This window comes from Dipteris shenzhenensis, chromosome 21, assembly GCF_047967505.1.
Source record: "Dipteris shenzhenensis isolate YYH24624 ecotype China chromosome 21, Dip_SZ_1.0, whole genome shotgun sequence".
In the NCBI taxonomy this organism is placed as follows: domain Eukaryota; kingdom Viridiplantae; phylum Streptophyta; class Polypodiopsida; order Gleicheniales; family Dipteridaceae; genus Dipteris; species Dipteris shenzhenensis.
In genome coordinates, this window is record NC_141616.1 from 54083267 (window position 1) to 54155355 (window position 72089).

A 72089-nucleotide genomic window follows, 5' to 3' on the forward strand; every position below is an offset into this window, starting at 1 on the left:
ATAGACAAAACAAAAGTCCGGTATTATACTTCCTATGTGGAAGGGAAGGGAGGGAGGGACTGCTATTGAAGTCCTCTCTCACTATAATTGAGGAATCACCCAAGTGGTCATAGATGGGTGCTTCTTAATTGCTTTATCAAAGGGATTAAATTTACATTAATCTTTGTGTATGCACCTAATTCAGTAGCAGAAAGAAAGGTATTATGGGAATCTCTTTTGTGTGCAAATGGCAATTGTTTTGCTATGGGGGATTTCAATATGGTTGAGATGAAGAGGGATAGATGATTGGAAAAGGGCACTATTATTAGAGGATTTGAACCGGATGCTTGGGAGGAAATCAAAGAGCACTGGCAGCTAGTGGATGCATGTCCAGATGAAAATCTCACTTCGTGTAATAGTCAATTGGGTGAGTACAGGAGAGAAGCTAGGTTAGACACGTTTTATCTTTCCTAGTTTCTTCTAAATAATCTTTAAGACTAAGACCTTCTCCTCCTTGACCACAAGACTGCCTTTCTATGCTATAATTTTGGGTCTAGACATAGAGGAACCTCTTAGCTCAAAGCAGATCCAAAACTTTTTCTTTGAAGATTGTTCAAGCCATTATAAAGATAGCTTGGGAAATGCTTTTGTTGAGGCCAGGTCTGTTGTAGATGCTTGGGCTATTGCAGTTGAGAATACTCAAATACTTCTCAAGACAACTAGAAAGCATAGAGCCAAAGTAAGAGCTCAAAGAATGAACTTGATTCAAAGTAGAATTGAAAGTTTAGAGCAACAAGCTAGATCAAGAGATCTAGATACTCAAAGGGATTTGCTAACTGCCAAAAGGGAGCTCTGAAAACAAGAACAGATTAGATTGAATTACAAAAAAGTGTACTTTAGAGATTGGTGGGCAGGTAAGATTGATATGGAACTTTGGTATCATCCACAAAGGAGAATATCAATCATCAATGATACACAGCCACTTCCAGGCACTCCTCTCTTAGAGAGCTTGAGAGTTGTGTCAAGTTGTAAGAGACTAAGTAGTAGAGAGATTTGACATGGTCTATTTAGAGAAGCCTTTTACCATTGAAGAGCTTAAGGAAGCAGTCATCATGATGGCAGATTGTAAAACACTAGGAGAGGATGGTCTTCCCATTGAATTCTATGAGGTATTTTGGGAACTGGTAGGACCTTACTTGCTATTGTTGTGGCAAGAAAGTACAACAAAGGGTGCCCTCCTCCCTCATGTTAATGAAGGAATCATCAAGCTCATCCCCAAAGAAGGATCCAAAGATGAGCTTAGGAACTAGAGACCTCTCACAATGCTTAACTACAGCTATAAGATTTTTGCTAAGGCTCTAGCTATCAGGATTCAAAGAAAGATGAAGGATTGGATTCTTCAAGAATAGAAAGGCTTTATAAAGGGACGTCACCTTTTGAAGGCAATTATAAATATTTGGAAGGGGTGTGAGTATGCCAAGGAGACTAAACAAGATATCTGCTTCCTCAAGATACACTTGGAAAAAGCCTATGACATGCTAGAATGGGATTTTCTCTTACAAACTTTGCAAGACATGGGTCTATGCTCTTCTTTTATTTCTTATGTTAAGCTACTACTCACTAATGCTTCAGCCAAGTTATGTGTCAATGGAGACATGAGTGCCGCCTTTCTTAAGAGGAGGTCAATTAGACAAGGTTGCCCTCTTGCACCTCTCCTCTTTGCAATAGTAGCTGACTCTCTTGGGTGGATTTTCAAGAGTCAAATTCAAGAAGGTAACCTTAGAGGGATTGAACTCATGACTGGCAAAAGCAATTAGTGTGTCAGCAATTGTTGATGACACTACCCTTACCCCCAGGAATACTGAGCAGGATTTTAATTGCATAATGGATTGTCCATACATCTTTTGTAAAGCATCAGGCTCTAGAATTAATCATACAAAGAGGGTATGACACTCTCAATGGTAAGGAGTAGTTATATTTGCAAAATCTGGGATGTCACAGAATCAAAAAGGGTACAGTTTTTAGGCTCTTGGGCATTCCAATGGGTTTTGACAAATCCATGAAGCAAAGGTGGGATTGATTTTTAGATTGAGGCCATTTTTGGAGCATCATCTTTAGTGGGGATCAATCCATTGATATTGCTTGTTTCGTAGTTGCTGCTACTCCTTATCAAGAGCCATGATTGATCGACTATGGTATTTTAACTATGTCTCACCTTTGTTTATTTATCATGATGCGATGTTATAAGCAGAGAATAGTCAGATCATCCGAGATGTAGTCATTTATTTTCATGGAAAATACAACTCTACAGTCTTTTGTTATCTTAGTTCTTCATTCTTGTGATTGTTTCCTACGTTTCATGTTTAGTTATTCGCCTTTATTTCTATAGTTGGTGTTAAGACAAAGAAGAAGATATGGAGACCAAGGCTAATTTGGTGAAGCTTATAGTATTCATTGGAGTGAACTTCCTCGCATGGCATCTTTGCTTGCACCTATACTTCATGGAGAAGGGTTATGGGTAATTGCTTTGGGATATAAGAAGAACCCAAATGATGCAAAACTTCCCTGAGAAGGTAATGCGGTCTGAGAATATGAATGAGGAGGCTCTCACCATTTTAGGACGAGCACTTGGAGGCAAGTTCAATCATAACCTGGATTTCTCTAAAATGACCCAAGAAACTTGGGTTGCCATCAAAATGCTCGTTGATGCACATCTAAAGCATTTGATAGTTATTCTTAAGCAAAAGTTTTTTAATCTAAATATGGGTGAAGGAGTGACTTTGAGAGAGGCATCTGAACCAGATGCAAGCCATGCTCCGTCAACTACTTGACATGGGAGTTCAAACAAAAGATGATAATTCTAAGACAATTTTACTATCAATTCTTCCCCCACCACATGATGAGATAATGAAAATCCTTTGTGTAAATGCTGACATGACACCGGACAAAATGATTGCTATGGTGCTAGACAATGAACACTGCCAAATCTCAAGGAATTGATGAGTATGCTGCTACCAGCAAGAAGAAAGGTAAAAAGGACAACCAGAAATAGATTCAATGTGGCTATTATGAGAGCTAGGGTGCAAGGAGGATTATTGTTTTAGGAAGAGAGAAGATATACACACAGAGAGAGAGAACAAAGATGCTAAAAAATAAGCAATTGTCTCATGCTGCTAAGGAGTATGCAAGCTTGTGCATTGCAAACTATTCAAGTTATGAAGACTATGCTTTCTAACAGTTGAATTTAGTGAGAATAAAATGTCTTGTATGACAAAAAATGTCCTATAGGATAGAGGCATAGTCAGTGATCTTCTAGGACAAAAAATACCCCATAGGGTTGAGGCACAGTCAATCGTCTTGCCTATTGTAAGTTCGGGTCTTTCCTAGTATAGTGTTTTAAGGTTTCTTAGCTTTTGGTGTCACTAGTCTAGGTTTAATCATTTGAATTTTGTCTACTGTGAGTATTTTTGGGCAGAATGCTTTTGTAAGTCCTTAGTTGATTTTGTGAGAGATATTTGGCATTTGATGGGGTTCTTTTGTATGTTAACTTGGATACAAGGTCCTTTGCTTTGGACTTTTCTGAGGTTTTTTGCAGCAATTTTTTACACATGTGATGTCAAAGCCACCCTCCATTTGAGAGGGGTGTTGAGTGGCAAATTCTGGATCTAGATGGTGGTAGGTGGCAGTTTGACATGTGTGTTGGTGTGCATCGCTTGCATTAAGGTTAAGGTTGTTTTTGGAGCGGAGTCTTTGGCAAGGATCATTCCATTGATATCCTTGTTTCATGGCTCCTCTTGCTCCTGATCAAGAGCCATGTTTGATGGGATATGTTGTTTGACTGTGTCTCACCTTTGTCTATTTATTCCGGTGCAATGTTGTGAGGAGAGAATAGTCTAGTCATCCTAAATGTCGTTATTTTCACGAGTAATAAATTTTTGCATTCTTTTGTTCTCTTGTAGATCTTACTACTTTGTTCCTGTGATAGTTTCCTATGTTCTGTTTTTTATTATCTACACTGGTCCATGTGAACAGGAGATGCTAGTGTCACGAAATGATGGCACATGGCACCTAGTGCTTCTATGATGGCTGCGGTGTGGCATGAGGTTAATAATACCTGGTTTCTTTGATCCTTTGTGTTTCAACAATGCACTTAGCCCTGAGGCATTGTTAGATGTATAAATAGACTTTACAAATAAAATGAAGCGATCTTTCATTGACTATTAAGACTGTATTTAATCATTAGCACTTGTAGAGTCTATGGGCTTAATATGACAAATTGATAAATCCTATAATCTAAAAACATGTGGATATGCATATATGTGTATTATGTGACCGAGAGAGAGAGAGAGAGAGAGAGAGAGAGAGAGAGAGAATGAGGAAGGATATTAGGAAGGCCTTTAGAGAATGTTGGGACAATATGACATTGGAACAATATGAAAACAAGTGATACTAATACCGCATGTTCTCATACCTCTCATGCTCTTGCTCCATCTCGTGTATTATCTGTGCGTGCTCACACAGAGCGAGCTTGCAAATAAGCTTTTTCACTTTATCATGCACTAAACACTTCTTTTTTGCACCTCCTCTACTCCCTTCCACAATCCTCTTGCCACACAAATCATGATCACTGGAATGATCATTAGAACTAGAAGTCATCAAAAAAAAACTATCACTGAAACCACAACGACTCCCAGGGGACCATAACTAAAAAAGGTAAGAAATGGATTTGAGATTTACACCAAAACTTCTCTAGAGCAAACATGTGTTTTCAATGTATAGAATGGAAGGGAAAGATTAGAAGGCCGCCACTACCAAGTCCAATTTATCCAACCTTCAGATGGTTCAGAAATTCCAAATGTGTTCATGAATGTGATGCTATAATTTATTACTACTACTGGCCTCATGATATAGTGAGCATAAGAAGGTGTGCAATACATGATGGGTTGCATGATCATCCTATTGAAAAAGAAAGCAATTGCGAAACTCAAATGCCAATGCAAGAGATGGTTACTATGCTAGTTAGATTCGATGAAAATGCATCTTGTAAAAGCTTTGAATCCTTTGTGACACAAGATCTTATAATGAATATCTTACTTGCAAAGGAGGGGTTGGCATTGGAAACTCTAGAAGTTCACCAATTGCAAAAGGTGCTGGAGACATTCACTCCTCCGATGACACAAAGGAGAAGACTTCAAAGAGTGGTGCAAAGCGCAAGACATGATGCAAGGAGAAGAGATGGTAGAATGGATTGTTTACCTGATTGGAAAAGGAGATGTACATATCCATGTTTGCAAATCATCTTGTTTCCCAGACAATTACAAAATCAGTAGCAACCACATATTTTTAAAATGTCCACCCTTGGACTAGGATCTAGTCTTGATCTCATGAATCACATGCGAGTCACGGTTTTCAATGGGTGCATTTCAACCATGTCCATCAAGTTATAGTTCTCCATTGGTGCACATGTCTATGACCCTTAGATAATGGTGGAAGACATGCATGCACAAGTACAACCACGAGCGTAGCTCTTGTCAAGTATTGTTTAGTAATAATCAACCTTCGGCATTGTCGGGTTGCATTCAAGGAATTCTAGATTTATGCCTTCGCATTGCAACTCATTGTTTTTCCTTCCAAGCAGCAAAGAATTATGTATAATATTATGGAAGCTATTAATTGATCAAATGCAAAAAAATAGGTTTGCAAAACTTAATTTTGATGGTTCATGGCAGTAGGAGCTAATTGGCTAGCTATACGAATAGTTTACCATGGTGGGCCACAAAATGAAATGGAGGGCAGAGAAGGACTTGCAGTTTCCATTGGGAGGTCAACATGGTTGAACATACTAGGTCAATTCCATAAAGAGCATAAACTATTGTGTAGAAGATGGAAGGAAGGAAAAACAATTGCTTTTGAACACCATTGCAAGCAAAGATTAATCCAATTTTGGTCTGCAAGAGGGGGAGCTACCTACACTTAACCAACTTGGTTGGCTTGGTGTGATATGATATTATAGAGTGAAGTAGTAAGGAGGAATGTTTTTCCATAAGAGAATTTTTTGACTTTATTCCTAGAGTGAATCTTTCAAAAGCCAACCACTCTAGCATGAGGGGAGCCCACACATGCAAGATACATTACATTTTAAGATGCTTGTGCAACGGATCTTGCAATCAATGTACTTCACAAAGCTCATTGCGATGCCTATATGTTTACGGGAACTAGCCAAATTTGGAAGCTTTTGCGACAAATAAAATTTCATCAGTGGATCTAGTAAAGGAGATAGAAACAAACTTGTTGATTTGACACATAGAGTCATTGAAGAGGATGGGATACAATACCCATAGATGAATGGACCAATGACAGAACCACTAACAATGAAAATATTAAGGAACTTGACAAGTCTAAAGTGGTCCACGAGCAAGGACCTAAGTATATAGAAGCCACAACAACCAAAATGACAGGTAAAAGATAGTCATGGACCAAAAGCCACAATGAGTAAAGTGACAGGTGAAATATAGTCATGGGCCAGAGTACATAAAAGTCACAATGAGCAGAGTGACAGTGAAAGATGGTAGCGTAATTTTACAAGTCCATCAAGCCAAAGAAACAAGCATTTATGATGTGTATTGGGCAATCAAGAGAACTAAATCCTACAATGTTGCCACATGCTTTGGGTACTTGGTAGATACACATAGAAGATAGGCTCTGATCAATCCATTGGGGAGTGCAAGTCCTAGTGTGCCCATCCCATGCTTCAAGGGGAGGCGACATCACATAGCAACTTGTATGCCATTTGCAATAGTACAATTACGCATACATGGAATGCATGTCATGCCATTCAAGGCATTCTGGGAAACTCTCCAAGTGTATGCAAAGTTGCATGTAGGACATCATTGACTTTCGATCAAAGGGACAACTTTTTGACAATAGGGCTTATATATGAGCCTAATGATGCTAATGCAATCATACTACATCCCTCTTGTATGCAACAAAGCAATGCACCAAGCCACGTCCAACCATCATCAGGATGGGAAGTTGTTGAATTGCATAAAGAATTCAAAGAGAGGATAAAGAATGCAATGATAGAGATTGGGGAGGTTGTAAGAGAAAGCTTTATTGCCAATGAGATGCATGTGTTTCATGTTCACACAACTAGTTCACTTGCCAAGGGTTTGACATACTCTTTCATAATTTCAAAGTCCTCACATTGTACGTGTGTGACTTCACACAAAGGGAAGCAAGAAGAATCCTTATATGCCTTGCAATCACATATACTTTGTGTTCATAGTTGTGTTGGAGTATATCAATTTATGCACCAACTCGCTCTGACAAAGGTTGAGTTGTCTCAAACTTCATGTGGCAAAAGAAACAACCTTCTATGCAATAGAAGATGCAAGATCTATTGTAGTGTTTTGCTTTACATGTCGATTGCAGTTTGTTATCCTTCCAAGTGTTTTGATCAAACATATGGAAACTCTATTTTTAGAAGCACGAGTAGCCTGACCCGTCTATGACGGGCTAGGAACCCACCTTAGTGAGATCACGCCCCACCCATCTGCTCTCTTCCTTCTCTTCTTCACGTTCGCACTCTACCATCGTCACGTCCTCTAGCTAGGAGCTTCTTCTTCTTCTTCTCTTCCTTCCACCCTTGAACAATTGCTCTGTCTGCATCGCAAATATCTTGACATGCACATCTTCCATTGGGCAAAATCTCGGATCCTAATCAATTTACAGGCTAGGAAGGCTATGAGAGAAATTTCCTTACCATTAAGTTCCCTATTTTCTCTCTGTTTTGTATTGCCTATGTTTCATGCTTAGAGCATTAATGCACTACTTTTTCTTATCATATTATTGCTTCTTCAAATGTGAATTTTCTTAATTTTTTAGTGTGTGATTGCTATACCAATTCTCAACTCTGCAAAAGAGGAAATACTTCGGATGACTTAATCATAGAAAATGTTTCCATGCACATGGTTAATCAGCATGCAAAGGATATATATTAAAATATATTAAGCGTTGCACCCAAGATTCCAAAATTGCAATGGTGAAGATTTTCCAACTGTACAAAGTATGCCACTGAAACTTAAATGTACAGACGAACACAATGTGCATTCCCTAATCCTGAAAGGCTACTGTACGAACACAATGTGCATTCCCTAATCCTGAAAGGCTAATAGATAGGTAGATGCAAGAACAATATTTAATTAGTTATTTCAGCTCAGACATCATGAGCTACATGCATTGCCAACAACCAAGCAGATGACGTGTAGCTTGCTTACTCCATTAGCTACTATAGTAGCCCTTGCCCACAAGGACCATGTTGCAAGCTAATGCAGCCTGCATTGCAACCACATCGGGTTGCTTGACTATTGGCTAGATTATCTTTAATTCATCGACAGCTCCAACTACAATGCTATGCTACCCTCGAATTAGATATCTTGAGAGCCAAGGAAGGATGACTGAGCTCATGGAAGGATGATGCTCGATGACTCCTTTGATTTTGATACTTCCCTAAAGTTTGTGCTCTCCTTTCAATTCTAGAACTTCACGTCTCCTATCCTCGCTAGACCTCCCACTGCAAGTATGTCCTTGACCTGGCTCAATAGCAGCTGCTACTCCATCATGTGCCTCTCAGTGTTGCTCTCTGCAAAACTCACATGTACTCATGGATGGGTAGTTTAACTTCATGCCTGCAATGATGCTAAAACTTTATGAGGGATAGCGATCATAACATCCTGCCTTGAGAGGCTTCTAAAAGTCCTTTGTCCCCACTATTAACATGGATCCTCGTGAAAGATGACCAAGGGCTCCAACCACAAACAGGTAAAACCGACTTGAATGGAGAAGTAGGAATTGCTCAGACCAAGACATGGCTTGAAGGTATAAAGAATACCTCCCTGGCGTGCATGTACTAAATGTGATTGCTCAAGAGCCATAGTATTTCCTCAAGCGTCTCTGCATCTTAGATGATCTGCCGGCCAAATGACCTGCCCTTGGTGATCCCTTGCCTTCCCTTGTTCTGGGCCTCCTTCTTGTCAAGCATGTTTTGCTCCCTATTGGAATTGTACATGTCCTATATCAACCCCAACTCCTTGGTATATTTGTCAGCGAAATCTGCATAATATCACAGGAAAGCTCCACCTCGGACTCCCAAATAACAAAGTGAAATCCCAACACTGCAATTCTCACACATAACTAATCCCTAGTAGTAGATGAGTGGATGGATCAAAACTCTCAGCAAACTGACTTTCACTTAACAATAAAGCGACCGAAATCTTAAATGAACATGCATGCAAATGGGGTGCAGAGAAAACAAAATTTAGATCTACCGTCCAATCCAATAAAAAGCTCAGTTTTCCTGCTTGCCCATGCACAGAACCGTTTTGATGGCATTGATAAGCCTCTCCATCAAGCACGAAAAGATCGCCTTCATAAAAAATGAACTTGGAATTTCCTCATGGCAAATCCTAGGATTGTCCATTTCTTCGTACTTCAATGTTCGTAACTCTAGTGCAAATACCGAACCTGCCGTACATTGATGCAAATAGCTAAAGACAAATCTGCTTGTAAGTATGGAAGAACTACCAATAACAAAAACATGTTCTTCACATCAACAATTTCGTAAGAGATGAGTTCGCCAGGTGCAGCATTCATCAGAGAAATTGGCATTTCTTTAAGAGGACATGAGTCCATGACATCATGTAGCCAGAGCTCCAATGGATCAAAGAAATTTGTGAACGATGAGCAAAATGGGAACGACAGTTTCTAATGACTTAGTGCATTTCCTCTAAGATGGATTCCTCTGAGAAGGATGTATCCTGAACGCTAATTTTTTAGGACTTAGTGTGCATATGATCTGAGAATAATGTATCCCGAAGCAAGCACAGGACAAATCATCAACTAAGACAAAAGGGTGAAGTAACGGTACCACAAATTTTGAGACATGGAGGAAGGTCTTACCAGGTGGATCGACAATGGTGGTCAATGTTTTGCAGCAGCGTCACCCAATCCTTTGCCAAGAATACATTCTAAAATATTTGATGCTTGCAACCTGATTTACAGCACACCCAGGGATGTTGCTCGCTATATTGTGAAAGAAGCTTAAGCCCAGTGTATGCAGTTATTGCACTGGTAACCGGAACGCTTGCTCAGCAGCCTTCGAGTCTGTTCTGAAGACCTGCAAATACCTTGCAAGAAGTTTTAAAATCTACGCAGTCACTTCCAAAGATCTCTCTCCAAAGAAGTTTTCTGCAAAACGACTTTGGAAATCAGTGCTTCAAAAGCTGGAATCAAAAGAATTACCAAAAGTGACTTGATAAAAGTTACTTGCCTTTATCGATGCCTCGAATCACTTTTAAAATTTTCAAGGTTTTTACTTTCCACACGGGATTGAATTCTAGCCAAATCAAAATCGGGTGCTTTTCTTTCTAAGGAGAGGGTAGGGTCCTCGCAGAAGATGGAGATGCCTGGAGTTGAGTGATTTTCTTTTGGGCGAGGTCCTCGCAGAAAATGGAGATGCCAAGAATCATTGCTTAGGTCCGGCTGGGCATTTTAAGAGTAGGCTACGCGTTTTTCCTTCTGCTCCTTTTCTTGCAAAAATTCGCATGGAAATGAGCGATTTACATCCTGAATCTAATCGCACTCTCTGATGCTTCATCTATATATGGAAATTTGCCCGATTTTACCACTCGTACCGAAATGTTGATATGACTTAACGGCTTTTAATCATTCGCTCGGACTCTGACGACTGTAATCATTTGTCCGGTGTTTTGTTTTGAATGGGAAGCAAGGTAGCGTCAGCTTCTTGTTAGGCAAGACATCAGGAGCTTGTTCAGCAAGGCACTGTGAGGGCAACATTCGCAGGCCTTGAAAAGCTGCTGTAGTTCTCATTGTGCGTGAGGCAGCTAGCCAAGAGGCGCGCAAGGAGAAGCCGTTCAAAGAGGCTGAGGAGGGGACACGTAGCATAGCCCTTTGAGAGACACCTCAAACTTAGAAATAAGGAATAGAAGGAATAGAAGAAGAGCAAACTTTTGTGATCTTGGATCATATATATGGGCTACTTTGTCCTTGACTCTCTCTATAAAGTAACTAGTGTTTTATTAGCACTGGCCTCCTTAGAGGGAGAGCTATAGTGGAGGATTGAAACTCTTTGTTGAATTTCCACATATAACTTTAAAAAATTAACGAAGTTGTGTTTATAAAGATCATGCTAGAAAAATTGCCTATTAGTTGCCCAAACATTCATCCAAAAGCGTTTGCTTTAAAACGCTTTACCACTATACTGGGAGGTAATGCCCACATGCATGTGTGCACTCTTGTTTATTTGTTGCAATGTGTGTGTGAGCACACGAGTATATTTGATTACATTCGGAATTTCAAGCAACTTTAAGCAGAAGGGCTCACTTGCTCACTTTTTGTTTTAATCTTGCTCACTCAGACCAAGGGCATAACTTTTCCCATAACTTAGACCAATTGGAAGAGCTTGGCTACTATGGGCGTGCTCACACCAACCAGACGTTGTGACTCAAAGAGGTGTGTTCGTTGAAGTGGCAAAAGGGCGGATGAGATAGGTGTGAGCTGGCAAAGAGCTATTGCAGTTCGTCCGCCTCCTACCACCCCTTTCCCAACGCCCCCCCCTCCCCAACAGCAGCTACCCCCAAGCACCTGTGAATTGGCTTTACCATTTCTGCTCTTAGAGGTCCGCCCCATCTTTAGAGCAAGTCCCCATGCTGAGGAAATCTCAAGTGGGAGGAGTTGAAATCACTACTCTGAGGTTTGTTTGCCCATAGATGCACAGGAGAGTCCCCCATGCCAGCAGCTTGCATAAGTCGTTTGCTAGACCAATGGCGTCTCCCACAGTAGGTGTGATGTATTCAATGCAAAACTCTTTTTGGAACAAAAGCCTCACAATCGCTCCTAGGGAGTGCCCCAACCCACCCCCTAGAATACCGTTAAACAAGCCACACTTGCCCGATATTCACGGAGCGAGGCAAGTAGCTCTTCCATGGGGACCCGCTGGTTCGCTTGAAATATTCAAAATACCCCAAGATCCCCGTGGCATGGGGACGTGCTCTTACGAGCAAGCGTGGCGGCAGTCCGACCGGTTGGTGTGAACCCGACAAGTTGCGTATACTCGGTACGCGTCCTAGAGACGAGCTGCTTACGTAATCATGTCCACGTGTTGGCCAAGAGGTGAGCCTTTGAATATGCAGAGTGCGTCATTTACTTGCGGCACAGCAGTGAGCAATGGCGAAGGGGCATCTGTATGCTCTTGACTTCGACGGAATTCTCTGCGATAGTTGCGGGGAGAGTTCCATTTCTGCTCTCAAGGTTTGTCCTGCTCGCCCTTGGCTTATCCAGTAATATTGTGTACAACATCTCATTGGAACTCCACATCGCTTAAAAGGATGAGCATCATCAGTCAGACATTTAGGTCATAACGACAAAACATAAGGAAAACAGCTATCTATCCTGCTTGTCCCTTTTCAGCCCCTTGATCGCGATCAAGGCTGCGAATTAGCATACTTCAAAACTTGATTGATTTCGCCTAGACTTCGCTCACAGTACCTGTTTGGTAAATTATATCTGCATTCAATGTCCTTGTTGGAAATCTGGTAATGCAAAGAATTGTGCTTGGAGACTTTAAAGAAAGTACTACTTTATTATAATGTCAAACACAGCTACGCTTGTTGCCCTTTCCTCTAGTTTTATTACCACATGTTGCTAACTATCCAAGCTCTTCACCCTCCTCTGCTCCTTGCTGTTCTGCGGCTGCTGTCTGCTTCTTGTCATGTATCTCTTCCATCCGTCTGTGAAGATTACTGGGGTTTGCTGAACTTCTATCCCTGTCCTTGTCGGATTACATCTACATTTCCTTACCTAAAAGTTCTACGTTACCCTTAAATTTCCGTATCCTCTACGGATGGGAGAGACATATCCATCTCTGCTGGATGTGCCCTTAGACCTTAAGGTGTACATAAGCACCTTTTAAAGAATAGGATTACTGAATTGTCATTCTATCTTATCCCTATCCTTGTCGGGTTACCTTTCTACATTTTTGTACATAAAAATGCTACGTTACCCTTAATTTCCGTATCCTCTACCTGTTCTTTAAAAAATGCTTATGTACATCTGAGGTTATATAGGATGCCTCAGCTTGTTTAGGTCTAAAGGCACATCCAACAAAAATCGCTTAAGTGTATTCCTTACGTGACGTTGATGAAGCAAAAATCCGGCTTGTGATTCAGACAAACGTGCCAAAATTCTTCAAACTTGGTTCTCCAAGTTTCTAAGGATCTAGTGGAAGCGGAAGGATGCAATAAAAGGCTACCAAAGACACATTTTTTTGGTTAAAAATGTTACAACACTAAGCACCCTTAAAATGTGTTATAGAAATGCTAATGGTTGGGGCTGCTGGCTGTCCCTGCTGCTTTTTTACGGCAATTTGAAAATTACCTCCCATTTATTGCTCAAGGGGTACAAACGTAACAACTCACATTACTCTCTCACTAGCTGTGCCTGTTCTACTATTAGATGTAGCAGGGTGAATGCTAACTGAGAGAGAGAGAGAGAGAGAGAGAGAGAGAGAAGTGCTATATAAAGAAACTCAAAAGTAGAAGTCAAAACGTAAAAATCCTAAGAGAGAGAGAAGATGTTGGTAGTACTCTGATGGGATATGTATTGCCTTATCGGGTTGTCTCTTGATTGTGGTGGGAGGCATGGCCTTCGTGATTTGTGTATTCGGAGGGCCATCTCAAGAGAAATACCTCGACTTTGATGCTCCTTCCTGATAGACTAGAATCCATCCTGCATGCTTTGGTCTGTCTCTGCACTGTGCTTGGTCTCTGTGGCTCTGGCTCCACAGCTCCTCACCTTGTCTTTATACCAATCCACTCTGCCCGCATATGAGCTAGCTCCTGCTCCTCCACTCCACCATGACCTGGTGCAGACTCGAATGTGTAGTAGTATGTGACGTACTGCTGTGTCCAGTCTAGCTCTCTCTCTCGTGTCACCATTGCCTCCTGCTGTCTGATTTTTCTCTAGTGTCATTACATCTCAATCAAGTAGAGACCTGTGCAAACCTGATCATGAAAATGGATCGACTGAGAAAGTGGTCCCAATCTGTGGTCCTCTTGTAGTGATGTCACCCACAAATCTCATAGTAGACTGGGCTTGTATATAGAAAGTGCTCCTCTGTCTCGGCCTCCTCCAGTGTGCATAGCCTACAGATCCACTGCTCTCTAGGTGTGCTTGTGGCTCTCCTTGTCTTGATCCTCAGCTCATAGCTGTCTAATGGCAATCCTCAACACATCTGAAACTTGTCTATCCTCCAGGTACTGGGGTCTGATAATCACTCCGTCCTCGGATACTCTCAGGAAGTGATTGTGATAGAACTGGAGCTTGGCGCGGAACTCGTGGTTCCTCTCAAGTTTGTTATGCATAGAGTTGGTATAGATCCAACTGTTTGGTGCAGTTGATCTTATCCCGTGGGATCCAAGAGGGCAAGGCATCCAAAATGTTGTGAAAGGGCGGGAGTTGATCAATCCAAATACCGTGATTCATCTGGATATACGTGCATACTAGGTTGTGCTAACCCCTTTGTCCACTAGTCGTTTGGATGAATCTCTTGCGAACCTTGGTAGTCTCCAGCTGGGCAAGGTCCAAATCCGATGAAGGTATGTCACTGTCTGGAAAATGGCATTAAAGTGGAGTTGTGTCATGGCAAACTCTATGTGTACTATTTGATGAGGGTCTAAGGGCTTATTCTAAATCATCCAAGACCCCATAATCACCTGTAGGCTCTCAAATCATATGTACTCTAATGGCTCCACTCTCTTAAAAAATTCCTCTCTCTCACTATGCAGCTATGATAGTCTTAAAACCAGTGCCATGATTTTTCTACTTTTGTGTGCAAAATTCTGGAACACCTCTGCGCTAACTACTTGCACATCTATGCAACTTCACATATTGTTGCTGCTCTGTGGTCCGTCTATGAATGTGTGTGCAGCGTGTGAAAGCGACTCACATCACTCCAGCCTGCAAATTCATCTGCCTCTTGTTGAGTCCTCGCTCTCTCAGCAATTCAGGGATCAAAGCATACACGTTTTCTTGTTGGTTGTCTGATCGGTGGGTGTTCTCGGAAAGGAGAAAGACATCAACAGCCACAGCAACAACATAACAGCAGCACATCGACTCACACTTATCAGTGGCTCTGGCGAAGCACAAAGAGTCGATCAGCGGCTATGTCTGTAACCGGCCTTCAGTTTCCTAAAGGGCAGTAGACCATAACTTGCATTGCATATTCATTATTCACAGCCACATTGCATCATTTCCAACTACTTAACTTTAAACAATACCACTTAGAAAACAATTTGAGAAAACAATTTGAGAAATAACTGGATGGAGGCGAGAGTGTCCCTGCTCAATGAAAACCAAGTTCGGTATTTATTTATTTCTTTAGGAATGAAATTGGTACATACAACAAGGGCTCTCCCTTGTGCTCTGCCCCATGGGCAATTCCATTGTCCAAGCCAAACCTTGGCTATAAACTGCATTCCATCCTAGTGCACACACTAGCACCCAAGTGCCATGGCAATGCTAAGGCATTCACCATTTGTCCATGACCAACTGTAAAAGTATCCAAGCATTCCACAAAGACTGTAACCAACCGTTAATGACCAGGCATCCAGACATTTCCCAAAAATCTCCAAATGCAATCACATGAAAAGAATAGCGACAAGAGAACTCAAACCAGCGTCAACTGACTTCAATCCAGCTCCGAAACACCTCAAGAAGCAACACCTCTAGCGTTGAGGCTAGCAGGAGTAACATGCAGCTAGGAGAGGGGAAACAAGAGAGGAATAACGGGCTGGAATCTGAGATAGAATAGAGCAAGAGGATCACGGGCAGGAAAGGGAAGCTGAGCAGGCCATACAGCAAGGAAAAGGGGCCGCACAACAGTGAATAACCATCCGTACAGTAGCCTTTGGACTCTGTGCAGCAGCAGCAGCATTAATGACGTCCATACAGCCAGCAAAATCACTCGTACTAGCAGGAAAATCATCCGTACAGTCCGCCTTGGATCCCATACAATAGCACGTGAAAGGTCCATACAATCAGCCTAGAAAAGCGTGCATCTGTCTGTACAGCCAGCAATTAAGACCTCAAGAGTCGTGCAGCAGCCTGTACACTTGCAGCCAGCCACGATCTACGTGCAAAGCAGTCATAAAAGCCCGTACAGCTAATCTTGGGAAGCGTGCCTCCAGCAAAAGACAACCGTACAAATGCACAAAGGGCCCACCAGCAGCCCGTACAGCAGAACTAATGGCCCGTACAGTCTGTATAAGAGCCTTCAATGAAGCGTGTGCAGTCCGTACAACCATGTGGGGGCCTTGAAAGAAGCACATGCGGTTTGTACAACCGTACGGACTGCCTCGAAATGCGTGAAACTCCAAGAAATGTGAGCGGGGCAGCTTTGGAAAGCGTGCGAAGCCTTTTGACCTTCAAAAACGTAGGAAGACCATCCCGTAACGTTGAGGAGAGGAGTAAGGAAAGGAGAGGTGGTAGGTAGTGCATGAGGGAATGCCACGTGGCCCCCTCATTAAAGCTCTAACCCTTGCAAACCAATGGAACATTGGTTTTGCCCCTCACATTAAAATCCTAACCCCTTCTAACTACTGAAACATTGGTTTCCTTGGGCCTAACTTTAAGACCCCTCTAAACCTTGCCTTGCCCCTAGCAAGTAGGCCTAGTGTGTGCGCCTAGGGACTTCTGGGAAGTGTCTCTTCCTCTAGGCTAGCCCCATAAGCCAAAGTAAGTCATGGTTCATAACTTCACGTCCCCGTGACATACCCTCCTCTTGAAACAGCAAACTATCAAGTTTGCTACTATAAACATAAACCACCAGCAATGATGATATGGTCTAGGAGAGCGCGCGTGTCCATCCATAATCCATGTGGAGTGACTAGTACACTCATCATAGAAGTCCCGTAGCAGATGTATTGTCAGCAAACAATACCTCGGGTGAGACATATAGTGTCACCAAGCGACTTCTAGATACCATGAGCCTATCTATTGACAAGGGGGTGGAGGAACTAGCCCCCTCTTGAGCATCAGGCAATGCTCTAGACCTATGCTCTGCTGAGCCTGAAGGAGCTTCCGAAGTCAGCTCAAAGCACAACAACTGAGTGGACTATACCACTCTGAGTGAAATCTGCTAGTTCACTCGCCTCCAATAACTTGAACCACACACACATCACAATAATGTATCCTAGAAACATAGATCCCGGTACTCAAAATCCTTTCAGACTTGTGTCACCGCAAGCTGAATCGGTTCAGCCGATCTATGCTAGACTTGGATCCTTGTCTCATGGTTCAAATAAAAAACAACTAGCATGTACTAAATGGATTTACTGCTCGAGCCATGCCGGGCAACAAGAGCATCCAAAATAGGCATGTGATACATGGATGTGCTGCTCTAGCCATGCCGGGCAACAAGAGCAATCCAACAGTAACAAGGACTACTTATTCTGCAATCTGCCATTCAGCCTAGAAGAGGAGACTCTCCATCTTCTGACTGGTACAAAATCAACAAAACTAGCAGGGAAGAACCATCCTGCAAATAACAAAGCAGCCTAGAAAGAGGAGACTCTCCAATTTCTGGCTGTTACAATTATTCATACTAATATTACTGCTTTTTACCAAAGGAAAACAAATCTCCTAGCGCGCGTGGCTGTCCTTTTTCGCTTCTTGTGCTCCCATAGGCTGTTTCCGTTTACGATTGGGGCAATCTTTGGCCTGATGGCCCTCTTCTTTGCAAAGGAAACACTTTCCAGCTTCAAATAGGGCTTGCCGTTCCTCAGGAGACAATCTCTCTTTGGTACTGGGCTTACTATTAGGTCGCTGGTCCACATCAAACTTGACTTTGGTTGTCTTGGCAAATTTCCTTTTCGTGAAAGAGTCATCCTGCTGCTTACCTTTGAATCCTGGAGTCATCCCTTGCATGAGAGCATAGGCTGTAGTAGCATTCTCAATCAGTTGAGATATGTTGGAGACGTTTGTCTTGGTGCAATAGTCATGAAGCTCCTTTGGCAGCCCACAACAATACTTTTCCACCTGCTCAGACAATGATACGGTCCTATACGAGCTGACTGGCAATAAGGCCTCCCAGAACTTTTTGTTATACTCTTCAAGATTCTTATAGTTTGCGGCATCCAACTTATGCCATGCTGTCATTATATCCACTTCAAAAGTGGTGGTGAGCCAAGCAGATGAGAAAACTTGCTTGAACTCAATCCAAGTGTTAGGGGCTTTACCCTACAAAAGCAAATTGGTCCACCATTGGAGTGCGTTACCCTTCAAGAAGGTGGCTGCCTTTTGTACCTTGGAAGACTCTGTGAAATGACCACCGGAATAGGCAGCATCAAACTGTTGCACAAATGTTAGAGCCTTCAATCTGTCCTCCATCCCATTGAAGGTTTCAAACTTCACAGTTGCCCCTCCCTCCTTATAATCTTTCAGCTTACCTTTGGGAGTAAGATTATCATAAACTGGGGACTGTAAATATGGTGGAGGCATCGTGGATCCCATATTCTGTACCATATCGCCTGTGCCCATGGTGGGGTTGACCATTCCAGATCCCATTCCTTGCATCTGTGGCACACTCCAAGTGTTGCTTATCATTCCTGGCATCCCTGTCTGCATACCGGGCTGCATCCCTATGTTTGCATACATCATATTGGCATTTGCAGGGGGCATTCCACCCTCCATATGCTGCTGCAAATTCTGCATTCCTGGCTGGAAACTACCCAAGTATGTACCAGGCATACGAAGTGCTTCGGTGGGTTGTCCCACCATTGACTGAAAAACTGATCCTCCGCCAAAATATCCTGGATGCTTCATGGGCTGAGGGAGGACTTGCTGTCCTTGATTAACTGAATGAAAAGTATTGACATTACCCGCTACAGGGGTGACTGTGGGCATCTCTGGTGGCCGTCTACTGAAAGATATACGCCTCTGAGTCTTCTTATGCTTTATCTGCTTCTTCTCAGCTGTCTTTTTGCTTACAAGGGGAGCATTACCACCAGGATAAGCTTGCATAATCTCCAAGAAAGTCTGTTGCAGCTGTGACTGGGCTCCCACTGCACTTTACATTTGTAACTGAAAAAGGGCATTGGGATCAAGCTCCTCTGCCTCATCTAACTCGTCTTGCGAATCCTCAGTGGCATGCTTAGGAGAAACATGCTGTCCCTCATCATTTTGCTCTTCTTCACCCTCACTGGTGTTGTGCTCCATCTCAAAGCTATCTGCTTCCTGCTCGGAGATAGTCAGTGATCTCTCGTGGTGCAACATGATTGTTGATGATATGGCTGTAACAAAAAAATGCAATGGGGCTTTCTTCATCCAACACTGCCAGGGCTCACCTCTGTAGGAAGATGGTGATATCCCAGCAATGGAACCACTGTAACCGGCCTTCAGTTTCCTAAAGGGCAGTAGACCATAACTTGCATTGCATATTCATTATTCACAGCCACATTGCATCATTTCCAACACTTAACTTTAAACAATACCACTTTGAAAACAATTTGAGAAATAACTGGATGGAGGCGAGAGTGTCCCTGCTCAATGAAAACCAAGTACAAGACACCACACTGGCCCCAAACACTTGGCGCCCCTTTCGGTATTTATTTATTTCTTTAGGAATGAAATTGGTACATACACTAAGGGCTCTCCCTTGTGCTCTGCCCCACGGGCAATCCCATTGTCCAAGCCAAACCTTGGCTGTAAACTGCATTCTATCCTAGTGCACACACTAGCACCCAAGTGCCAAGGCAAAGCTAAGGCATTCACCATTTGTCCATGACCAACTGTAAAAGTTTCCAAGCATTCCACAAAGACTGTAACCAACTGTTAATGACCAGGCATCCAGACATTTCCCAAAAATCTCCAAATGCAATCACATGAAAAGAATAGTGACAAGAGAACTCAAACCAGCTTCAACTGACTTCAATCCAGCTCCAAAACACCTCCAGCGTTGAGGCTAGCAGGAGTAACAGGCAGCTAGGAGAGGGGAAACAAGAGAGGGATAACGGGCTGGAATCTGAGATAGAATAGAGCAAGAGAATCACGGGCAGGAAAGGGAAGCTGAGCAGGCCATACAGCAAGGGAAAGGGGCCGCACAACAGTGAATAACCGTCCGTACAGTAGCCTTTGGACTCTGTGCAGCAGAAGCAGCATTAATGACGTCCGTACAGCCAGCAAATAAACGTCCGTACAGCCAGCAAAATCACTCTTACTAGCAGGAAAATCATCCGTACAGTCCGCCTTGGATCCCGTACAACAGCACGTGAAAGGTCTATACAATCAGCCTAGAAAAGCATGCATCTGTCCGTACAGCCAGCAATTAAGACCTCAGGAGTCGTGCAGCAGCCTGTACACTTGCAGCCAGCCACGATCTACGTGCAAAGCAGTCATAAAAGCCCATACAGCTAATCTTGGGAAGCGTGCCTCCAGCAAAAGACAACCGTACAAATGCACAAAGGGCCCACCAGCAGCCCATACAGTAGAACTAATGGCCCGTACAGTCTGTACAGGAGCCTTCAATGAAGCGTGTGCAGTCCGTACAACCATACGGGGGCCTTCAAAGAAGCGCATGCAGTCCGTACAACCGTATGGATTGCCTCGAAATGCATGAAACTCCAAGAAATGTGAGCGGGGCAGCTATGGAAAGCGTGCCAAGCCTTTTGACCTTCAAAAACGTAGGAAGGCCATCCCGTAACGTTGAGGAGAGGAGTAAGGAAAGGAGAGGTGGTAGGTAGTGCATGAGGGAATGCCACGTGGCCCCCTCATTAAAGCTCTAACCCTTGCAAACCAATGGAACATTGGTTTGCCCCTGACATTAAAATTTTAACCCCTTCTAACCAATAAAACATTGGTTTCCTTGGGCCTAACTTTAAGACCCCTGTAAACCTTGCCTTGCCCCTAGCAACTAGGCCTAGTGTGTGCACCTAGGGACTTCTGGGAAGTGTCTCTTCCCCTAGGCTAGCCCCCTAAGCCAAAGTAAGTCACGGTTCATAACTTCACGTCCCCGTGATAGTGTCGATGAGAAAAGAGTGGAGATGCTAGCAAGAAATCTTAGGTTTTCTATTGTTTTTGCTTCACGTACGCTATCGATGAAGCATTGATGCAATCTTAGATTGTTCGTTTGAGTATTGTCAAACGGAGGTCCATCAAATGATGCTCATCATGTGAGGGGATAGAGTCGTTTCCTGGTAATAATTGCGTTGCTATGCAGCTTGCTTCAGTGCTTCAAGCCTTGGTCGTTTATAGCCGGCGAGCGGCGGGTGAAAAGCATGTGGAAGGCGGTAGAAGCTCGATGGGCCCAAACGCTTCCCCCTAATTTGCCCTTTCCGCTTCGTGCACTATTACTAATAGGCATTTTTTGAACATCGTGGGCACCTATTCAGTCGCCGAGAGATCATTTCATGGCTGCATACATGGCTGTCGGCTACACCAAGGTATCAAACAACCATCCCTTTGTCAAGGGATCTAGGAAATGTGCCTGAAAGTGTTGTCACTCTACCTTGACCCTTGTAAGCCGTGCCCTGGCTGCATGAATCATTGTGAATACTGGTCCTGTGAAAATGGCCCCTAGGTAAGTGTAGGATTGCATGATCTCCATTGGCTCCCCCCCGTAAGTGAAACTATGTTGATGCGATACCGCCCCTGAGGTGTTAAAAATCATAACCTTGGTCTTATCCAGGTTGATTGTTAGGTCTCTCTCCCTGCAAAACACTTCTAGGGCCTCTAGATGTCTCTATAATCCTATTGCTGAGGAGAATATGAGGACTCATCAGGTTGGCAAGCAGTGTCACCTCACTTCCAAGGAGTCAATCAAGGTCGTGATCTTATCAATGTAGAGCCTAAAAAGTATTGGTGAAGGGGGGCGTCCTTGTTTCACTCTGATGGTTTTCTGAATCTAATCTAACAAGCCACTTGGGCATACCCTCCCTCTGACTAACTTGTATAGACTCATGATCCCAAGAGTCATGAGTCTATATGAGTTGACTCTTGGGATTGGCATTTTCTAAAGATTGTGAAACTGTGTCGAAAGCCTTCCAAAAGGCTACAAAGCAAGAGTAGACTTTTTGGGATCTCGATCTCGCCTCCTCGATGATGGGCCTAGGGTAAATATATGGTCTACAATAGAGTGTTGTCTCCCAAACCCAGCCTATCCCAAAGCCTGCTACCCTTGTGCCTTTGTGAAGATACTAATCTCTCTCTCTTGTACAAACCCGTAAATCTTGGCCAGTGTATGGGCGGCCAATCATGAGAGTGCATGGTTTACAGTATCCATGGATCCCTTGCTTTGTGTATAAGTACTATCATAGTTTTTTCCATATGCTACCATACGCATACTGCATACGGGTACAGAAGTATGATTGGAGTATGGATCAGCCCTTGGGGCTGAATCATACGTGACCCTAATAATACATTGTACACATTTAATTTATAGAGAGCTACAAAACTTTCAACTTTACACTTCAAACTTGTATTAATTTTAAAGTCAAGAAACTGATTAAAAAACGTTTTCATAAAGGTCTGGGGACCCTGTTTCTGCCCCTTTCCCAAAAAAAAAAAAAGCTAAGTACGATTGGCCGTACCATATGCGTACGGAATAATTATTTCATACGCATATGGTTTAGCCAACCATATGCGTATGGACTCAACTACCAATACTATGGTCGTGGTACTCCAAGTAGGGGGGAAGCCATGGCATACCTCATGCTCGAACATGTGTGCTAGGATTGGAGCCAAGACTTCTTGTCCATGTGTGAATTATGATCATGGGCTCTCTTGTTATGTAGTCGGTATAATGGAGCCGGCACATTCCATGTGGTAAACAAGGTGGATGTGGTTGGCTTGGGTAGGGAGGACATATCAGGTGGTTCATGGGTTGGGGCATCATAGAGCGATGTGGTGTATGTGTGCTAGATTTTCGGGTCCGTGATGGGAACATGTAGCTTCCCCTTTGTAAAAGCCCCTATGCAATAGTGGGGTCTGAGTCACGGCATGAAGCTTGTGAGAGGAAAGCCTGTCTACACACAACCAACGCAATTCACAAACGGATTGTCGGCTCTAATACCAAAATGAAATGCTCTCGTCAAAGCTAGGAATTTCAAATACAACATATTAGGCTATGGCACACTAATTTTCCACCTAGCCATCCTATATAGCAAAACTCAGTCACTACATTTCATTTTTGTTGCCTTTTAGCTGTAAAGCCCCATTTTCCTATGTGGATCTAGATGCCACATGTCACAATTTTAAGGCCTATCTTTGGTGCACCCTTTTAGCCCTTCTTGGGATACACTTTGAATTCGCTTCCCCTAGGCACATTTTCACAATTAGATGCACCAAGGCCTTTGGCCTTAGATTTATGTAGTCAGTGTTATAACCCTAACTGACAACTTTGGCATTATAACATTTTTGACCATATACATAAAGCGCAACACATAATACTATATAAATATTGGTTTTCTAAAGGTTAGTGCTGACGGACCCTTACAAGGTCATGCTATCTCAATTGGAGCATAACAACTTGTCAAACTAGTGACCTCTGGTTGGAAAGCATAGATTGAGGTATAGGAACTCAATTGTACTTGCATTTAGTGGAAACAGCGTTCTCACAACAATTTAGCATCCTCTCCATACTTTAGTCCTAGCTAGGATGGTAACCCCATTTCCTCTGTTAAGGGCCTCTTTGGGTGTTTGTCCTCCCATCGAGGATATGCGTGCATGTTGTAGTCATAGTACAATTTTTTGACGAATGTGTCATGGACTGTCTATGTCTCTGGTCTCCAGAGATTTGACAGAAGTTTAAATCAAGGTCTTTCTTTTGATGTAACAGGGCTGCTTTTACATGTGCATGTGTTGGTATGCAGGTTTGTACAAAAGTCTGCATCTATCATTGGGTAGTTAATGGAGTTGGCAAGGATGTCATAGTATGCATGACACAGTTTTACATGATGAGTTCGGACGTCTCCCTCATTCATGTAAATAGTGATCAATTTGATTTTGTATACCATAAAGATTATGGATCTAATTCATTTTAAACTTCAGTCAACACAATTGTTAGGGTCTGGAAACGTTTAAATTGTTGAATCACACTGGCCAGTTTTTAAGTGAAAACGGGAATCCTTTGTTTAATGGCAGGTGGTTCTCCATGATCCCTCATTTTACAAGATTGAGGGATTGTATAATGGGTCCAGTATTGCCACAGAGCAAAGGGTTCCACAGGAAGGTTCCATGCCATGTGTTTGCTGATGCTAACTTGCTTTTATACTAAGCTAATAAAGGAGTTGTCTTTTGGTCGTGATGATTCATTCTAAACTGTGGTGGTGGTATTGGGTGCCTACATTGCTCTACTGATATACGTTAATATGCTAGCACTTTTGACCATTGTACCACCATCTTGTATGCCAAAGAACTTTGATATGTGTCTCTAAATCCATGGGTTGTCTGCTGTTAAGGCTGCAAAAGTTAGGTGGCCGGAAGTATTTGCGCAAATAGATGCTGACACAGAAACATGGATTCTGGAGACAATGTATACGGTGAGCACTTGAAATGATGAGGGACTTCCTACAATTTTCCACTCTGTATGCCTCTAATTTAAATCACTTGTTTTGGGTTCTGTGACCATTGACCTTAATTTTTGTATACTGACAGGTCCGACCAGTTGTGGAGACTGGATACGAAAACTTGTTGCTTGTACGTTTACTTCTAGAGTCTAGAAATCCAGGATGTCGGCAATCTGCGGTATACGATTCAAGCCTTCCCTTCTTTTTTCTTGCATCTCCTCAAAGAGAAGAGGGAAATTAAAATGGAGGGAGAGAAATTGGAGCTTATCTATGCATATATTGTATTCACTCATGTTGCAGAAGCTCTGGGCAAAGCTGTATAAATCTGATGTAAATTTTAAATTTTCTGTCTGGATAAGGTAGCAGATGGACTAACGATAAATAAAATTCTGGAGCAATGGGAGAAAATAAAGCCCGTAATTATGAAAGATTGGGCTGAGACTAGTAGAGACGCTTTGGTCGATCTCTTTGCCAAGGTCAGAGATGATTGGATCACACATGATTTGAAAGGATGGGTTCATGCCAACAGGTAATTGTGGAGTCTTGTGGTGGATGTTAGGGTTTCTATGGTTACTCTGTTTGCCATATATCTCCATTCTTGCTTTTGACCACAAGGAATCATTCCATCAAAATTAACCAAAGTAGTGAGCAGCCTGTTTCTGTGATGGAGTGTGTGAAGACAAAGGGGGTGGCTTCTTATTTTGCAAAAATCTTTCTTCTGATGGACTGCAGGTTATATCCTGGAGTTGCAGATTCCCTCAAATTTGCAACATCAAAAGTAATAATAGTTACTACCAAGCAAGTAAGATTTCAGAACAAATGGTTTCTTCCCTCCTTTCTTTTTGCATGCGTTTTCTTTTAGAGATTACTACGACCAGCATAATCAAGTTTGTGCACCAAGGAAGGTAGTTTTCCATAAATATGTTAATCTCAAGTTGTTTGATCTATTGGCCACCTTGTGCAGCCGAATTTATTTTTTCATTCTTAAAAAGACAACAATGCAAACCATTCAAGAGCACCAACTATGAAAGGTCATACATGAACCTTCAACAAACTATAACCATTGAGTAGATATCTCTCAAAAAAGCAGCAGATGGAATTCATGTACACATTCCAACTTTAACCAAAGGAGACCCACGGCTACACCTCCTGTCTGACTCTTGTAAAGCCAGTTAGGTCACTCTTTACAGCATCATACTACACATTAACTCTGAGAATGCCAACTCCTCTGCATGACACCTCTCAAAAATAAGTGAGAAATTTGACCTCATCAATATTCGCTTCCATTGCCAAAAATGGACACGTCTATATTCCAGGCCATGTAGCATTAGCGGGGTTATTAGCAATTCAAGCCATGCTTCATGACCACACAGACATTGAGGCTTTGCTAGAAAAGGTGTCCATTTCAAAATGTATGCCTTAAATTAGGTTGTACATAGATATCATTGGAAAGCTGAATCTTGGATCCCAAAATTACACAAACAGATTCATACTCTTCATCATTGTGCACTTTATACAAAAAACCAATAGTATGAACAGCCTCTCAAGTGGAACACACTGCCAAATTATACATGTGCGCCAATTGAGTTCACTCCAAAGTCAGCTCCCATTTTTGGGGCCATGCTTGAGTCACTTCCATGGTTGTGACTGTCATGACATTGAAACTGCATTATGTTGTTGTAACATGCAACGGTTGTCTGATCGTGTAATCACAGCAAGACCTTCTTTAAACCTTTAGCGAGGAATTAGCGTTATGCACCATAGAGAGAGAAAGGAGATGAGGGTAGAGAGAGAATGGAGTCGACAACCGATTGGGTCCTTGTACCCATTGAGGGCCCCCTCAGTGGGTACCGAGTGCTTTTTACTTGGAGAACTGAAAGATAATAACACTCTTCGAGAGAGCACGGAAATGTGCTTTTGAAGAGTGCACATGTATTGTAGACCCAAAGACCTGAGAGGCAACGCTGACCAAAACCGAGACCTTGATGCTGTCCACACAGACATTGTAGGGCACTTCTGCAAGGCAAGGAAGAGGTTTGTGCTGTCCACCGGGATGCAGGGTTACTACGTGAGTGAGAGAGTGAAAGCTACGAGTAATAGATTCTAAAAGAGAGCTGAGAGATGACTGAATTGAAGAGCTGAGAAGTGAGCTGTGAAAATTTGTAAATAAAATTGTAAAGAGCTGCTGAAACAGTAACCCAAACCTTACTCCGTTTGCTGGTCCGAATCCTCAACTGTGGTGCTGTGTATACACCTTCCAAACAAGCTGAACTGAGGGCCAAAAGCTGAGGCTGATCAGGTCCAACTCTGGAGGTGTACAAGGCTGCACACAAGAGGCTGGAGGAGAGCTACTGGAGAAGGCTTGGAGAGCTGGATGAGAAATGTGGGCCTGGAGGCCCCCTATTTATAGGGATGAAGGGCTGAGCCAACCTGCCCAAACTGGCCAACTTTTCAGTATCAAGATCCTTTCCTTTGATTTTGAGCATAGTGGCCATCTCAATGGTGTGGATTGAACCTTTCCGACTTAGAGTGTCGGCAACGGGGTTGTTTTTGCCAGGGACATACTCGATCATTTCCCCAAAACTGCTGGAATATCTGGCTCCACCATTGCTGCTGATCACTCCATTGTGAACTAGGCCTTGTCTGAAGCCACTTAAGGGCTTGGAGATTTGTCTTGACCTTGAAAGTTTGTCCGTAGAGGAAAGGCTTCCACTGTTTTAATGCCTGGATGACACCGAGTAGCTCTCTATCATAAACTAAATAGTTCTATTGTAATATGCCTTGGGCCTTTCCTCTTGCTGTAAAACTGCCGCGATGGCGACATTGCTAGCGTCTGTGATTACCAGAAATGGATCATCCCAAGAGGCAATCTTCATGACTGGTCCTGTTGTGGCCAACCGTTGCAAGTCATGGAAGGCCTGCAAAGCTTTGCCTGTAACTTGAATCTTTTGTCTACGTGTCTTTAGGCCCTTTAATAAATCTGTAAGAGGGGCTGCGTATGTTGAGAATCCATCCATGTGCGAGTTGTAAGCTTGACACAAACCCACAAAGGACCGGATCTCTTGAGCCATCGTGGGGATAGTCCAACTGGTGATAGCTTAAATCTACTTTTGATCTAATCGAATTCCTTGAGCACTAATGATGGATCCCAAATACTGGATCTCCATAAGCCCAAACTCACTTTTCTTTGCGTTAAGCTATAGCTGATTATTGCGCAACAATAGTAGGGCACATCGCACATTCTTAATATGGTGCTTTGCCGTAGCGGAAAAGATAAGGATATCATCTAGAAAGATGAACAAACACTTCCCAATATAATATGCAAATACCCGAGACATCATCTTGTTGAACGTCGGTGGTGCATTCTTCAGACCAAATGGAATGACAACGAACTCGTAATGAGCTCGCTCTGTCTAGAAGCCGTTTTTGGAATGTCAGCTCTAAAAATCCGGACTTGGTAGTAGCCACTCTTGAGATCATTTTTTAGAAAGAAAGAAAGAAAGAAATATTAATAGAGTCTTCGGAAGACCGATGGGTCTATGAGACTGAAAGAAAACCTGATACAAATCACAGTAAGGGTGGAGCTACTAAACAAGCATCATCACCCGTGCTGAATCCTAAGTCTGATCGTACATAATCAAATACATTTGAGTGTGACAATGAAAAGAAAAAAGACTGGAGCGGAGTGGAATCCTCCATATGTCATGTCACCCTGGCTGGTGTGTAGCCGATGATGGGACACTGGCGTCCATCAAGGGGTGCCGTGTATCTCGGTCTCCTGGACGAGGCTCGATGCAAGACCAGAGCCATCGTGACTCCCGTGGGACGTATCCCGGGTCTAAACAATAACGGGAGGTCCCCCAGAGTGATTTGTGTGTCCCCTCGATGTCTCGTGTGTCGTACTGCGGTCATCGAGTCGGGGTCTCTATCATGCCTATGGCTAGAGATTGGACGATCAATGTCACTCGATGGGAAGAACTCTGTGATCCTACTCTGAGAGGTGTCTGATGATGTGGCCAAGCCATGTCGCCTGAGTAAGTACTCTCTCTGTGCCGGACCCCGTCGTGAATAAAGGCTGCGAGGCATCTCTAATCTCGGTAGGCGAGGAATCTAGAAAGGAGCCCAAAGCCGTCTCTGAAGAGACAGTGGTAGCGAGCTCGGATCTCGTAGTACATTGGGCACCTGAAAATAAAATGCTCCTCCGACTCAACCTCCTAACAGTCGCACAATATGCATATGCGCTTCTGAACTCTCCATATCAAACAGGACAATGAATTTGTCGTGCCCAGTGATGTGATGGCAATGAAAGCAACGATTTTCTTGGTGATACCGCTTCTGTTCGTTAGGCTGTAGATAGCCTCCCGTAATGCCTACTTTAGCCTTCTCATCCGGATTCAACTTTGGCTTGGACTCCTCCTTTTGACCAGAAACCTGGCCGTCTTTCTTTTGGTACTGGTTGTCCTTCTTTTGATCCTTACCCGCTGTGTTGTTGGACTGTTGCGGGGCTTTGGAATCCTTCTGCACCTGTTTGGGCTTTCCCCCATTCAACATCATTTCTTGATTCTAGACGAGAGTCAGTGCCTGGTCATAATCGGGCGAATCACTCATCTTATCGCTCAGGCCCACCGACCAGCTGGCCGACCAGCTAGGTCAGGCCTATAAAGGCACTAGCCCCCCACACTCTCACTGACAGGACAGGACCTGCAGCTGCTCCTCATCTCCTCCATCCTTTGCTGCAGTCCCTTATGCTCCAGATCTGCCCCCCTTGCTCCAGATCTGTCTCTTCTGCTCCTCTGCTCCAGATCTGTCCCCTCCTGCTCCAGATCTGTCTCTTGTGTCCCTTCTGCTCCAGATCTGTCTCTTCTGTCCCTTCTGCTCTAGATCTGCTCCTTATCTTCATCATCATCGACCTAATGTAGAAGAATTCGAAACAACAGTCATCAAGACACATCTGAACAGAAAGGGTCCCGCCTAGGGAGAACTTGTAGATCCGGGAAGTCGATGCCGATGGAGATCTGGTAGAGGTGAAGGATCATGACCTCCTTGTTCGAAGGAATGGGGAGTGTCAAGCCTGAAACCGAAAACGGAGGGAGGGATGGGTGTAGAAGATGGAGGTAAGAAAGGGAGGGAGGGATGGGAGTAGAAGATGGAGTTCTGAAAGGGAGGGAGGGATGGATTTCTCTCCCTTAGTGCACAGCGGAATGAAGAGGAAACTGATATGTTCATAGGAGTAATGCTCCCCGTACCTATGGCCTCCTTGAAGAAGGAGGATCTTTAGATCATTAGAGATCTGGGGTCTTTAGATCACCATGGCTCTGATACCATATAGAGAAACGATAGGGTTTGCAGTGGAGCGATCAAAAATAGACGATACTCAGACACAACTGAAGAACAGAACTCAGAAAACATAGTGCTTGTCGGTAATATGAAAAACTGAATACAAGAACCTCAAGCTGTCATGTCTCAAGGACCGTGGCTGAGGTGAATTAGAAAGATGATTCCATGTAGAGAAACTGTAGAAAAGATAGCAGCAGAGGGAGCGTAACGCAGTCCTCCATGTAGCTCGATGATGATGAAGATAAGGAGCAGATCTGGAGCAGAAGGGACAGAAGAGACAGATCTGGAGCAGGAGGGGACAGATCTGGAGCAGAAGGGACAGAAGAGACAGATCTGGAGCAGGAGGGGACAGATCTGGAGCAGAGGAGCAGAAGAGACAGATCTGGAGCAAGGGGGGCAGATCTGGAGCAGAAGGGACTGCAGCAAAGGATGGAGGAGATAAGGAGCAGCTGCAGGTCCTGTCCTGTCAGTGAGAGTGTGGGGGGCTATGACAGGAGAGTGTGGGGGGCTAGTGCCTTTATAGGCCTGACCTAGCCGGTCGGTGGGCCGGCCAGCTGGTCTGCCAGTTCTGGTCGGCTAGACACCTGCTGGCTGACCTTTTGGCTGGCCTGCAAACTGGTATGTTTGCCCCAGAAATTGGCAATTGAGAGGGGGTGTTAAGCAACTAGCAACCCCCAATTTCTGGGGCAGACATACCAGTTTGCATGCCAGCCAAAGGTCAGCCAGCAGGGGTCTGGCCGACCAAAACTGGCTGACCAGCTGGCCGACCAGCTAGGTCAGGCCTATAAAGGCACTAGCCCCCCACACTCTCACTAACAGGACATGACCTGCAGCTGCTCCTCATCTCCTCCATCCTTTGCTGCAGTCCCTTCTGCTTCAGATCTGCCCCCCTTGCTCCAGATCTGTCTCTTCTGCTCCTCTGCTCCAGATCTGTCCCCTCCTGCTCCAGATCTGTCCCCTCCTGCTCCAGATTTGTCTCTTCTGTCCCTTCTGCTCCAGATCTGCTCCTTATCTTCATCATCATCGAGCTACACGGAGGACTGCGTTACGCTCCCTCTGCTGCTATCTTTTCTACAGTTTCTCTACATGGAATCATTTTTCTGATTCACCTCAGCCACGGTCCTTGAGACACGACAGCTTGAGGTTCTTGTATTCAGTTTTTCATATTACCGACAGGCACTATGTTTTCTGAGTTCTGTTCTTCAGTTGTGTCTGAGTATCGTCTATTTTTTATCGCTCCACTGCAAACCCTATCGTTTCTCTATTACAGCAGAGCAGCACATCGCCCCGGTCCTCGAGAGTGTTTGGCGCAAGCTTCTCTATTGGAGCTCGGACAAACTCTCCCCAACGGGCCGTGCCTTTGTGCCAAACCAGGTCTGTCATGACAAGAGAAATCACTAATCTGTGATTAGTAGACATTAAAACATTATTATATTTTATACGCTAATGGTGTAACATGTATATGTATTTATGATGGACACCGACCGATTTATTATGGCGGTGGATCATCTGAGTAGATAGGACTAGTCAAATTTGGATATGTGATAGTTATTCTATTAATAAAAATGTGCTCACACGTGTCGAGGTCCTAGGGGCAATAGGAAGGGAAGGGTGCATTAAGGTGCATTGAATGGTAGATGCATGGGTCATAGGCTAAGGATAGGTGTAAATGGGAAGATGGAACTTGAGTGATCTCAAGGGACATTAATGAAAGGGTATCACCTTTTCATTGTGAATCTCACGTAGCATTCTCTCTACCACATTGCATTCATCTGCCATCTCTCTCCCACCTTGCATGTAGGTCGAATTAGAAACAAGTACTCTCACGAGGGCGTTCTTTCCCATTGGAGGGCCAATCGGCATTTAAATTCTGCTTGCATTGCACACATTTGCATTCTTTAGAAGGCTGGTTCTTCACAAGGTCCTTCTTGCAGTACATTGTCTCATGCTAGTGGTTTCACAGAGGGTGCATTGGACAGCTCCGACGATTGGTTTGGAATTTCCTTTGGGCAATGTCGGATGGCACGAGGTATATCAGAGCCCGGGTCACCTAGTAGACGGTGATCATATCGCAGGCATTGGGAGGCTTGGGTATCATTGATTCGGAGAAAAGGAAGTTAGGAGATGATGATAATCTTATTGGAAATGAAGTCCTAGTTGAACTCATCGAACCTGCATCTTTACCACATGAACCAGAAAGAATTTAAGATAGACAAGAAAAAAGAACACGACATACAATATGGCAAGAATGTCTGGTTAAGTGGAAAGATAGACCTGAAGAGAGTTCAACTTGGGAAAGGGTAAGCAATCTCCAAAGGAGGTTTCCCAATTTTGTTTTCGAGGACGTAAACCATTCTTAAGGGGAAGGGAATGTTACATCAATTGTAATATTGAGGTCACGATGGAAGATGGGACCAAGAGGGCTCAAAAGTGCTTGCATCGATGGGAGTGTAGAGGGTCAGGGACTAGGGATTACCCTAGGCCTAGGCAACAATATGGAGTGCATAGGTAAGGCCTAAAGGGGCATAGAGGTTCAAAGGTCCATAGGGACACATGGCACTCAAGAGGACACCATGTGGCAAGCATTGGGCTAGGAGGGAGGATTCCAAAAGGAACTTGAGAGAGAGCAAGTTCACAGTATAATGGGATCTGTGGTAGGGTGGAACGTCATCGGAGAGTCCTATGAAGTTGGAGACATAACAAGAGGCTTGCGTATAGGCTCGTGGTTGGAGCAGATGCGGGTAGATGGGTAGTGTCACTGCTGCTCTAATGGAGTTCTGGAGACGATCTCTCACTGCCTTTGAAGCTGTTGTAGCGCTGTGAGGATCTAGATGGGAGCCGTCAAGATTATGACCCGAATGCAGAGCCTTAAGAGGGACTACACCTGGGGGATGGTGGCCTGGCTGACAGAGGGAGGTCACGCATTCCAGATTGATGAGGTCTCTCCAGCTTATCGGATACAGGGTCAGAGCATTTAGGGGATAGGGCTCCACGAGGCAATTCCTCCTACTAGCCCGGATCCTCATTCTCTCCGGAGGATAGCGTGTGGGAGGTACTAGCCAATTTCACGCGTGGAACATTTGGGTTGTTTGTTGTAGTCTGGTGATGGGTGAGCACCCGGTTCCACCCTCGACTACCTTGGTTACCATTTGGCAGGATATCATTTACACCCTACGCTCCACCTGGGAGCACGAGACCCCAGGTTCCAGGGCGACCGTTGTGAGGTGCGCTTGTTTTTGCAAGGCTTGGCCTACAGGAGTTTTCTACATATTCACTCCGCGAGGGATTCGTTGGTTGTATAGGCCCCCCACTTGGCTATTAGCCCCTGTTCCAGAGATTCCCTAGGCAGTGAGCTGGGTTTCTCTGGAATAGGCTGGTTTTCTTCTTTCAGCTTTTATCTGTTTTTTCCATACTCAGCACCTTCGGGGCTGCTGTTTTTTTGTTTGAAAGGCTTTTCAAGCATTAATAGAAGGTTCTTTTCTTTGCCCAAAAAAAAAAAACACACTTGGCCAATGGTATATATCCTTGAGCAGTAGAAACTAATTGGATTTAAAAAAGTACTATTCTTTGTTGTTTTCAATAAGGGAAGCAAGACATCTGCATTCCTCTCCTCCCATACTTCAACCAATGTTGGATCGAGCTATGTTTAATGCCAATGGTGGTAAACTTGGCCAGTCGTACATATACAACAAGGGAGAAACTACCTTGGGATGGGCAGGGAGTGTGCAAACAAGTCCCCCAATTAGATGGTCATGTCTCTTTGGTAGGTGATAGCTGGGTCTAGCTCGGTAATCAAACCAAAGAGGTTAGAAGAAACATATATAGAGAAAGGTTTGACTTTTTAGCTAGGTCAAACATGAATAATCTTCATGATTTTGGGAAAGGTAACAGTAAATGGTCTAACTTTAAGGCTTTATTTTTTAGCACTCATTATACAAATAATAAGATATAATTATGAAGTCTCCTGAAGTAATGGATTATCTCTCTCATTATGTGGTAAGAATTTGGAAGCATCCAATTGTAGCTTGGAAGTATGTAAAAAACTTTAGGACAAAAGGCTTTCGATTATGGAGAGATAGATAAAGGGCTTTCAGAAAAACAACATCAACTATCCTTAGAGAACCTTGTTGTTGTTAAAGTAAAAGATCCCAAAGCTTTGTTGATGCTGATTTAGGACATGTAGTCACATTGATACTCCAATTTTGCATTCTAGTACTTAAGAGACCTTTTCATGAAAGGCACAATTTCAGTTGTCCTTTTCAAAAGAGTCTTGCCATTTAAAAGCTTTTGATAATGGAATCTCAAAGTTTGCTTTCAAATAGAAGAAAGTTTAGGAGTTAAAAATATCTTATCGGAATGGAAAGGGATGATTTTGAAGAAAGTCGCTTTGAAACTAGAAGAAATCTCTTCAATTAATTTCTCAAAGCAAAGTATTTCTCTTTCTAAAAAAGATGACACTTTTCTTTGAAACTTCCATAGGAAATTTGTCATATCTTATATGGACAATGTTCCAATAATTTTGTTTTTATTTGCAAAAGGTTTTACCTAGAATGTCTTTGAGAGGACTGAACTGACCTGCCAAAACTTATGCCCTTGCCTTAATTTCTCAAAAGGATCTAATCTCAAAATATTAGAGTTTTTGTAAGTCTTTAGGGTTTGTTTGCAATCCAAGTATCCCTTTCCTTTGTGTTGCTTGGAAGTTTCAATTCCAAAAAATTCAAGGTTTATTGCAACTGCTTGTAAGACTACTTTGACAGATGTCTCTAAATGGCTAAGCACTACTTCAAAGTCATGTTGCCTAGTGTCTATGAACTTTTGAGGGACTTACTAAAGGAGGCGGATGCTCCTTCACAATCAATTTGGAATTCAAATGACTCCATAGGAGTGATTCCTATTCATAGATGGAACCGTCGGATGAACAAAAGAGAGAGAGCCTAGTCCGCCTTCATAGCCACCCTCATCCACATTTAAAGCAACTGAACAACACAATCACAAGGTAAAAGGCATTCATTCAAAATCCTCGTCACTACACACCTCTACATTCAGCACATACTCTGGCCACATTTCCTCCGGAAGCCAAACAACCTCTTCCCACTCCTCATCACTCACATATATTACTACAGTCCAATATTGACCATGGACCACTGACAACAAAATTTCCACATTGAACCCCTCAAATGACAGACCACAAATCCTTGGCCCAAACTCCAATGATATGATCATTTTCTTCTTCTACTGCAACAGTAAATAGCATTTATGGCCAGGACCCAATGGGATCAGAAAAGCATGGGCAGCTTATAGATGGAGCTATATTCCAGCAACCAGAGCATGGATCCTTGAACTTGGAACCGAGACAACCTCCCATAAAACTGACTAATAATGGACCACACGACCTCAAAAAGAACCCAAAGACTACATAGCTCAAGACAAGTGGACTTCAGAGCTGGACTTCCCTCAACAACTCAGAAAGCATTCAGCTTCATAAGGCATCCAACCCACAAAATGGCCACGGTCAGAAATCTTCTTATATCTTCCCCAAGATCATCAACATGGTGTTGTTCCTTCTGCCAAAATAACATAGAGCTTTCATGCTCTCTTTAGATCAGCTTATTATAATCACCACGACTCTCCTTGAATCCACTTTGGAGCAGGCAAAAAAGCTGAGCTGAATCCTTCACATCAGATCTCCCACTTGGATTGAAGAGCCTCCATGACTCCTTGGAACCAGATCGCACAGTAAGTCCTAGTCTCTTGCTCTTTAGAGCTGCTGTGGTTATTCAATATATGGCCAGTCGGTCTTCATCTTCTTTTTATCATCTGTACAATAGATCATGCTTTGTGATCAAGGTGCAAAACCAAGGCCTGTCATGACAGTAAGTCACCTCTTACAATAGCATAAGTGGTCGGGTTGACTCCGCTATCTCGTCGATCTCCCTCCTGGCCCCCGTTATCTCTCTGACACCCTTGAAGTCAGTTCACTGATGACCCCACCTCTTCCTTATTTCATTTGGTGAAATCCTCTAGCTTCCCACAGTAGCGATCCCACAGCCAAGTCCCAAAGCTCCCCTCCCGAACAGTCATCAAGCCACTCCTTCATGAAGCTCCCTCCAAAAGCTACAGTCGACCTCTCCAACAAGATCCCCGAGTCTCCCTCATTCCCTCATGTGAAGATAGCTGTCTCACTGCTGCTCTGCTGCTCACAGAGCACCTGCATCGCCCATGGTCCTCCAGCCTCCTAGTAGAGAGACCACCTCCGTCCAGAAGCTCTCAACCAATGCAATAGCCAGTTTGTCAAGCAGCATCCCGTAGCTGCTCTCCTGCTCATAGAGCTCACCCTCCTCTTCCAAGGTCCTCCTGCGTCCCCAAGTACTCTAGCCTGTGTCTAGAAGCTCTCAGCATCCATCACCCTTCAAGCAAGATTTAGAGCCGCCCGTTTGGCTGCCATCCCATGTACCTGCCAACTCATCGTCCAGAAGCTTGCTCTTCTTCTTCACGTAGCCACGTTGCATGCATACTACTCTTCTCCAAAAATCAGCCATGTCATCCCATGCTTTTTACCATTCTCAAAGGTTTTTTCCCCAAAACTTAGACCAAGGCTTTAATGCGCCACATTTGCACATAACCTTCAAGCAAGCATTTGATGCTTATTTCGACAGACTATCACATATGATGAACCCTATCCCGAACGCGCTGGATAATTTACAAGATGCCCTCAACAAAAAAACTATTGCCCTTATACACATATGGCTTGGGACAATCACAAGGAGCACATTTCATCCCGTAACAAAACATTGTGATACACTGGATATCATGCTCTGGATTACCTTGGTGCACCCACACTGCTCTCATCATTTCCCATGAGTCCCTGCAATTGCATTTACAATCTCAAGAAAATATTTAGATCAGTATAGAGTCTTTTATGAGAGTTTCCATGACCCAAAACCACTACCCCCTAGCTATGTGCATAGCTATGTGCCTACCCATCAGCATGCAACAAGTGGAAAACTTATTTACAATTTTATCCACATAGTCTACACATACAGTTGGTCGCATTGTACATCCTTTTTGAATGCGTACAGTAAAGCATTCTGTACGTGGATATTTTTTGGGGGGAAAAATGGGTGAAGGACCTTTGGCACACAATTCTCTGTGCATTTCAAATCCGTATGGGCAATGCCTTGGAAACGTGCACCATCGACTTGGGCTCGTCGTCTGCTATTCGAGGGCTGAGGCTCTTCCAACCGCCATACAGCCAGCCCGTACAGCCACAGGCTTCAGCCTTCAATGCTTCAAGTTCCTTCAACTTTGGTTAGAACTTGGAGTCCTTTGTGACCTCAGGATTCAGCACCGCAGCTCAGTCGATTGAAGATTCATTTGAAGGAGGTCACTCCCCCTTATCTCTCCCATGTTCTCTATTGAATCTTGAGGGGTGAAGTTTTCTTCTCAGTTTGAATTTCAGATTCTCTCTCTCTCTCTGATTTACTACATCGAAACACACGAGAGTTTGGAGTGAGGGCTGCCCACAATGACTGGATACACATGGGAGTCAGCTCACAGAAGAGAGTTGAGGAGAGATAGCGGAGTCCGAGGCTCCTAGGGAGTGGCTGTCCTTTTCATATCACAATTGAGACCACTTATATCTATGGTTCGAAGAGAGGAGCATGCACAACATGGGGGCACGAGAGGTCACTACAGATGGACATAGCCCATATGAGACAATCCATGATGACATCACGAAGTTTTCGAGACAGGGAGACACCCTCCTACTGTGGGACTTAAATGCACGGACAGGAAATAAAGAGGTGGGCGTACTTGACTTCTCGGATGATGACAGAGATCCGACATAGTCTTGGAACTAGATGCAGCTGAGCTTGGGATATTGAGGCATTCCCAGAGGTGACATGATATGGACTACATCTGCTTGAGCTAGGGGCAATCCATGACCTGATCATCTTTAATGGCCTTCATAGATGGTCATCTTCCGGGAGACTCACTTGCTTCCCACATGGTGGTGGGTCTAGTACAGTGGACTATCTACTAGTCCCACTAGACTTTGTCTCACGGATACACGGCTTCATCATACCCCCCCCCCCCCACTCGGAGCTGACCACTCATACTTGGCCTTCCATATCTCTACCACCATGCCAGCCACAGGGAGAGCTCCCCTTACACATTCATATCCACTTTGATTGTGCCCTTGACCCAGTGTACATGAGCCACCTAGCTAGGGAGCTCTCGGCCCTACTTGGAGATGATATAGACCTCACCAGCACCTCCGACGCCCTTGTCTCAATAGTACAGACGTTGCTATCATATCTTTTCCCACGACCCGATTCGTGCAGACCCGAGATGGGAGGATCCCTTAGAACCCTTGGCTCGACGACGATGAGTGCAGAGAGGCGAGAGCCCACTTCACACATGAGCATGCCTTGGGTCATCTAACGTCACCTGAGGCATAGAGGATCTATCAACGACTAACGCATCGTAAGAGATGAGCTTTCCTCACACATAGGATGGATGAGATTGTCAGGTCTTTCCGAAGAGGAGATCCTACCACTGGATGGGGATTTCTATCAGAGGGGAAGCCACCTATCCCCATCACTGACCTAGATGTGTGGCACACGTATGCATGCTCCCTCTATGATGCCCAGATGCAGACACCGCCGGGTATGTCCTCCATGCCTAGGCCCACCACTTGTAATTTGTTCACCACATAGAATGTACGGGCTGCAATTCGCTGTTTACACAATCAGAGAGCGTAGGACCATAAGGGCCTACAGACTGAGCACTTTGCACATGGACAGTAGGTCCTAGCCCCGATCCTACTAGCACAAATGTTCAACCGGGACATGTCACGGCTTTCCACCTGCTTGGAGTACCACCACTATTGTGCCGATACACAAAGTCGGGGACCCCATGAATTCACCTTTTATGATATTTAGGAATAAACAGTGCCATCATACGTTTCCTTATAATTTGTTCTTCTCTTATGTTATACGAGAATTTTATGCCCACTTGGCTGCCAAACTGAGTGAAATTTTTCAAAAAGAGTTGGTCTCCCTTTTCACTACCATTTTAGACCTAGATCTCAAGTGCAAGTGATCAAGTTACTGGTGTAGATGTAGGATTGTTTACAAGGTCTTAATTTTAATCCATTCTTTTACCCTCATGCATTATCTGTTTGGATGTATGCATGTCATGGCTCATGGTATACGTGCATCTATCGTTTATACTAAATCTGATATTATGTATTGTCAGGCACGCTTTGCCCAGACACTATTGAAGGAACTAGCCGGTTTGGACTTGCCTTCTGATCATATTTATGGCTTGGGAACTGGGTATGTGTCCTCTATGTTAGTATTTGGGCAAGCCTCACTATTAATGAAGCTCTTGGTGAGTAGTTTACCTTTGATGGAAAATATCTATATAGAAAAACTGATTTATTGTTGCAGGCCGAAAACTGAGGTGTTGAAAAAACTTCAAAGCCAGCCTGAGCATCAAGGCCTGACTTTACAGTGAGTAGCTACCTTCCTACCACATTTTGTATTGTAAAATAGAACTTTGTGCATAGGTGCCAATTAGCTTACGATGGAGTTCCTAATAACGTGTTTGTCAATATGACAGTCTACCATCAGTTCTAAATTCCTGTTTTGGTGGTCTGGGTATCGTGTTCTTGTTTGCCTGCTGATGGGCATATTATAGTGTGTCTGCTGATGAAAAGATTCACAGTGGAGCATGTATGATCTAAAAGAGCATCTGTTTATTGTGTCCTCTTCTTACAGAAAAAGCTTATTAGTGAGCCTTTTAATGCCTTTAAACGAGATTCACAGTGGAGCATGTATGATCTAAAAGAGCATCTGCTTATTGTGTCCTTTTCTTGCAGAAAGAGCTTATTAGTGAGCTTTTCAATGCCTTTAAACGAGAATCTTTTATCCTTTTAAAATTTGGTACTGATGTTGTATGAAAACACGGTCTCTAATGCAACAGGTAACTGGTGTTTCTCACTGCTGCCAATTCTTGTGTGGTACAGTTTTGTGGAGGATAGGCTGGCCACTTTGCACAATGTGATCAAAGAGCCCGTATTAGATGATTGGAACTTGTACCTTGGTAAGAATGGCTAAAAGTTCTTGATCTTAAAATATATGTACGATAGCAATAAGGTCAAATTTTACTAAGATTGTGAAGTCAGCCTCGTAGATCTATTCTTATAACCTGAGTCAATTTGAACTAGAAAAAGCGTTTTGGTGCTAAGGATATCAGGCTGTGAGCATGTGTCACATGTCTCAAAAGTAACAGCAAAAAAAGGAATGAATGAAATAAAGAATTGATGTCAATGACAATTGCAAATGAGCCACCTCATAGTCAACTCTCCCATTCTCTTTTCTCATTATCTTTTTTTTCATCCCCATACCGTCTCAAACTTTTAATTACATCTTAGTAGCCCTAGCCTCCTCTTGATTTTGTCAATGGTGCACATCTGTTGCTATGTGCTTGTAGATGATTTAGAGAAACTGTCGTTCCACTTTCAATTTTACCGACTGAGGCTGCATATATGTCCTTTTATATAGGAGCGTACTAGTTATGTGTCTTATCCTTTCTGCAATTTGGAAAATGCAGCACATGAGAACATCCTGGGAGTTATGTTCTGCAGCACATTAGGTGTCTCCCCATCTGACTCTGGCTTTTCCATTCAGCAATATTCCATCCCTTTATAGTTCGACATTTTGTGATGTACGTATCAGAAACCTCCCCCACACAAGACGTTGGTCACAGTGAGTAGAAAGAACAAAACCTGCTGCTTGTTCTTTGCCTTCTTAAGTTTGGCATTGATTCTGATATGAAGTGTCCAGCCCTCTGATAGGATGCTAGGAAACTTGAATGATGAGAAATGGAATGAAAAATGACCTGCTTTATCAGTGTCCAGTATTGTGGTCACACCTTGTCATGGCCTCCTTCAAAGCCTCATTGAACCCCCTCCTGAATCAAGTGCCTCCACTTGGTGGCATCTTTTGGGAGCCATGTGTCCTTCATTTGGACCTTCACTCCAAAGACTCTTTTTCAATATTTCCATATGCATCCTTTGATAATGTCTAGCTTAGAGGTAACTCTAGACTTGATCCCTTTTACACATGACACCAACAGTAAATTCTCACATTCATTGAGGTCTCACCTCTGGAGACACTATTGAGCCTGGTGGTTCCCCATCTTAGCATTATCCCCACCTATGATTACAGTATTCATAGCATTCCTTTTCCCCTTAAGAATGTTGATGTCTCAAAAAAAAAGAAAAGGAAAGGAAACCCTGTTTGGAGATCGTTTACATTCTCTCAAGGTAAAATCTCTATTTTAGCACTTGACCAGATATGTTAGATATATTGTATGCCTCATTGTTTTTTCAGTTTTATGTTTCTGGTTCAGATTATCATCGTTCTATTAACTTAAAACCTATATGGAAGGTCTGCAATACATAGGATACAATATTAGACATATCCATTTCAAGTGTTTCTGAAGGTTCTAGCACTTATAAATAGACTCTCTCGTTCCCTAAAAAATCCTCCTTTCTATGGTGTGGATTTGCATAGCTTCTTGATCTATCTTGATCCCTTTGAATCCTATCTTAATCCAGTCTAAGCTTTTGAACCATATTTTTGTGAATATCTAGCTCCTTGAAGCACCTCCTTTTCGAGACCCATCGCTATTGGTGCTCTAGGATGAAATGTCGCAAAACGTTTGACACTACCGTATGCAAATTGAAATATAGGTAGATATTTGTCCCAAGTAGTGTGCCTCTTCCATATGCTCGTAGCATATCCTCTATAATCTGATTGACCAGTTTAGGTGGTCATCACTGTGTGGGGATCCATAGTAGTCATATCAGGTAATTGTGTAAAGAGTGACTGGAGGTGAAGGCAGATCCTTGTTATCAATTTTTATGTCTTTGCTGACAGAAAGATAGGTCCTATTCGAATCCCATCTAGGATCAAATAATTTGACATCAATTAGAATTTAAATTTGAATTTCTCACGTCTGTTCTGCATATGAACCCATCAAGAGTGGCTCCATAGGGGACGATGAAACAACCACAGACATGCTGATCACGACCTTCTATGTGCTTGCATCTGGGAGTACCTCTTAGTACAGCAGAGTGCTGACCTTTCGGTCTTGGTCATGGAAACCTTGGTGCGTTGGGAATCCTGCATTGATCTCCATGTGTAGTTTGTGCCAGCCTGCAGATTACATCCTTCTTTAGACCAGATTCTTTGCCTCGATCCTACTACCATCTTGAGTCTTTCATGCCACTCGATGAAGGCTCCTCTTAGCAGGAATGGACGAACATAACCTATATCTATGACCATGGCAAAATGTTTCTAAGGTTGACGTTGTCAATTATGCTCTAAAATATATGACTCTAATAAATCCATCTTTGACTTTTTCTGGAGAATATATCACTCCAATTAATCCATCTTTGACTTTGTCTGGAGACACGAGTATTGTTTGTTTACTTTTTTTCTTAGGGACAGGCATTTAGGTTCCCCCGTTGATAATTCATACATTTTGACCTGAGGCTGTCTTCTCTCCGTTCAGTTAATAGAAGTATTTTGTGTATTGAACTATCAGTGCTTTATCTATTTCCTTTGGAATGTAACAGGGCTCTATGGTCTGCATCCGGAAACTTGGCTGAGACCTTTCACAAGAAGTTTTACAGAGAGATGCACCAGAGCCAGGAGAGTGACCAACTTATAGTACATGGATACAAATGGATGTCTACACACAAGACAGGAACATGCATAGACGGGGTTATAAGAGGATATGGAGGAGTGGCACTTTTATTCCTCTCACAGCTATAGCCATGTCAGAGATGGAAGTGCTTACTGCAGCACCGATACTCAGCAGAAAGGAACAATGAACCCTCTCTGAAACACACTCTAACAGTACTATGATAAATGGACCCTGTTTTGTGCAGAAGGTACAACAGGACACAGAATGCCAAAAGCTAAGTCTCTTCATCCACAAACATGGGAAAAAGAAGCTCAAGATGAGCATACCATCTCTAACAGATCCTGGGTAAAACACAGCCAAGGATGGCTGTCGAAAACTGAGGATAGAAGGGTAGACTGATGCTGAGGAATGAGCTCCTGTGTGCCTCAATGAGGCCTTCAGTGGGATGCCCAAAGACGTAGCTTATGGGCCCTTTTACGGGGCTGGAGGAGCCCTGGGTTCAGCTGACTGAATCCTAGAACAGGCCGACTGGATACAGCTGACCAGGGTTTGAAAACATCGAACCACAGGCTGGCCGACTGGGTGGTCTGTTTGACCCGACCAGGAGCGCTGACCTGATGGCCGATTGGAAGGCCCCAGAGTTGGTCAATAAAAGGCCCAGACCAGGGCCTGCTGTACCTGCTCCTCTATTCTGCACAAAGGCTGCAGTATGCAGCCTACAAGTGCCTATAATCAGCCTACCTGGTGCACCTGCTTGTGTCCACGCTTTAGGATTGCTGTCTGCAATCCTATCCTGCTGCAGGACAGCCTCAGACAGAGGACTGTTGCTGTCACTGTTTTCCTCGGGATGTCTGATGTATAGCCTGCCTCAAACATGTGTGCATGTCTTGGGCCCATCTAGAGCTCACCATTGTTAAGAAAACCATGCAGAGGACTGTTGCTGTCACTGTTTTCCTCGGGATGTTCAGCTGATGTATAGCCTGCCTCAAACATGTGTGCATGTCTTGGTCCCATCTAGAGCTCACCATTGTTAAGAAGACCATGCAATGCATTGCCATGTGCTGTGTCCATACCTCAACCTATTCTGGCATCACCTAATCTAATGCTTTCTAGCTTCTCCTCATATGGAGCCTTACATGTTCAACCTCTACATCTAAGTGGATGTCCAAAGGGTGAAGTATTGCTTTTCCAACAAGCTACTTGGCGACTCTCCACTTTTAAGACTCTTGTCCACCAACTAAACTCTTCCAAGGATGCCTCCTTCCAAAGGCTTAGGCAAGGCTCCATTACTGAAAACCTTTCACAGACTTTGCAGCCTGCCAACCCTTGAATAAAAACGTTTCCGGAGCCCTTGCATGTGTATGTGTGTGTGAACGTGTGTATTAGTGTGCTAGCAGTGTTTGAACCTACTCGTCAAACGTGGAGGTTGGGCAGTTCTGGGATGTCGATGCCTTGGTCCCCTAGACCTCTGAGTTGTCTTGAAGCCTCTGGTCGTGTTTGAACATAAAGCCATGATTGTGCTTAGTTCCACCTCTGAACCACACTTAAATTTAAGCCTCTTAGTTGGCATTGGAGACATGTCTAGTTCTTACATGACACAGTCCAGAGGCCATCATAGAACATTTGATGGTTTTCTCAGGTCTGAAGGGGGTTTGTTGGGTATTTCGAGCTTCATGTGTGTGAATTGCTCTTGTATGTCTATGTGTGTGAATACCTATTATAGTGTGGACATGTGTTTGCAGTGTGTGAACCTACTGTACATATTATTTGTGTGTTGACATAATCACATTTGTCATGTGTGATGTGACTGTGTGATGTGACTGGGTGCCCTCCAAGGCTATAAAGGTGTTGTGATATCCTTGTGTACTTGCTCTCTCCATCTATGTCTCTTTCATACTCTCTCTCTTGTCAGTAGCCATAGAGATCTTGTTTCCTCCATAGCTGCATCTGAAGAACTGTATCCCCCACATTATCCGATTTCCAAATGAACATGTAGAGGATAGCTTGTTCTTCCACGGCCTGCCTTACCTTTTCTTATTAGCCCTATCTTTTGCCTTGATACATAAACTATTTTGTTATGGCTGCACCATGGCTTGGTGAACCCTCAATTTCGGCATCCATTTCACCTATAGAGGGACTGTTTAGAGGGTCCCAAAACCTCCAGCTTAAGCCTTCAATCTACCCTAGAATTTGTACAACTGGGGCATTGACTAGATCCTGGCACCTTCGATCACATTGGGTGGATCTTGGTCTAGAGAATTCACAAATTTCTTGAAAACCAACCTTGGGTCACATTGGGTTCATCTTGGTCTAGAGAATTGACAAATTGCCTAAAAACCAAAAGTTCCCAAGGAAAGGGTTCTGGAAGATGATGGTATGTGTGATTATGGGTCACCTATGGAAGAGAATCAAGCAATACATGACTAGATGGTAGCCCTCAAGTCCTTGGAGATGATAAGTCTTCCCCCCCCGCGCCCCCCCTCCCCCCGGTGGAGAAAAGAACCTCCTATTAAACTTGAGAATCAACCATATGAATCAGCAATCCACAAGGCATTGATCATGGGCAAAGAAAAACAAATAGCTGGTTATCAAAATAACTAGTTTGTTTTTAGAGAACCCAGATCATTGCCTAGGGAATCTTTGGAATAAGGGCTAATAGCTAGGGTGGAGAATACATAGAATAGACCTGCAAGCCAAGCCTTGCAGAAACACTCTTGCCTTTCAGCAGTCGCTCTAGAACTTAGAGTACTGTGCTTCCAAATGGCGTGCAGGGTGTAGATGATATCATGCCAGATGGCAACAAGGGTGGCTGCCGGGGAAACTTGATGGCCTCACATCACAAAACTGCAGCCGGCAACCCAAAGGTTCCAAGCTGTGATGCTGGATACCTGCTCCCATACACTATCCGCTGGCGTAGGCGAAGGGCACAGGCGAAAGGGAGGAATTGCCTCATGTGCCTCTATCCTATAGGCTGGAGCGTGTGGGTCAATGGAAAAGGCATGGCCTCTCTCTGTCAACCTCGCAGCCATCCCCCCAAGTGAAGTCTCATTGCATCCTTTGTTTATGGGCCACAATGCGGAGGGCTCCCATCCAAATCCTCTGAGCTATCGGGCAACCCCAAAGATAGTGCAGAATCGTCTCTAGATTTATTCTGCACATCGATGGCATCTACCAGCTACTCTCATATGCTCTAACCACAGGCCAATGGGCCTCCACGCACCACCATCCATAGGAAATAGGATATCTTCTGAGGCCTCCATGCACAGTCGTGACCAAAATTAGGAAATAACCTCCAAGGGAACTTGCAGCTCCAACTAGTGATGCTCTCTCAAGGGAGACCCGGTTGCCAATAGAAAAAGGGCATCCACTTTCTTTGAGCACCCTATTCGAACCCCTCCTTGCTCAGCCGAGACAGGAACTGGGTCAATGGGTCCAATCCTTGTCCAAGCGGCCTACCACTTGAGCGTATCCAAAACCTCATTTGCCTCAAGGTCTATCACAATCCCCCAAACGCTACTCTGTAGAGTCTGTACTAGTAAGAACCAAGGGACTGTTGCAAAAACTAGATCCCGAGAGGCACCCCAATCCTCGAGAACTATCCGTATTAGAGGTGGGGCACCGACGCACTGCACCACCATGCCTCAAGGATTGTCGCATCAATCTCTGCCATCTGGGTGCTTGCCCCCCTCCAATGAGAGTGTTATTGCCCTCATTCCTCTACCTCCACAAGAAGGCAGTTCCAAGACCCAAAGGAACTAGCCGGGCCAATTTCCCATTGTGCCCAACCATATGTGTCCGCTGCCCCAACATAAGGTCGCTTCTGATCCCACACCTTGGGATGCCAAATGAGTGGCTGCCTCTCAAAGTCCTCCGGGCATGTGGGGCTGGCCTGCTAAATAAAGGCTGCCACACCCTATGAAGGCTCCTCATGGGGGGAAGAGCCCTTTTCAATGAGGGGAGCCTCTAAGAAAATCTACCTATGGGACTGCCACTGTCCACCTTTACAAGGGGTGCTCATGAGAAGCCCTCGTTGGAGCATGAGCTTCCAGGGCTCAAAGCCTGGGATGAGACCACTTTAAGGATACATTGTTGACCTCGTTGGCATATATGCTTCAAAGTTTTGTACCGGTGCCAAAGTTAGAGCTCAACTACCACCTTATGGATTGGGCTTTGCACTGCCAAGGTTCAGGCACACTTACATTGCTCTTGGTTGATGTCACAGTTGCCATTTTGTATAATGTTTTGATGCCTCCACCTCGGATTTTAGATCAAGCGAATCAGATTTGGTCTATGAATCGTAATGCTAAGTGGTAACAGAAAAGAGTGCAACAGCTTTGGAGCTGCAAACTTCATCTTCGTCAACAGGTTTTCTTGTGGAATATAATGCTTGGAGTTATTCGATTTGGCCAACTTCTAGCACATAGACACACTCCTACTGTTTGTCATAGATGTATGGCTCCAAGGGAATCCTTGTCTCACCTTTTCTGGCATTGCCCTTAGACTCATGACTTCTTACATTTTCTGTGCCAGTGTCTTCAAGCTCGATCTCCTATGCTTGCTTTGGCAAGCATTTGTGGCTATTTGGGATCTACCCACCTAGGCGGGTAGAAATCATAGACTCTTGGGCTTGTTATTGGGTACTCTAGACTCTGTGGAAAGACAGAAATCATAGACTCTTCAGTGACCCAACTAATCAAATGTCATTGCGGAATTCATTATTGTCTGTGTGCTCGTCAGATAGATTCTCCTACATACTTGTCTTATAATGATATTTTTCAATGCTGTATTTGCATGTTCCCTATCTGGGGACTGCTCTGTGTAATATAAAGCTACATGGATTTCACCCAAAAAAATGGTGGGTGTACCCTCGGGCCTCTTCTACGGATGCTCCTTCTCTAGCGGAGCCTTTAGCTTAGCATATCCCGAGCCTTCCCAAGAGAGCTGAGGCTTTCTTCTAGCATGGAAGCTCTTGAAACAAATTCATCGACATCCAAGATCTAAAGATGGAGATTTTGATGAATTTTCTAACCCCCCTTGAATAATAAAAAAAGGAGACCTTTCCCTTCAAGAAACGAACCCACAGTGTGATTATATCATGTCATCGCAAACAAGAGAGGCAATATCCTGATATACAGACTCATCTTGGTGGTGGCCCCATCACATATTCCTCGTACAGCTTTACATGCATGATTAACCTTTAAATTATTACAAGATTGAATTCACAGAGGCAGGTTGTGCCAAGCAAGTTCCTCTGCTTTAGATAGTATGGATCCAAATCAGGCATCAGCCCACAATTCTCTCACCACAGGACTCCGCCCATGCAAATATGTCACTTTGTGCATCCTCAAAGCGAGAGCCAGTACTGCTTTCTACAGAAGGGCCAAAGATTTGTCAGTGTGAAAACTAGAATCCACCTCTTATTATGAACATACATCCTTGCACCAGCTCTCAATCAGCCTCCTGCATGACCCTGCGAAGTGTGAGGTCCAGGACCTCTTTCACTCTCTCGTCTCCTTGTATATGCTGTCCGTCCCCACCAAGTTTTGTAAAACCCGAGTGGGTCTTGGTGGTTGAGGCTCTGATTCATGTTGTGGTGTGTGTGTGTGTGTGCTCGATTCCTACTCGGAATTTCTCCGGATGAGTCAATTTGGCTCCTTGGCATTGTTGCTACGAAAGTAAAAACGTCGTCTCATGCTCTCTCTCTCTCTCTCTCTCTCTCTCTCTCTCTCTCTCTCATACCTTTTGTGTCTTTTATTTAAATAAACAGACCCAGGATACGCTGCTACCCTGTTCACAAGCTTGATTTGATCAGGCATTTGACACTCATGCACGCGTGCACAACGCGTGTGTCCACGTACACATGCTCTCTCTTTCATGCATGTGTTCTGTAATTTGTTGTATATGTATATAAGGACTTGGTGTTCCAAGAAAGTCAATGCTTTAAAACCCAAGAGGATGCCAACTTTTGCTTCAAAAGATATGTACAGGTATAAATATATTTAAATCTTTTCCAATGTCTACAAGAATGTGAAACCTTGATTGTAAATGGACTGACGCAGGGACATGGGGTTACAACACTGCATCTGAGAGGGAAGCAGCAGCCAAAATTTCTCGTGTCCATTTATTGGACTTGCCAGATTTCTGTGGGAAGTTGGTGTAATTTCCAGTTGAGAGAGCCCGCATTGATTGCTGATCATGATCCTATTGGAGAACAGAAAATAAGGAGCATGCTTGTGATCTTTACCTTGGATTTATGCTCATGTCAAAGTGATTTTCTTGGTGATGAATAGTTTCCTTCTGTGACAGTTAGTGTTGGATGGCCTCTTGCGAAATCAGGATTCAAAACTGAACAGATGTTAATCTTCTGGATACTTCATTCCAATTTCATCCAACAAGTTGATTATGCCTAAGAGACTCAGTAAACCACTATTGGATGATCTAATCTACTCAAAACTATTGGTTTTTGGAGCAATTTCTTGCTCTAAATAGTATGATTTGGAACTTTTCACTGTGGCAGCTGAGAATATAAAATATTAACCTTTACAGTTCTTGTTGCAGAAATCTGGTTCTTGGATTTATGTCCAGATAACTAATGGAATTCCAGGAATTTAATCTCTAGACTTGATTCTATAGTGAGTGTATTTTCCAAACTGTAAAGGTTTGGAGAATAGGATGGTGTTATTGGCTTCATACATCTCCATATCCCTGCTCATGGTTTGCAGCCCTAACAGTGAAGCCCTGTGAAGTGCCTGATATAGCCCTTGTTGAGTGCAGGAAGCAATGGAACCAAGCTGGAATGCAAGGAAGCAAACAACAAGCTGAAAGAACTCCAGTATACTTGCAAATGGATAAAGAAGAAAGTACAAGAGTGGCTACTATATGGCCCCAAAGTCAACTGACTGCTAGAGACTAAATGTCCTAACTGGCCTACAAGGCCATACCAGGGCTAAGTGCTAACAAACCCCCCTCCATAATATCCTAGATACATCTTAGCTATACCGAGACACTATATCATAGTTGCACATATTCGTCCATGATGGATATAGCAACCTATGATAGTACAGGGAAGCAAAATCACATGATAAAGGTACCAAGTGTAAAGCTTCACGAAAGGCTTCAATCATGGGTCGTGGTAGAAGAGATCTACTAAGTTATCCTCCATGAGAACGTAGGACAATTGTATACCTCCAGCTGATAGTTGCTCTCAAACATATTGATAGTGCACCTCAACATGCTTGGTACGTGCATAAAAATCAGGATCAAGATTTGCAAGTAACTTCCTAAGCCAAACACAATCTACTGTGGTTGTAAAGGTTGTCTTGTACTTAGCTTCATCTTTTGAAGTAGCAACTGTGGGCTGCTTCTTGTTGAACCAAGAGATACATGAAGAGCCAAGCATAAAACAGTGGCCATTGTGTGTAACACACAGTTGTCATAACAACTTGTCAAATTGTTGCCATCTGAAAGATGGGCAACTAAAAGTGCGCTACTATAGCAATAATAGTCCTCGTCATTTTAGCTATTGTAGCAAAAGTCTCATAATCTATTCCATACTCTTGCAAGTAACCCTTTGCAATAAGTCTAACCTGTACCTTGTATGCTAAACGTATATAGAGCTTGACTTTGTAAACTCATCGTAGCCCATACTATGGGGCTTAGCACATGGGAAGAAATAGAATGGGAATGGGAAAAGGTGGTCCTAAGTGGTCCCATGCATATTTCTATCCTATTCCCATCCCACCATGTGCTAACAAAAAAAGAACTAGTTATGGGTTTAGGAGGAAGAGGACTGATGAACTAGTTATGGGTTTAGGAGAAAGAGGACACATGGCGTCATTTCATGTGTTTAAGAGGTGGGGATCTTGTGGGGACAAGGACACATGTCATCCTTCCATGTTTTTGAATCCCTAAAAAAGGAGAACCCATTCTGGCTGCCAGGGTCTAGAGGCCATGGTCCAGGATGGGAGAAAAAGTCCATTCTAAATCCATCCTAGACCACTTGGTGTAGGATGGGAGTAATGATGATAAAAATATTCCCATCCTAAACCCATGCTAGTTCCATCCATGTGCTAAGGCCCTATGTTCTCCTTGATGCAACTCCCCAAGCTTCCATGTGCAATCATCCATGATTGCCTGATATTCCTCATCCATAGGTGCCTTCCATTTGGGGTTACTTTAGAGTTTCTTGAAAATGTGCGAGTTCATGCCTTTTTCATATAATAATAATTGGTGTATAGTACACCTATTAGGAACTTTTCTTTCTCCCTAATCCATGGAGGACTTTCTCAAAAGTTTGTATTAATAACAACTACCTACATAACAACCTTCCCTATTCTACGAGATTATGCAATAACGAGATTTATAGGAATAGTATGTTATGTGACTGTGGACTTTCCACTGCTAGCTAGAGTGTTTTAAAAGACTCTCTTGGCATGGAGTATGCATAGTTGCAATAGTGGGCTGATCAAAATAGCTACTATTCTCATCATCAAATGTCTCTAGAGAGAATAAACTACCTTAGAGGAGAACCTCATAACTTGTATGTTCTACTCTCATCACAATAACTAGTGGGAACACACTTTTGGGACTTGGGTTCTAGCTTCTATCTCAACAGATTTGGAACATGAGCATAAGCAATAGAAGCAAATATCTTGAGATAAGAAATTTGGGGATTTTAAGGTATAACACCTCCTTATGTCTAAGGTTCTATGAAACAATAGTAGGAGACCATGTTTTATAAGTGTAATTTTCTAATGAAACAATTTTAGGAGATCTCGTTTTATAAGATTGCATGCCTTAGATCAAGAGTTGTATGGGAAATGCTTCTCTTCAATGTTACACTAAGTTATTTAAAAGATTATGCATTTTTCCTCTCAACAACACCATTCTATTGGTTGGTATATTTGCAAGTAAATTCTCTTTAAGACCATGTTACTTTTCAAAGTTGTTTAGTAAATGTGACTTGTGAAGAGAGTGGGAGAGAGATAAGGAGTCTCACTTGCAGCTTTCTCACATACACAATGAGGAAATACACACAAAGGTGGAGGTTGAAAACAGTTTTCCTCTTCTTAGTTGTGAAAGCCAAAAGAACTCTCTTAGTATAAAAGGAATAGATGAATCCTATATGTGGGTCTCAAACCAAACTCAGCTAACCTAGGTGGCATACTAACTGAGCCACTAACTAGAGTACATAAAGATAGCTGTCATCCAGCTATTATTCATGGGTGGTATACCAATCGCATTTGCAGTTAACAAGTTGGCGACATAAATGCATAACGGTTACCCTAGCATATCACGAGTGGAGCTCGATATCTCAACACTCTCCCTCGAGCTCAATCCCAATTCCTGCACACCAAGCAGGTCTTTGAACTGCGCAACTTCTCTGCGCCCAATACCTTCATGAATATGTCAGCTATCTGATCCTCTGTGCTGACATAAACTAGATCAATAAAACCTACTAGAACCTTCTCTCACACATAGTGGTAATGCACCTCAATGTGCTTTGTTCTAGCATGATAGACTGGTTATTTGCTAAGTGTATACTGCTCATGTTGTCACAATAAATGACAACTGGTCCATTTGTAGACTGATGCATATCATAAAGCAACTTATGCAACCAAGCTACCTCACATGTAGCCATTGTTGCACCCTTGTATTCAACCTCTGTGCTCGATAAGGCAATTGTAGGCTGTTTCTTGCTGCTCTAAGTGACTGCAGCACTCCCAAAAGAAAACACATATCCACCAGTAGATCGTCTATCAGAAATATTACCAGCCCAATCAGCATCAGTGTATCCATGCAACTATATATGAATCCCAGTCTCATAAAATAGTTCATATTGCAATGTGGACTTCACATACCTTAATATGTGTCTAGCCGCATCCAAATGCGATTTTCTTAGAGCTTGCATAAACTGACTTACCAACCCAACAACATAGCTCAAATCTGGCCTGGTAATAGTCATATAAATCAAACTTCCTACTAAGCCGCATCCAAATGCGATTTTCTTAGAGCTTGCATAAACTGACTTACCAACCCAACAACATAGCTCAAATCTGGCCTGGTAATTGTCATATAAATCAAACTTCCTACTATGCATCTGTACATAGTAGGGTCTTCTAGAAGCTCACCTGCATCTGAACTCAGCTTCACATTCTGCTTCAAAGGAACTTAAATAGGCTTACAATCTGTCATCCCATATTTAGACAGAATGTCCAATCCATACTACCTCTGCAAAAGCCATATCCCACTTGTGAATCTAATCACCTCAATGCCCAAGAAGTAATGCAGCTCTCCCAAATCCTTCATCTCAAACTTCTGCTTCAATAGCATTTTCACATGAAGGATATCTTCATCACTATCATCTGTGATGATCAACTCATCAACATAAATGACAAGCAGCATAATACCTTTCTCTGTTTTTCTCACATAAAGTGAGAAATCTACCATGGAAATTTGAAAACCAATAGTGACAAGATACTGTCCTATCTTGTCAGACCATGCTCTGGATGCTTGCTTCAAGTCATACAAGGCTTTCTTCAACCTGTAAACAAACTCAGGATGAATAACATGCACATAACCTAGTGGTTGCTCCATATAGATCTCTTCTTGCAAATCACCATGCAAGAAGACATTCTTTACATCCATTTGATATAAAGATCATCCCTTCGATGCAGCCATAGCAATGACTGCTCTTACAGTTGCCATCCTTTTAATCGGACTGAATGTTTCTTCATAATCAATGCCATATGTCTGTGCATACCCCTTGACAACTAATCTTGCCTTGTATCTGCTCACAGAACCATCTGCATTGTGCTTCCCCTTATAAACCCACTTGCAGCCAATTACATTCTTGTCTTTAGGCAAAGGTACCAATTTCCATGTAGCATTTGCTTCCAAGGCTAACATTTTTTCATCCATGGCTCTCTCTCATTTTTCTTTTCCCATAGCTTGCTCAAAAGAAGTGGGTTTTGGTTCTTGTATCACTTTGACCATATAGGCATAGTGAATGGTTGTAAATCCATCATATTTCAGCCTATCTACAGGATACTTGACTTTGGTAGACCTACGCAAAATAGGCTCACTACCAGGTGCTCTCAAAACATCCCTTGTCTTCCTTACTCCAAGTGTAACAACAGAAGGAATATCCAACTCATCATCAAGGCTCTGTTCTGAGCCACTAGATTCACCATCCATATAAGAATGACTTGCATTCACATCAATCATGGGCTGATCTACTTTCTCTTTTCCTTTTCGTGATACTTGCATACCACTATTTGTATTGCTTTGAGGAGATTCTCTTGATCTCAATCTGCCTGTCCATGGCGAAGTATGTGAACCACTGCTAGAGAATACTACAGGTCCACTAATATTTTGTGATTGCTGCTATGAATTCTGTGCAGCATTACCATTTTGTGCATCTACATCATCAATCACATTTACTGGTTTATATCAACTGTTCATCTTATCAAAAACATCTCTGCTCACTGTAAACTTATGAGTAGAAGGATTATAGCATCTATATCCTTTTTGTTGCAGAGAATATTCATAAAGATGCATTTCTCAGCTTTTGGATCTCAACTCATCTGACACATGAACATAGGCAATGCAACCAAAAACTTTGATCAAATGAGAAATATCTTATTTTCTACCAGTATACCTCTCCTTTGACGTCATGCCATGTATTGCTGCAGTGGGAGCCCTGTTCATTATATAGACTGCTGAAGCAACTGCTTCAACCCAATAAAAATCAGGCATGTCTTTTTCGTTGAGTATGGTACGAGATACCTCTCCAATATGCCTGTTATTTCTTTTTGCAAGTCCATTTTGCTATGGGGTATGACTACATGAATATTGCTGATTTATGCCATGCTCTTGTAGGAACCTTGCAAACTCATTTGAGAGGTACTCTCCCCCTCCATCTGACCTGTTTCTTTTTCAACCATAGCTTTAAAAGCTTTGAAATGCCCAAGCACTTCACTTTTCTTTTTCATAAAATACACCCAAACTTTTCTACTGTAGTCATCAATAAAAGTGACAAAATAATGACATCCTCTAATAGATACAGCCTTAGTAGTCTACACATCAGAGTGGATTAATTCCAATGGCCTCTTACTCTCTTGAACATGTCTAGGAAATGGTTTCCTTGCCTGTTTTTCAAATTGACAGGCTTCACATACCTTATGCATTTCTGCAACCTTGAACTTAGGCAATCCTGCAATAATATTTTAGGCCTGCATTAATTTAAGTCGTACATTAACATGACCAATGCGTTTATGCCAGATATCAATATCTGCAACTACACTGGTCCCATGTGCAAATATTGCTGCACTCAATTCAGGCATGTCCACATCCAACGTAAACATCCTGCCCTTCTTTCCTTTTGCTATCAAGCGACCTTTATTTTTCATATCCTCAACAAAGCATCCATGAGGATTAAATCTGACCTGCAAGCCCTGGTCAACCATTTGATCAACAGAAATCAGATTCTTGGTGATGTTCGGGACATGAAATACATCAAACAGGTATTTCTTTTTTTCATCCTGCATAGATAAAGAAATCTTATCAATCTGCACAATAGGATGTGTAGTATCATCACCAGTCTCCACAAATCTTGATTTTTTTATTTTCCTTGCATCCTGCATCCATTTTGCATGACCTGTCATGTGGTTTGACGCACTTGAGTCAACGTACCATACATCATTGCTTTCTTCTGCACTTGTCATAGAATTGGTCATGTGCTGCACCATAAACAAATGCTCATTTCTGTCATCACTTGTCTACTAGAGGATGCATAATTGCCTTGCTGCAATTTTTCATTCATAATGTCATTTTGCTTTTTATAGCAATCTTTAGCCATATGACCCATTTTACCATAGTAGTAGCATTCAACATTGCTATTTGCATTTTGGCCTCTCTGTCATCCACCACGACCTCTTTGGCTCCCCCTGCCTCTAAGGCTACCACGTCCTCCTCCATAGGACTGATTTTCTTGAATTTGCTGCATATTCTGATTTCTGCCACGGCCTCCAGATCGGCCTACTCTACCTCTGCCTCTACCTCTTCCAGCATTTGAGTAGAAGACAATTTCTTTTGAAGTTTCTCCTGAAGAAGATGCACCACCATTTCTCTGCTCTTCAAAAATTAGAAGAGCAATCAACTCCTCAAAATCAGGAAATTTTTCACGGATGGCAATGGATGTCCAGAACTGTGCATAATCCTTTCCTAGACTATTCAAGATCACAGAAACTAAATCATCATCTTCCACTGGCGACCCAATGAAAGCAAGTGCATCTGCAATCTTCTTCACCTTCATGTGATAGTCATTGATGCTCATATTTTCTCTCTGGACATTATGCAACTCCTGCTTGAGCTGCATTTTTTTGGCTTGCGTATTTGTGTTGTACATTCAAAGTATTTCACGCCTCCTTCGACGTGCTTGCATCTTGAATATGCACAATCATAGAATCTGAAATACTGATAGACAACCAGTATATAACTTTTTTGGCTCTCTTATGCCATCCTTTAAATGCTTGCAACTCCTATTGATTGGGAACATTAGGAATAACTGGTTCTTGTTCAGCTCCAGTAATGAACTCCCAATAGAAATTTTTCCTTAAGGAAATTCGTCATTCTAAACTTCCATGCTTGGAAATTGTTCTTGTCAAGCTTTTCAGTGACTATCTGTGAAAGAGCATCAGACGCCATTACAGAACACTGCAAAAATATTCTCACTGTAAAAAACACAACTTCTGTCTCACAAGGGCAAATCTGCAAAACTGACGAAAGTGGTATTTGACCACACAGTCACTTCCTAGTGAAGATTTTGCATCAACAGGCAATAAGAATGATTCTGTCACTCCCAATATCTCTGCGCATAGGCATACGATGCAATTTTTGCAATAACTTTTCATCGACCTGCAGAACAATGGTCGCATAGCCAAAATAGGGCACTTTTCGAAGTGCCTGCGAAAAACTTCCGCCACCAAAACGCACCTCGAAACGGCTCGAATCAAAAAAATAATGTCACCAAGGGCTTCACCCTTGCCCGTAGCATATACTACCCTCTCGCCGCACCGCGAAGGACGTCTCAATCTGAGACAATGCACTCTTGCACTTTTTGGCTGTGCTACCTGTAGAGATTTACTCCCAAACTCGAAAAAGGAAAGCAACACTGATCCTCTTACCAAGACACTGCCAACTTGGTTTGCTTCCTTAAGCTCCTTACCACAAACCGAGCTCTGATACCATGTGAAGAGAGTGGGAGAGAGATAAGGACTCTCACTTGCAGCTTTCTCACATACACAATGGGGGAATATACACAAAGGTGAAGGCTGAAAACAGTTTTCCTCTTCTTAGTTGTGAAAGCCAAAAGAACTCTCTCTCTTAGTACAAAAGGAATAGATGAACCCTGTACACCGCCCATGAATAATAGCTAGATGACAGCTATCTTTATGTACTCTAGTTAGTGGCTCAGTTAGTATGCCACCTAGGTTAGCTGAGTTTGGTTTGAGACCCACATCTGCAGCTAACAAGTCAGTGACATAAATGCACAATGGTCACCTTGGCATATCACGAGTGGAGCTCAATATCTCAACATGACTTGTACTCACTACCATTGTTATGCCTTAAGGTTTTGAAAATACTTGCTCGTTTGCTTTTCCCCAAGGTCTTTGAAAATTTTTAAAATATCTCTCGCAAAAATTAAATCCAAGTCTTTCTAGAGAAATCGTTTCTAAATATTATATAGTGTCATTTCATATCAAATGACTAATGTACATCTTTGCCCTAAATATTTATATGCACTAATTGTAGGACATCTTTAGTTTAGGATTTAAAGTGGAAAAAATGTATCGATGTTGTTTGCCCATATAGCTTGACTCATAGACCTTATGTGGATGTTGCAAAGAAGGTAATCTAGCAACTATATTATTACATGAAGTAAGGCACTTATAATTTAGAGGCCCAACCCTCTTGTTCCTTAAAATATTGTTGTGTAAAGGCCTCCTAAATTTGTATTATTGGCGTAGTGATACTTAAACATATAGGCATTATAAATTATCTTTCCACCCTAATGCTTGTAGCAACAAGTTTATGAGTTGTGTTATCCTTTCTAATAACCCTTTCAATAAATCATAGTCATTGTCCATCATATATGTAGCTAATAGTAAATTTTCGCGTAAGATTTGGAACATGTTAAAGATCATTAATGACTTTTCATAGCCTTTTCTATGCTAGATGGGAATTGAACTAGGGGTTTGAACCTTGCAAGGATCCCCTTTTTGCAATGAAAACATATTCTTTTGTATTATTATGTGATTGTAAAGATGAGAATGAAACATCCTATGAGCTATAGCTCCAAATCAATCAACCATTCAGACTCATGACTCCCATTGGAGAGAAAATTCCCATGGGATTTGAGCTACTCTAACCCTTATGAAATGCATAATGGTTAGCTTGTCTAGATTGACTATTTATACACTAATCTCTCCATTTTTATTTTTATTTGGCGAAATTCCAACAACCTCATATTAAAGTTGAAAGGAAAATTACAAAATGGCCTATATGGTGAGGAGCTTTTTTTGTGAGGCCAATAATAATTTTGTAAACGATGAAAATGCTATGTAGCATTAGGGGAGAAATGGGGTCTCAAAAGGGCCTCCAATTAGTGTTTCCTAATTTCAAGGGATTAGAGAGATTTGAGGTGTACCAATGAGAGTGCTCCTTTGTGTGGGGCAATGGTATGTTGAGGTGTACAAAAGGCCATGTTGAGCATTTATAGGTGGGGAGACCTCTCACCCATGGTTTAGACCCATGATCCTCACTCCTAGCCATTGATTTGATCTCTAATCCAAGGGTCACATTCAAATTTATGGTAGAGCACTCTTGACCATTAGATTAAGGAGTAGATCTAAGGGATACTATCAATTGACTAGAGGGATCAAATATAAGCCCTTGATGAAGTAATGGATCCAAGGGAGGAGATGAAAGAAGGAAGTGCCACAATCTTAGCCATTGATTTGTAGAAGATCCAAGGAAGGACATGAAAGCAAAAGGCGCTTCAATCCGAGTCATTCATTTGAAAGAGATCCAAGGGAGGAGATACACCAAAAAAGTTCTTTAATCCGGTCCATCCATTTGATTTGAAGGAGATCCAAGAAGAGATGCACCAAAGAGGCGTTTCAATCTGAGCCATTGATTATGTGCTTCAATCCTAGCCATCCAATTGTATAAATGCATCTCCACCCTCCAAAATATGCATTAGGAAAAAAGGGAGCTCATTTTGGGACCCTGAGAGAAATCCACAATTGCTTCTTTTTTTGTGAGTCCGAAATATGAGAAAATAATAAAATACTCAATAAAATATTCATAAGTATTGTAAACATGTCAGAGGATGAGAAAATAAAGATATTCCTCTATATTCACTCCCATATCTCATGAGCTTTAACATTGAATGCTCCTACAAGCCATGTCTTTCTCTCAATCATTTTCTAGCCATCTCCATGATCGTTAAGCTTCTTTGTCAGAACACCATACTAATCTAGCCATAGGCTTTTTTTTTCAAAGTTTATCACCATCAAGAGTCTTTGCCTTATGAAAGAGTAATGAAATTGCGAAGCAATGGGAAAACACTACGCTCAAAATGGCAACACCAAACTACAACTCTATAGAACAAGCCAACAAGAGACCGCAACACCATCTTCATATTGATTTAGCTGAAGAATATGCGCCTCTTCCAAAATGACAACATGTAGGTGCCATGCAAAGAGAAAACATGAGGAGAGAAGGTTTACAACATATCAACTTATGGTATCATGGGAAGATTTATCCAAAATGTCTAATCCAAAGTTTTACTTCGCCATTCTCAAATTCAACAACATTGTTAAAATTTGTGGGCGACGGAACGAAAGGTATGCATGGATTTATCACGGCTCAACCTCAAGTTGCGCACATGTATAAGTCTTTATACATGCAAGAGGCAAATACAAAAACACAGCATATAGTCGAAAGCTCTAGATTGAAAGAGAAGTTATAGAATGAAATTGAAGAACATACAAAGATGAGGGAGAAATTACATAAACCAAGATCGTTATAGCGACCCCTTTGGAAGATAGGCTTACAAGAAGAAAACTTTGCAACCTTGCAAAATTGAAAGCAGGAAGTGGAGGGTGCAAGCGTTGAGTACAAGTAGCAAGGTAAGAGTTTTCAAAGCATTTGCTATTTGCAATGTGGCTATGATAAATATTCTTATGTTAACTCTTATTTATGCATCCGGTTTATAGGAAGTTTTTGGAGCCCCAAAAGGAAAATGTTGATTCGAATGCTCTTCTCATAAAACAAATGAAAGGTCTATTTTCAACCACTATTGCAAAAGGGATGATTGAGGAAAAGAAGTTTAAAACCATTAAACACAATGTTGTGCAACAGTTCGTAGAAAGCAACAAAGTTGATGTAAATTTAATTCAAGAGGTTCTCGATGAAAGTGGAGTTAGCAGGAAAGGTTATTCTTCTATTTTCAAACCAGTGTCATCAACTTTTGAAGATCAAAGGATCAAACGTGTGCTTCTTCCAAATCCTGCAGAAGTATGAAATTTAAGAGCTTCTCTCAATGAACAAGTAGATGATTTCATTGGACAGTGGTTACATATTGAGGATGTATTTGAAGGTAGTAAGGGAACCACTGTGTATCATCCTTGGAATAATATTTTTGTTAATCTTGAACAATTACAAAAAAGAATGGTTGAATTTTATTGGATCACATTTGAAGAGTGTCAGAGACGGTTTATATTTGTCATAAAGTTGGATGAATGTAAAATTGTTAAAGAGAAAAAGATTGAAAGAGTGACCATCACATTTATGAATAGGGCACTTGATACATCAATCACAAAAGAAAACTCAAAGCATTTCACTGTACAATCAGAGAAGCACATTGGTGGTTGGGAGTATTTGAGGTAAGCGTGGACTTTCATTTTTCAAATATATTGATGTTCAACTTCATTTATTATATCTTGATGCTTCAATAGAGTTTCATTTCTCAATGGCAAGTAAAGACAGATGACCACCAAACCTTATTTTTGGTGTTTCACCATACAAAAATACCAAAAGTCATCAAAAACCAGGTTCAAGGAGGGCAACTTCATGTTGAAGGCAAGGGTGATTTCCAAGTTGATTGGCATATGGCAGGGGACCTCAAGACCCTCAAACGCATGTCCAACATAAGCAAAGGAGGCAATTCAAAATCTCCATGTCTTTACTGCAAGGAGCCAGCCCATATCCTAAATGGTGTAGAAGAGCTCCTAATAGTAGGGATAAGATTAATCCCAAATTCAAAGTAGTTCTTGATATTCCTTTGTGCAATGTACATATATGCACATTGCATGCTTTATGTAGAATCATCAAAAAGTTGGTCTTTTTATATATTGGATTTGCTTGGAAGCTTCGACCTAAAAAGCATAGGAAAAAAGCAATTGCTGCATTAGAAAAAGTATTATCAGACATGGGTCTTCATGGAGGAGATATTCATATCATAACAGACATCAAGAAGTACTCAAATGGAAAGGATGTTCCTATCAAGCCGTCAATTGGTGGAGTCAAAGCAAGAAGATTTTTATCAGAACCACAAAGAGAAGGGAAGCTTGGTGGTACATGATCAAGATATGTTTCAAGGGTGAGATACGACCTTTGGAAGCATGTGCATAATGCAATTAAAGATGATATGGTAGATGGTGTTGCTCGAAATGTTAAAGCAGATGTATGGAAATCCTTAGATAAGCTTTTCCATCTTTGTGACAAAAAGACATGGACCAAGAGCGATCATCGTGCGTTAGAAGAGGAGCTTAAATCTTTTGGAAAATCAATGAAACAAGCCTAGACAACCTACAATATAACACACTACATGGTAAGGTTAACTAATTTGTTTTGTATGCATAGTTGTACTTACAAACATGGTCTACAAAATAGTAACTTAATATTTTCTATGATTGTAGCATATTCTATATAACCACCTTCCATATTTTGTTAAAAAGTATGGATGCCCTACAATATGTTCCACACAAGGAACAGAAAAGTGATCGAGGACAGGACTGCCTCGAAGAGGGTGCTTCCCTCTTCTTTCCTTCACTGTCGTTCCCTCACTTTCTTTCATTGTCGAAGCAAGGGCAGCTCACTTTCCTTCCTTCATTGTCGTTCCCTCACTTTCCTTCTCAAAGATGGCTAGTTACTACGTGACTACATTCCACGAACTAAAATTCTATCTTAGATCCCTTATATATGGACCCATGACCGAAAAGTCATTCCAAGAGGATATGTTAAGGACTTGGCTGCTTGAATTGAACTCAGCAAAAGAGGTGAATATTTCTAGCTTTCATTTTAGTTTCATTAAATCACGTAACTCTTATGCTTATGAGCTAAGTTTTTGTACAGGATATGGTAGAGGCTAGAAGCTGTATTGAATGACAAGTTGAAGATGAGGAAAGTAAGGAGCAAAAAGAGGAGTTGTTGTATGCATACAAGTCAGTGGAAGCCTCGAAGCAGCTTGTGAAGAGAGTCTATGCCAAGATTAAAGAAGCTAGTCCATCCAAAAAAAGAAAATTTTCTAACTTGAATGAATGCAAATGTCATTCTAGTAGAAGGAAAAACATTTCATCACGTAAAACTTTCATCGACGAAAAATTTCCTTTGACGAAAATTTCAATCCGTTGACGGAAAAAAAATTCCGCCAAAAGAAATTTTCCATCGATGAAAGTTTTACATGGACGAAGTTTTTTGAATGATATTTTTGTTCGTTCATAAATCAAAATTCATCTTTTTTCACATGAAATTTTTGTTCTATTGACAAAACTTTTCTTTTTTCAAACAAACAAATCATTATGTTCACGCTTGTCAACATAGTGGATTCCAGAATCCAAAACTTCACGAATTTTTCAAAAATACAATTGCTAGCATAATCATGCTTTCAAATCTAGACTTTTTAAACTAAAACCTATATTTTTACAAAGGCTAGAGCTCTCAATCGAACCAATAGACCAAAAAATAGTAAATGATAAATTGTACTAATCAAGACCATTGACAATTTAATCATTTGAGTTGTTGGGCTTCTAATTAAATCTAAAGACATGCTTGCTTTGAATAAACCTCTTCTATGGTCGTGGACTCCATATATACCTACCCATCTTAATGTCAAAATATATTAAAATCCAACCCTTTGATCAACTGTGTATAAAAAAGAAAAGTTGTTTTGTTAGACAATGCACTAAAAGTGTTTCATCAAATTGTATTAGATCTTAAAGTAACATCATTTTATGAATGATCATATTGTGGATAGCATGCTATGTACAACAAGTATTCTAGAAATGTATACTTATCCATGAGAGCAATGTTGTTACTTATGTGGAAGTCAATTCATAAAAAATTCTTTCAACCAATGGAATTCAGGGATCATATCATCTAGAGGTGCTTAAACAATGCGATAAAAGGAAAAAAAATGAAATTCATCGATATGTGGACATGCTTGATTTATAGGATGTAGAAATCCTTGTATATGGATTTGAGGTAAAAATATATGGGCACTTACATGAAAAACAATTGGTATATTAAAGCAAAAGCTCTAATGACTCTCTTAGTTGAATGAAGTAGTTTCTTCTTCTTTGTAATTTGTCATGTTTTTTAAATTAAAGAAGAGAACACTTTTTTCAATTGATAATACTAGACAGTTTTTGGTTCTAAAGTAAAATGTAAGTAATATTTTCTGCGTTTTTTTCATAAAAGTACTACTTTTTAAACATGTTTGACATGAAGTGTATATTTCGTCCCTCTAATTTTGAAAAAAGACACATTTTTTGGGCTTTTTTCCAAAAATGGAGTTGACTTGTCGTTTGCATGATTTTGTTATCGTTTTTTATGACTCGATGTTCACCACTCTTGCTCACCCACCAATAACAAACAACGAATCTTTAGCCCCCCTCCCTCCATGGATCCCCCCTGTCTCCTTCATCTCAAATAGTTTAGCTCCCCCCGTATCATCCTTTCATCTTGCTTTTACCTCCTTAGTGCCCTCTTTCTCTACCATTTCCTCTATAGCCTCCGCTTTAAGCGTCCCCTCGGCCCTCCCCACTTACCCTAGGTGGGTAATTTTTTGTAGTTTTATAGTGGCCTCACTCCTATAAACTTGGCCGAGTTGGCTAAGCGCTATGAGATGTCTTTCTGTCGTGCTTGGGCCAACGTAATGTGTTGTTCATTTCATTGCTCGAAATGGCAAAGGAAGTGCTACAGACTCAAGGAGTGGAGTCAAATTGTGGGCTTAAATCTGGTGATGGACATGACCATAACTGGTGAAAGATGAGGCATATTGTGACTCTCCCCTTTTTCACCAGCAAGGTTGTCCAAGAGAGTAGACATAGATGGAAGAGAAGATCGACATTGCAGTGAGTGATTTTGCAACCATGAAGGGTGCCATAACCTCTGGGTGTGAAAGGCTTGGTCTAACCAGAACAATGTTTTGCATGTTTGAATTGTCAAGTGTATAGTAGGAGACCAAACAGGTGTGATTGGTTTTACTATACAAGGAAAGAACAGGGTCTATAAATCCAGTCCTTTTCTTCTATTGTACTGGCTTAATATTGAAAAACATTACATGGAATTCAGTCTTTGATGTTAGACTAGAGAGTGCAAGGGTAAGGACATGCTAGAACATAATAGTGTAAGAGAGCATGGACGCAATGGAGATCAATCACATGAACACAATAGTGAGCTTGAACACTGAACCCCAAAGAGTGGGAGCTTCATTCCATTGAGAGATATTTATACATTTTGGTCTCTACACAATCCATAGGTACCTCCATGGTGGGACCTCTTTTGTAAGAGACCTTTTGAATAAGAGTCCCTCCACTTTTGGGGGGGGCCTTTTGGGTCTCTACTCAAATTGGGGGGACCTTTTGGGTCTCTGCACAAAGTTGGGGGACCTTTTGGGTCTCTACACAAAGTGGGGCAACCTTTTGGGTCTCTACACAAAGTGGAGGGACTTTTTGGGTCTCTACACAAAGTGGAGGGACCTTCAAAATTGTAGGCTTTTAGTCTTTCTCTCTCTAGATCTTGATTTTGCAAAGTATTATTAGATCTTTTCTAGAGAGGATTTTGGCTATCCTCATCCCTTAAGATTTATCATACCATCTTTTAGGCTCAAGATATTACAAGCAGAGCTTTGCCGCTACTCTACACACACAATGATCTCATAGTTGTCCTAGACTGCACTTCTGGCCCTTGTTGCCATAGGGTTAACAATCTCATAATCAGCCTAAAAGAAAAAGCCATGTGTGGTGATTCTTATGTTGGAAAAACATGTAGAAAGCTAGTTAAAGCTAAAAGCACCAAAGCTACTTGAATTAGCTTTCTATTATCAAGGTCTTCTACATTATGCAATTACACAACAAGTGCTTTATTCTACATTGATGCAATGTAGCTAGCAACCGACTAACATTAGATATCCTCTCAAGTGAGATTTCGGTGCAGGCATGGTTCAATCAACCTTGCTCCACCACTTGCATTGCCTTGTCAGCTTGAACGGGCAAACAATAGCTCCCACTAAAGGTAGAAATGCTCAAATTCAATTGGAGGCATGTCAAGAGATCGGCTTGATCATTGGTATCAAAGAAACATGTGGAATCAAGAAAGTATGCACTCGACTCCAACGTCTTCTTTTGCAAGCCCTACAGACATCGATGCACCAAGAAGAAATGCAATATATGCATGTGTTCCCAGATATGAGTAATCTCAAGGCAAAAATGAGATGAAGGATCCGTTGAGGATGCATTCCCTGATGGTGAGAATGACTTTAGGTGGAATTCTCTAAGTCTAGGACTGCTGCACAAAATTCAGATTCAAAGCCTGATGACGTGGGTGTGGGACTGTTGCCAATGTTTGATTTGAGGTGCATTCTCCCTCGTCCTCCTCGTTGCTCTTCCTCCTCCTTCCTCCTCCTCCCTCCTCCTCCTCCTTCCTCCTCCTCCTCCTCCTCCTCCCTCCTCCTCCTCCTCCTCCTCCTCTATCCCTCCTCCTCCACTCTCCTCTCTATCCCTCCTCCTTCTTTGTCCCTCCTCCTCAACCCTTACCCCTCAAATCTGAGACGGAGACTAGCTCTCCACTCCTCAACCTTGGACTACTCCTAAACCTTGCAACCCCCTCTGAACCCTAGAACTCCTAGTTAGCTCTCTCAACCCTATCCCCCTTTCGAACCCTGCAATCCCCTTCTAAACCCTTGAACTCCCATGGAGGCAAGAGCCTCCACCCATCATTATGATCAAACTCTCTTTCTCATTCACGCGCACATGAGATCTACTTTCCATGCTTTAGCCTACACCTCTCACCGGAATATGACCCGAGGACCCATGCTACACTTGTGAATACCTATGCTACAACGAGCAACGACACGATTGTAGGTGACCAACACCCTCGAAACCTGCATTTGGATAAACAGAGACAACATTTGGCACCGCTGTCAGGGAGGTTATCGCCTGAAGCAAAAGTGGAGCACGTGCTTGCATGTGTGAAAAAGAACCCCCTTCGAAAAACCATTCAAGATACATTTCTCAAGGCAAAGGAGTGAAAAAATGCTTCCAAATTATGCAAAAGGATAATATTGACTTACAAAATCACATTAATACACTAAACACCCAAAATTAACCCTTAATCCCCCACATCCTATAAAAGCAACATCAACCCCCCTCATTTCTTTCCCCACACTTTTGCTATTCACTTCCTTCTCCAAATTCCATTAAGCCTCCATATTTTCCATCTATCTCTATTTTTCGTCCTCCAACTTCCGTTCACAACCTCCACCACCACTTTTTTAGTCACCCCTCCTTCCATCTGTATCTCCATCTCCACCTCCCATCATCTTCCTCCCCACCACCTCCACTTTTTTCGTCCATCCCCCATCTCCCCCACTCAAGGGAACCATCCTTTTCCCCTTCACCATCTCTCTACCTCTCTCTACACCCCATCTCCCCTTTTCCCCCTCCCCCTCCACCCCCTATCTCCTCCACCCCCCCATCGCCTCCACCCCCCATCTCCATCACCCTCCACTCCACCATCTCTCTACCTCTCTCTACACCCCATCTCCCCTTTCCCCCCTCCACCTCCACCCCCCATCTCCTCCACCCCCCCCATCACCTCCATCTTTGTACCTCTCTCTACCCCCATCTCCTCCATCTCTCTAACTCTCTCTACACCCCATCTCCTCCACCCCCCCCTTTTTCCTCCGCCACCCCCCTTCCCTCTTTTCCCCCCATCTCTACCTCCACAACCCATTCCATCCACCAATCCATCTCCTTCCCCCACAACCCCCCATTCCACCTCCACCCCCCCCATCTCCCCCACCACACCCCCTCTACACACCATCCCTCCATTCCCCTCACCCCCTCTACCACCCCCTCCCTCCATCCCCCTCACCCCCCTCTCTCTTTCCTCCACTCCCCCTTTTTTCTCTCTCTCCCCCCCTTCTCTCTCTCTCTCTCTCTCTCTCTCTTTCTCTCTCTCTCTCTCTCTCTCCCCCCCCCTACTTGCCGCTCCTTCCTAATCTAAGCTATGGGCCTAAAGCTCTTATAACTAAGGCCTATAAGCCTTGCTGTAGGGCAGCATGCCCACAGCGGCACCTGCCATCGTGGCGGTGCCTGCCAACATGGCACAACGCCCGCTAGCCACCAACAAAGACTAAGGGCCTTAAGGCCCTCTCTAAGGCCTCCTCCCCATGTCCTTTCGCAATGCCCTGCCCCTCCTGCATCTCAAAAAACCACCCCCCTCTTTGTTCGCATCCCCCCCCACTGCATCTCCAAATTCGCTGTCACCGTCGTCCCACTTTTTTAAAAATTAGAAAAGTAAAAAAGTAAAAAAAGTTATTTTTTAAAAAGCTAGTTAGTTTAAATCTAACCAAGGTTAGGTTTAAAAGGCTAGTTAGGTTAAATCTAACCAAGGTTAGTTTATATTAATTGGTAGTTAGCTAGACTAACTATAAGTTAGGCTAGCCTAACCTCGGTTAGTGTTAACCATAGTTAGGTCAGGACAGTTAGGTTAGTGGCTAACTACCAATTACATTAATTGGATTGGGTCAGTTAGGTCAACTGAGTTGGTTAATTACTCCCCCTCGGTTAGACTTAAAGTCCATTCACACTTGGACATAAAGACCAAAGGGCCCCTAAATTCTCCTAGCTTTCAGAGTCCATATCTTGCCCGTTTGGGACCCGAATTGGACCCAGATTGAACCACAAATTCACACACGAAACCATTGAGCTATGAGAACTTTTTCCAACCAATCCTGCACCATTTAAGCATCCATAACACTCATCAATTTTTGCCCCCATGTGGGCCCCTTTTTTGCACTATTTCGCTCATAAGATTCCACCATGACCTCCAATTAACAAACCCCCTACACTGGCACATTTTCCCACTCATGTGGAACAATCCTAGGCACATTTTTTACACGAAGGTCCCTACTACACTAATGCATCTCTAACCCCTCTTACAATTTTCACTCCTTCTTTGGGAGTCCGTATCATGACCGTTTGAAGACCACATTGACGCCAAGATTCACTCATGCAACATCCAATCTCAAATGATAATTTTCAAGTCTTTTTACCATCGTTTTCAATCTCAATAGTCGCCATTATGTAGGCACTAATTTTGACTCCGATTGCATATTTTTTGCCATTATCGGGCTATGAAGGTCGAAATCAATTGTGAATTTGAAAGTCAAAGGCACTCACTTAAAGGATACACTTAAACATCGTGTATGCACCTCATATCTGGACGAAGACTAGCCCCTACATACTTTCATGATCTTTCTTTGGCCCTCGATGCTCTTCAAGAATTCAACCTCTCACCATTGACAAGCAGCATGGAGGAAATAACAATTGAAGAAGCAATAAGTAGCGACGACAATCAAATCCTACAGAACACCTTAAAGAACAATGCAACCACAACAACAACAATGGCAGATGACACTTTGGTAAATTGAAAATGCCAAAGTACAATGGGCGAGGGGACCCTACCAAGTTCCTTCAACTCTTCAACGCAACATGTTGTGCTGGAGGTGACCAGTCGAATGAAACCAAAGCTGCCTGGTTCTCGATGGCCCTAACTGATGAGGCTTCGAAATGGTATCTCGACCTTCTCGTAGAGGAAAGAGCCACATGGGCACTGCTATTTGACCAATTCAAAAGAAGATTCCAAACAAAAAGGCTGCAAGATGACCCCGCATTTACAACTAGGCAATATAGATATGCGCAAGAAAGAAAAGGTCAGAACATAATTGGAAAGAATGAAAAGATTAATAGCAAAGTGTGATCCCCATCCGGACGACAAGTATCTCATAGCATGGTTCATCTTTGGCCTGAAAAAATCCATTCGCAAGGACATAAAAAAAGCTAGCAAACTATGCACATTTCAATGACGCTCATGAAGCTGCAATTGACATTGAGGATGGCATGACTGATTCTAATGCGACAATGATGGCTATAAATCAAGTCAATGTGACAAGAAGTCTTTAAATAAGGGAAGCACTTCCAACAAAGAAGGCACCACCAAGGAGAGAGTGGAAGCCATGGCCCTAAGAGTAAAAGATGAAATGATGCAGGCCATCGAGCAAAAGCTATGTGTCTCTCAAACACCATAGTACCCACAGAGAGAAAATGTTTGGTTCCCACACTGTATGGCCAACCATACACCCAATGAATGCCCAATCTTAAGGAAGAGAGTAAACCCACCAAAAGTGGCTCAACCCCCACGGTTATGGTGCCCCATTTTCAATGTTGTAGGGCATGATGTAAAGACTTGTTTCTACAATATGAGGGTAGCACAACCCCGTCCCCTACCATTGACTGAAATAGTTTTAGAAAGGGTGGCGAGATTTGAAGTGTATAGCTTCTTGGATGGGTTTAGCGGGTACAACCAAGTACAAACTACACCCCAAGATCAAGCAAAGATAGCGTTTGCCATAGAATGGGGCATTTTTGCATACAGAATCATGCCATTTAGCTTATGCAATGCCCCATCTACTTTTCAAAGGGTAGTGTACACCGCCTTCGAGGAATTTCTCAACAAGTTCCTACAAGTCTTCCTCGACGACTTGTGCATACACTCAGGAAAAAAGGATCATTGAAATGCCTTGAGGCGGTCCTTAAAAAATGTAGGGAGTATGGAATCTCTTTGAATTCTCTAAAATGCCAATTCTTGGTCACACACGAAGTAGTCTTGGGACACATAGTCTCTCAACGTGGGATTGTAACTAACATGGACAAAATAAAGATCATCATGGAACTTCCCCCCCCCCATTAAATGCCAAGGGAATTCAAGTCTTCATGCAACATGCCGGATACTATAGAAGATTCATTCTCAGGTATGCCATGATTGCAAGGCCCCTATATAAGCCCCTAGACAACTTTATCTGGACAGACAAATGTGAACAAGCATTCGAAACCCTCAAGTGGAGATTGATCAAAGCCCCTGTTCTAATGGTACCAAATTGGGACATAGAATTTCATGTACATATTGATGGTTCCAATTATGTAGTAGGGAGCGTGTTATGTCAACCTAGCAAACACAACAAGCACTATCTAGTATACTTTACAAGAAGACAACTAAATGATGCGGAGGTGAATTACACGACAATAGAAAGAGAAGCCTTGGCAATGATCTATAGCGTGAAGAAATTTTGACACTATCTATTGGCTTTTGACTTTATCTTCTACACAAATTATCAAGCCTTATTATATCTTGTGAATCGGCCATGTATCACAGGTTGGATCACTCGATGGCTTCTATTGCTACAAGAATTCAATTTCAAAATCATGGTGAGAAAAGGAGCTCAACATTTCATTGCCGATCACATGTCACGACTGAGGACAAGAGAAGAGCCGGAAGGTCCTCAATAGAAGATGACCTACTAGATGCCACATTATTTCAAATAGACATTGTTCCTGATTGGTGTGCAGACATCATTGGGTACTTAATGGCAGGAAGACCACCTCCTAAAATGAAAGCAGTGGATGCTAGGAAACTAATTCTAAAAGCTGCATCCTATCAACTCATTGCAAGACAACTATACAAGATGGGCAAGGACCATGTTTTAAGGAGACGTGTGATACCACATGAGATCATGCCAATCCTTAGTGAAGCACATGAAGGCATTGCAAGTGGACACTTCCAAGGGGAAGCAACAACACGAAAAGTCCTTCTCGCAGGATATTGGTGGCCAACACTTTAGTCAGATGCCTATGAATGTGTCAAAAGCTGTGATTTATGCCAACAAACTACTAAACCACAATACAAAGACTTCAATCCCCTAACAACAGTCATTGCACAAAAACCCTTTGAAAAATGGGGGATTGATTTTGTGGGTCCCATCCATCCAGCAGCAAAAGGAACACAATTGTGGCCACTGATTACTTTACCAAATGGGTTGAAGCTAAAGCCGTCAAAAAGGCAGATGCCAGAAGCACAACAAGGTTCTCGTATGAAAATGTGATTACCCAATTTGGATGTCCCATTGAAATTGTGTCAGATAGAGGCACACATTTTGTTAATGAAGTCATCCAAGAACTATTGTCTAGCTTTATGGTGATCCATAGAAAGAGCACACCTTACTACCCCCAAGGGAATGGACAAGCCGAATCCACCAATAAAATTTTATGCATTGTCCTCACCAAGGTAGTAGAACCAAAGCATTCTGATTGGTAGAGAAACTAAATGCAGCCTTATGGGCATACCGAACCACACTCAAGGTCAGTATAGGAAATACACCTTTTTAATTGGTGCATGGCCTTGAAGCTGTGGTCCCACTAGAATTTGTAATACTCAGTCTACGCATAGCGATACAAGAACGTATGGGAGATCATGCATCACTGAAAGAAAGACTCCAGCAATTAGAGAAGCATACAAAGACCAAATTAGTTGCCTACCATGCCATGACAATAGAAAAATGAAGAAGAAAGGCATGGTTTGAAAGAAACCTCAAAGACAAAAACATCAAGGAATGTGACCTGGTTCTGTTGTACAATATCAAAGTCCATAAGGGCAAGCTAAATTTCTAGTTCAAGGACCTTATAGAGTCAAAAAAATGAATCCCATCAGAGTTGTGCTATTAGAAACACTAGATGGAGTCTAGTTCCCAACAACAATAAACGGGAGTCGATTGAAGTGCTACTACATCAACATGCAAGCCATCCCTGACAATAATGAAGATTTGGGGGCCCCAAGTCTTCCATAGTTAGGAATAGATTGTATCACAAACACTCACTAGCATATATATGCCTTCGCACATATAGGTAGTTTCAATTGATTTCAACCCATGGCTTAGAGGTGATGACTGAGTCCTAGCTCCTATGATTCCCTTAGAAAATTAAGCAAATAGAAGGAATGCCCACCTCACTA

The 72089-nt window shown here is 42.5% G+C and overlaps 1 protein-coding gene and 1 pseudogene across 4 annotated transcripts; one reads left to right on the plus strand and one right to left on the minus strand.

Annotated features, from left to right (window-relative positions):
* The first annotated feature begins 12131 nt into the window (after nt 1–12131).
* LOC147889077 (ribosomal RNA small subunit methyltransferase G) lies at nt 12132–49212 on the plus strand. Of its 4 annotated transcripts, XM_087392526.1 has the most exons (11): nt 12132–12306; nt 23919–24029; nt 24190–24277; nt 24517–24587; nt 24703–24792; nt 24974–25143; nt 25347–25416; nt 39210–39289; nt 39404–39466; nt 39982–40058; nt 48731–49212. In XM_087392526.1, exons 1-11 carry the CDS (start codon nt 12223–12225, stop codon nt 48829–48831), a joined length of 1005 nt encoding a protein of 334 aa, XP_087248652.1. In that variant the 5' UTR covers nt 12132–12222; the 3' UTR covers nt 48832–49212. The 4 variants fall into 4 exon arrangements, with proteins under 4 accessions (XP_087248652.1, XP_087248655.1, XP_087248653.1 ...); XM_087392527.1 differs by lacking the exons at nt 23919–24029; nt 24190–24277 and having other exon boundaries at nt 12148–12306; nt 24507–24587; nt 48731–49208; XM_087392528.1 differs by lacking the exons at nt 23919–24029; nt 24190–24277 and having other exon boundaries at nt 12198–12306; nt 48731–49207.
* On the minus strand, nt 17695–19074 carry LOC147889078 (uncharacterized; annotated as a pseudogene).
* Nucleotides 49213–72089: the final 22877 nt, after the last annotated feature.

What these genes read in the sequence shown, in the direction of transcription:
- LOC147889077 (XM_087392526.1), top strand. Translation starts at nt 12,223, where the DNA reads ATGGCGAAGGGGCATCTGTATGCTCTTGACTTCGACGGAATTCTCTGC. An exon ending in TAATAGTTACTACCAAGCAA is followed by an intron (nt 25,417 to 39,209) that starts GTAAGATTTCAG and finishes ATGTATTGTCAG; the next exon opens with GCACGCTTTGCCCAGACACT. An exon ending in CATCAAGGCCTGACTTTACA is followed by an intron (nt 39,467 to 39,981) that starts GTGAGTAGCTAC and finishes TGTGTGGTACAG; the next exon opens with TTTTGTGGAGGATAGGCTGG.